Below are 58,097 nucleotides of genomic sequence, written 5' to 3' on the forward strand. Positions count from 1 at the left end.
TCGCAACCCATATTTAAAATGTTTGTGGTATGCAACAAGCACGCAGGTGATAGCAGATATACGGAAAGTAAATTCGGAAATTTTGAATACCGAGTTGCGTTTGTTTTCTCGTGTGTCACAATCAGCCAGTATCGAAAACAAAACTGTCCTCGTCCCAGCCAACTCAAAGAAACCATTGATATCTGCTTTACAATTCTTCCTGATTTTTGACATTTTTTTTATTTAATTGCATCGTCATGTGTACAAAAACGAAAAAAAATTGGTTCCGAATTATCACCTCGGTGAAAATTAATTCAAAATAAAAAGTGAAATATGTTGTATATGAACCACCATAGTTTTGGCTACTCAATTTAAATATTAATTCTCATTTCCCCAAAAATCGTTAGCAATTTAGAAAAAAATTCTGTAGTAAACCTTCTAATATACAATTCGCAAAACGTTGTGATATATTTTAATTTTGGCTAATCAAAGGAAATGTTGGATCGCAAAAAGACTAGTATGAATAACAAACTCCGATGCTTTAATTGAACATTGGAAGTCATTCAAAATATTTCTTCATAGATCTATTTTGAATAATAAATAGCATTTGAAACTACAAGTCAAATTTATAGTGTGAAATTAACACAAAAATAAATTAAGAAAATTTCGGGAATTTTTAGTAGTTAGTTTATAGAATACTTAGTTGGGTGGTATTTGCGAACATCGGTCACATACTGTGGTTCGTATACGACATCATTTATTTTTTTCATTTTGAATTAAAAAACTGGAATATAATTATAAAAAATAATTTTGAAGTAAAAACTTGTATGAATAAACCCGGGTGAATATTAATTTTTCCCCCTGAAAATTCAAGTTTTTAATTCGAAATTATACATTATTGAATTATCACCCGGGTGAAAATTAATTTCCACCCAAGTGAAAATACAAGTTTTTGATTAAAAATTCTAGAATGTTCACCCGGTTGGGTTTTTAATTCAAATTCTGGAATTTTCACTGAGTTGATATTAATTTTCACTTGGATGAAAATACAAGTTTTTAATTCAAAATTATTTTTTATAATTATATTCCANCTTTTTAAATTCAAAATGGAAAAAATAAATGATGTCGTATACGAACCACCGTAGTCACATAATAATAACCAATTTTCTCCAGTACCGATTTGCGTGTGTGTTACTTGCTGAACTTACGAGTTACCTTTGTAACTTCATGACTTATGAGTTGCGTACCTGTTGCGATCGTGTTACTCTCGTAGCGTCCCTGTTGCTTTAAGATTGATCGCAGTCATTCTCAGAGAAAATTTAACATGAACAAAATCTCGAACTTTCCCTGCCTATATCTGCGATCACCTCCGTGCTTGTTGCGTTCTTTAAACTCATAAAACGTATTAATTCCATGTAAGTTGCGATTGGAATTTATGATATTTTGTATTCGCAACCATACGCAATAGATGATCGCTTTGGTGTAAGAGCAACTATAGGTTAAAAATTTACAAAAATGTCGATCACCTTTGCGTTTGGTGCGTATACAAATATGTACTACACACAACATACGGTATGCTTTAAAGTGGCCCTAAAATCATATCGATCACCACAGTTCCTTACGGGTGTGATTAAGAATAGCTGTCATATACTTCGAACGCAACTCATGATCACTTTCATTATTCGCAACCATACTCAACTGGTCATCATTATGATGTGAGGTCCCTTTGAGGAAGCAAATAGATCTCGTGCTGGAAGAAGACCAATTTTCTTACCTCCATATCAGTAGACTTCTTCTTTGCTGAGCAACCAACTATGAGTAAAGATCTGCTTAGGGAACGTATTTTTATACAGTCATTTAGGGGGAAAAATTTTCCTTCTGGCATAAAAAATCTTAAATTGTCTTTATGATTTTAATAAAGAATAACTTCGCTTCTAGGAATATGACTATGCCCTAGTTAACACATAAAACATCTAACTTATACGATCTTTATCTTACAAATTAGCTTTAGTGTTGATCTGTCTACTGTTAATCTGGGGTAAAATTTCATAACCTTCTTTACATTCATATTACTCACTAATCAATGAATAACACACCAGTCTACTGTTGATCTGGGGTAACATTTCATAACCTTCTTTACATTCATATTACTCACTAATCAGTGAATAACTCACCAGTCTTCTGTTGATCTGGGTTAACATTCATACCCATCTTTACATTCATATTACTCACTAATCAGTGAATAACTCACCACTCTTCTGTTGATCTGGGGTAACATTTCTTAACCTTCTTTACATTCATTTTACTCACTTATCAGTCAATAACTCACCACTCTTCTGTTGATCTGGGGTAACATTTCTCAACCTTCTTTACATTCATATTACTCAATAATCAGTGAATAACTCACCAGTCTACTGTTGATCTGGGGTAACATTTCTCAACCTTCTTTACATTCATATTACTTACTAATCAGTGAATAACTCACCAGTCTACTGTTGATCTGGGGTAACATTTCTCAACCTTCTTTACATTCATATTACTTACTAATCAGTGAATAACTCACCAGTCTACTGTTGATCTGGGGTAACATTTCTTAGCCTTCTTTACATCCATATTACTCAATAATCAGTGAATAACTCACCAGTCTACTGTTGATCTGGAGTAACATTTCTCAACCTTCTTTACATTCATATTACTCACTAATCAGTGAATAACTCACCAGTCTACTGTTGATCTGGGGTAACATTTCTCAACCTTCTTTACATTCATATTACTTACTAATCAGTGAATAACTCACCAGTCTACTGTTGATCTGGGGTAACATTTCTTAGCCTTCTTTACATCCATATTACTCAATAATCAGTGAATAACTCACCAGTCTACTGTTGATCTGGAGTAACATTTCTCAACCTTCTTTACATTCATATTACTCACTAATCAGTGAATAACTCACTAGTCTACTGTTGATCTGGGGTAACATTTCATAACTTTCTTTACATTTTACTCACTAATCAGTGAATAACACACCAATCTTCTGTTGATCTGGGGTAACATTTCATAACCTTCTTTACATTCATACTCATATTGGCCAGGCTTTTGTGCAAGGAGGTTTTTGAAAAAAGTTTTAGAATTTTAGATTTCGTGATTTATCAAAACAGGAGATGACAAATAAATTAGTGATTTATCTAGATCGAATTCCAGTCGTCTGATTATTCTATTGAAATTGTGAAGTTTATAAATCATTGTTTTTAACCTGTTGTTGACCCCGTCAGCCCGAAAACGATGTATCCACATATGAAAAGTGTAACTAGAATTGGATAGCAGGCACTGTCTCGGGTAGAACAGAGTAGAAAATGCTGCAAATTATTCTCCGAGTACTCATGAGATGCTGTATATTTTACATGTCCCTGTGGTTGAATGGTCTGCAAAAAACTTTATTTCGTTCACAGTGAGACTCTAAAATGCCTTGTGGGTTTAGATGTTTATTACATGAGACAGTGACAGTGTTGATTTGATCTGGCTTATTACTTTCAAATTCGATCTTCAAGCGGCCAGCGATAAAAGATGAAATTTTTAATCGTTGTGATTAAAGCTAGTATCTATTTTACTATCAGCCTATAAAATTTATTATTAGTCGAAGGATTCTCTACTCCGGAGGCACGTGATTTTTCAGGAGTATTAGTATCTAGTACTAGTCCTTGAGCCTAATAAGTCAGAAATGGGCAAAACATGAACGAAATTGGGTTGACAAAGTTGGGAATTTGACATATTTGGACTCTATGACTTAACCTATATTCATGAAAATTGTCAAAAACTATTTCCTAAACTAAGGCAGATATTTGAGTTCTATTTTTTTCTGAGATGCTCAGATAATCCATGTGCATGTTGCCTGCTAATTTCAGCCTTGTAGCTTTGTAACTTTCCAGACAAAAAAAGTATTTGTGTTTGAGCCCATTGTGCAAACAACAACGTTTGAAAACCTAACGATTTTAAAGTTTCACAGTTTCAAAAAGATGTTCTTGCTTTGTACTTGGGGCTTAATTAGTAGGAAATGGGCCAAATTTATTGGTTGTTCAGAATGTCGGGTCGTGGAAAGAACGGTGGTTCGAACGCACCGAACAGCTTCCATTGAACCTTGTGCGCAACTTCTGACACTTCCGCCTTCTGGGTGAAGGTCAGTATTCATCAAGCACGTTTCCACTCAACATCGTCATGTATAGATTTTTAACTCATTCTGTATCGTCTTCCATCGAATAAATGTGGAGTTTTAGTTTGTTATTTTTATATCCACACATCGCCTGAACATTGGTTATTTGGCAAAGTTGGGTATTTGTTATAATTTGGCCCAATGGCCAAATATATACGGTTATAAATGAAGGAACCACAGATTTGTAACAGAATACTAGGCCTCGGTGGCAATGGGAGTAAATATATCATGCTTCCCTTAAAAAATCTAAAAAAAAACCCGATCAATTCAATTACTGCAATTAAACACCATACACCATAGCCCCTCCAGGTATATAACCAATGTCACCCCCCCCCCCCCCCCGCCCCGCCCCGACCCCGAATGTTGTTGGTACGTTGTTCTTGACTGTTGAAAATAGACTCTTTTATTTCGAAATACCCGGTATATTACATGTATAAATGATTATGCGGTGACTCATCTTTAATAGTAGGGCATTTGTTGTTAAAAAAAAAAATATGTCCTTCTAAATTATCAAGGATGGTGATTAACCCATATCGATTAAGATAGATAGATAGATTGAAGCTGTTTTAATATTAGACCAATGTTGGTATATCGATCAAACAAAGAAAAAACTGCAATAAAACGGCAATAAACTATAAAGAGTCTAAGTTATGTATTTTTGGCCTAAAGGATCTTCTTAATTCTTGGCGCCTTAATCAAATATAAGTTAAAGGCAGTATACTTAGTTTTAATTAATAAAACTTAAATTATTCGTGAAAAGATTTCTAAAATATTTCTTTTACATCCTCGGTTCCAAACATGGGGTGTTTTCACTTCCTGGGGGTGTGTGGTCAACTGGTGTAGGAGAAGAGTTTATTTTGAATCGAGAGAGAGCCTCACATCAAAACATGCTGGAATTGTGGATGAAACAAATTTTTGGGGATGTGAAAGGTCCAGGTGATTGCTCCAGGGGTGTGAAGACTGAGAAAGGTTGGGAACCACTGTCTTACATCTACCTTCTACTTGATCAACCAAAAAAAAAGGAGAGGGGGGGGAGAAAAACGGAGATGATATTGGGTCTTATAGCGGTTGGCGTTTATTTTGATTAAATCCGTACAATAGGTTCTCCAACCCCAACTACCTACATAACGACTCTACATAAACCTTTTAATAGCTTTGCGTCCTAGGAATTTACGGCAATAATCCTTAGGTTAAATCTAGATGGGTATATGTGTTTTTATTCATTTGGGTACCTAATTTTTCCAAACTTGCTTAATGAATCAGGCTCTCTTTAAAGGGACAGTTTCGCCATCCAATCGAAATCTTAGTCTCACAAACGGGATTTTTTTTCGCTAAGCTAATCAGTAATAGTTTTTACAGCCCACTGTCGAATTTGAGCCTTCAAATACATGTGTGTCCAGAATTATCCGTGTTTGAAAGTTAAAAGGACGACTCGCCTTTTTCGCGAGACTCCATAATATAGAAAAATAAAGTGAAGAAAGTGAAATATTTGATTTAGGTATTTTTGAATGAATTATACTACTATTATATACTATTATTTCTAGTAAGTACTTCTGAAGACTACAAGTTACATGTATTCAAGACCCAAATCCCAAAATTACGAAGGGTTCCTCATTGTGCCATTCCCAATAATAGTGGTTGGTCAAAGTCCGAAACCAATTGAAAAAGATTCATACTGTATAGTAAAACACGGCTTTAACCATCTTTCGAAACCATTTTCATGGCTTCTGTTGTATATATTTTTTCCAGGCGAGACGCAAGTCCTTTTACGATAGTTAGATCTGTTTTAAAATATCCATGGAAAGGCGAGTCCATATCAGCTACTATATAACATAACATTGATATGGATATAACTGTAATGATACACATGGATAACTCCATTCGATATGATTGTCCAGATACCAATAATATACCAAGAAATGTAAAATAACCCAATGTCTCTAAAAACGCCCACCTGTAAAGACAAAACACAAAAATACATATACTTTGTTTCCATATATCAACTTTTATGACAGACTTGCCTCGAGAAACAGTTATTTTTGTCTATAAAGACAATTATCCCCTGCAGATCATATCTTTTATGAGAACAGGAAAGTGAAGCCCAAAGATGCTCCACTTTTTGGTTCGCTACCCTACAATTCGTCATTGTTATCAAGAAACGGGTCCGAGGCGCGGTAATTAGGTCACCGGAAATTCGGTCACCGGAAATTCGGTCACCGGAAATTTGGTTACAGTAAAAAGGTCACAAGATAATAAGATAAAAAAAATGGTGGAGAAGATAGACTTTGAAAACGGTCACTTTTGCAACGACTGTGACCGGGTGACATTATAATTGTTCTTGTTATCATTGACGTGGTAGAAAAAAAATATTATCAAATAAAAAAAATATTACCTTGTGACTGTATTACTGGGACCAAATTACCGTGTGACCTTATAACTGTGACCAAATTACCGTGTGACCGTATGACTGTGACTAAATTACCGTCTGACCTTATAACTGAGACCAAATTACCGCCTGACCTTATGACTGTGACCAAATTACCGTCTGACCGTATGACTGTGACCAAATTACCGCCTGACCTTATACTTGTGACCAAATAACCGTCTGACCTTTTCATGTGACCTAATTACCTACATTCACGGGTTGGCCCAGATTTGGACCCTCTACTTTTGTTAGATAGGTAAAAGTAAATAGTTTCGATTAATTTTCCATTATTTTTATGAGAATTGGAATAGCAGCTCAATATAGTACTGTTAATCTTAGAACGATAAAAATATTTATTTTGTATGTTTACATTGAAAAGAAACACATTTCTCTCTTAGAGATTATCCTATGTAAAAACATATTTTGAAGACATAATGCTAATGTTTATATTTTGAACTTTATTTTTAACTGTTTTATTTGTTCAGACAATAGGATTCCTTTTCACAATATTAGACATCAATGGTATATCGCCCATAGCGTACCGGTCAACCTTCAAATAATCAATTTATATGTAAACCGTATACTAAATGAAACGGATATATTCTTACAATTCTTCTCTTAATCGACTAGGGTACAAATATACTTATATTCTACCTCACGGCAAGTTCTATTAAACTTTTCAATTAAACTTCTGAATTTTATAAATCGTTTAAGTGAATTATTAGAGAACAATATACCATTAAGTTTATTACGTGGATATTAAAATGAATGCTTAATAACTATTGACTTTTCGTTTTCGTATTTATTGAACAGAAGGCCTAATAATAGGTTCACTATTTGTTAATTACAAAGTTGTGTACGAGAAATATGTACAAACACTTTGCTAATGATTATTATTTCTAGATCAATCGATATCCGTGATTGCCATGAACAGCATCCCTAAATTGTATGAAATATAATAATAATTCAGATCCAAAGAACTTAAAAGACCACTTTGGTACGAATGTTGATTGTCGATGAAGTAATTAACGTCATAAGTCTCATCTTCATGACATGCTTTGATATTTGAAAACAGCATATAAATGATTCTTTTGTATAAATAGAATATCTAGATTTATTCTTGTCAACTTCCGATTGTAAAGATCATTAAGTGCGGATGGAGTGAGGTTGAAGAGGCATGTTTGAGGTTGAGGTTGGATGAAAACGAGGGTGAGATTGAGGGTGTGAATGGAGTGAGGATGACAGCGAGATCGCTGTCGAGGATGTATGTAAGATCAAGGAAGTGAAGATGAAAACGAGGATGAGATTGCGGATGTGAATGGATTGAGGATGACAGTGAGATCGCTGTCGAGGGTGTATGTAAGATCAAGAAAGTGAGGATGAAAACGATGATGAGATTGGGGATGTGAATGGAGTGAAGATGACAGTGAGATCGCTGTCTTGGATGTAGGTGATGACATGAATAAGGTTGAAAGGAGATTGAGTAAGTGAGGATGGAAGTGAGGTTATGGATGAGATTGAGGATGTGAATTCCTTGAGGATGACAGTGAGATTGTATGCGAGAATGTAGGTGATGACATGAATGAGGTTGAAAGGAGATTTTGTAAGTGAGGTTATGGGTGAGATTGAGGATGTTAATTCATTGAGGATGGCAGTGAGATTGTGGGCGAAGATGTAGGTGAAGTATGAATGTGAAAGGAGAGTGAAGAAGGGGGGATGGAAGTGAGTTTATGTATGTGATGGGGTGTGGTTTTATTTATTTATTTTTTGCTTATATATATGATATTTAGCTATCCATTTCTTTCGTCATCCGCTATAACTGAGAACGGACTGAAATTGATGGCAGTCTAACCTACCACGGAGAAGAACCAGTCGTCGGATTTGGTTTCTGAAAAGGGATTCAGATTGTGATTTGACATTTTTCAATGTCAAGATTACTTACTGAAGAAAATTGATTCTTTGTTTACTTGGAGCTTTAGAACCAACAGTAAATGGTGTATCAGTGATAATTTTAACTACGGATTTTCTTACACTGGTATTGAATGCTGGTGACCAGCCCAAGCTATCTTTACTAATCAGACATATAATATCCATCAAATCTGTAAAAATAATGCAATTTATAAACATCTTAAACAATACCATCAACTCGATCCAGCAAGCCAAATTATTTCAGGAAATGATTAACTCGCGACATTTCAATAAATGGACATTTCAATGGATACATTTTTTGAAATCACTCACGTGATACATTTCATTAAACCACCCACTTAATGATACATTTCAAGAAAGCAGTCAATAGAATCATTTCAGCAAACCAGCCATTTGATATATTTCACGAAACCGGCCATTTCGTGCATTTGATACAAGTGACGTGATACATTTCGTGAAACCAGCCATTTGATACATTTCACGAAACCATCCATTTGATACATTTCACGAAACCAGTCACTTCATACATTTGACGTGATACATTTCATGAAAACCAGTCACTTAAAACATTTCAATCGATACATTGTGTGAAACCACCCACTTGAAACCAGACACACACTCACCAAATCCTCTCACACATTTCCAAAGCACTAAATGAGGTACCTGCTAAGATTGCTTAGGAAGAAGGTCAACGTTAAAAATTTGAATCTCACCTGTGTGTCCTGATGGTAGATCTTTGTCCTGAATGTATAATATAAACTTGACCATTTCATTTTTGATCAAATGAAACATCTGCAACTTGATAGTTATAGTTGAAAGAGTCATTTTTGACGTCATAGTGAGCAGACGATGCAGTCGATCCACTTCTTGGCTGATATACATGTCAGTTGATTGCTGTTTGGCCATCACTTGCTGGAAGGCAAAACCAAACGATATGGCATACACCATACCAGCAGGGACTAAGAAACAGGCGATTCCATCGTTGATGTTAGGTGTGGTATCGTATAAATCATCTGGCCAGAATAGTTTTATGATTGGTACGTGTAAGAACAGGGTCAGAGGACAGAAAGCCAGAGATAGGAAGGCTGGAAGAGATATCTTTATTAGCTCCCATGGCGTATTGACGAATAATTCTAATGATTCTAAAACTGATCTATCAAAATTAGAAAGAAGGGGCCATGATTTTTGACCGCCTGTGAAGACTTTAACATCCAGTCGCCAAGAATCAATGGTGTGTTGATCATCTATTTTAGGCATTCTCCAGCACCATCCTCTTTTACTATTTATTATTAAGACTACCAAGCCTGCAAAACAAAAGAATCATATCTACTTGGTTTATCCACAGAGGAAGTGAATGCCGGAAATTCGGAATCATTTGACCTGGTTATATTTTCGTCTCAAAACTTCATCACCCAGGACTACACACTTTTTAAGAAATTCTCGGCATGAATTGTACCGCCCATAATGTTTCTGGTATGAAAGTTCAAAGTTTATGCAAATTTGAAGCCAACTATCGTGGCTATAGGCGACCGTGGTTGGAACTATTGTTATTCAGTCCATACACCTGTTGATTATGGGTTAACTATGCATAAAAACAATATAACAGTACAATATACAGTAAAGAAGTAATTCTAACACTTCAAAAGTATTTTGTTCAAAAACCCTTTTATCTATACACGTCCTATAAAATAAATGGTGGCTTTTTTGTATCGTGTCACAATTTACTAGTTCGTTGTACAAGATGTGGATAAGACTATTTGCGAATGCTGCACGATATTAAGCGTTAATAAAAATATTAAACTTAAGGAGATAAAAACTTACCCACTATTGCTCCAAACAAACATGCCAATGGTGGAAACAAAATTTCGAAGTTACTAGGTTTAAAATCCTTGAGTGAAGGGTTTGATGAATTGGTTTCCATCTTACCATTTACCATTAAAAATAGCGCAGGTACTGACTGGTTGTACGGATTGTCTGTCACGATCATGAACGCAAAATAAATGCTTGGAAACTGAATGTTCTTCCAAACACCAGTAATCACAAACTGGAGATGAAATTTTCTTCACAGCCAGACTCTGATGATATACATATTCTTTCCTTGACTGAAAGCAGAAACTACTTAATGTCGTTGCAAAGCCGGAAACTGAGTATGTAAATAACTGAATATCCTTTCACAGTCATAAATTAAGAATGTCTATGTTCTGTAAATGTTCTCCCACAGCAAAAACAACTCAAAAGAATGTTAACGTATTTTCACAGCCAAAATCTGAAAAAGTAAATGATATTTCACATTCAAAAATGAGAATGTAAATGATCTTCCATATTCAAAAACTGAGAATGTAAATGATCTTCCATATTCAAAAACTGAAAATGTAAATGATCTCCCACATTCAAAAACTGAAAATGTAAACGATCTTCCACATTCAAAAACTGAAAATGTAAATGATCTTCCACATTCAAAAATTGAGAATGTAAATGATCTTCCACAGCCAGAAATTGAGAATGAAAATAATCTTCCACATTCAAAAACTGAGAATGTAAATGATCTTCCACATTCAAAAACCAAAAATATAAATGATCTTCCACTGAAAATGTAAATAATCTTCCACATTCAAAAACTGAAAATATAAATGATCTTCCACATTCAAAAACTGAGAATGTAAATGATCTTCCACATTCAAAAACTGAGATTGTAAAATGATCTTCCACATTCAAAAACTGAGAATGTAAATGATCTTCCACATTCAAAAATTGAGAATGTAAATGATCTTCCACAGCCAGAAATTGAGAATGTAAATGATCTTCCACAGCAAGAAATATAGAATGCCAATATATTTTCACACAATCTGTGATTATTTTTCTAAAACTGAGAATTTAAAAAATGGCCATCTTGCTGCCCTTTCCAAATTTTCAGTTTGAGATCTGAAATTACCCTGTCGTGAACTGTAATGGTTTTACTAGCACAAAAATATTTCTCTTGGATTACACCTGTCCCAGTATACTATCCTTACAAAGCTAGACACCGTGAAAAAAAAACCTACTTCAAGATATACTACAAGACGATAAGAAGTGGATATTCCACTATATTATTACGTATTCGTAAAAACTTTAAATAACTAATATTTTAGTCATTTGTGTCTTCAAAGTGCATACACCAAAATCATCCTAAACTGTAAGCAAAACTCGAACGATGATGCTATCTGCACGATTGTGTTTTTACCAGATGATCGCGTGTGGTTTATGATAGAATCAATGGACCTCGCCTCAATGGAGATACAACTTTTTTGATGGAATAATATGTAAACAGAGAACAACAGTAAGTTATTGAGAAATATTTACATTGATTTTAAGGAGACATAAGGGACAGACATAGCAACTATAATGTTTCTAACTAGTAAGTTCATTGTGTTATGGTATCAATAAGCCAGCCAAGTTTTATAGGTAGTAATTTCCTGCTGATTTGTGGTTGATTTTCGAGATTTAACATGGAAACAGATGACAAATGAATTAGTGTCCGTATACCCTCTAGACAAGATCTATTACAAACCTGGTATTATATCTGTGATGGAGTTACACTCCGAATCTGATAAGACGTCAGCAATAATAAATATTATTCTGGTAGCTTTACAAAAATGGTTTGAACCCAGCCCCCCGAATTTGTACCAGCACTTTATTTTTAACGAACCTAGGGGTATGAATGTTTATAGGTGTTTGCCCCTGTTTGTGTCAGAATGTGTCAAATCAATTCTAGTTTTCTAACAATTTCAGTGAAAAAAATTGTTATATCATAAACAAAAATCTTTTTTTTTATACGCCCTCTTGGAAATGTGGACGTATATTGCCGTCGCCCCTGTCCGGCGGTCGGTCCGTCCGTCCGTTAACATTTCTTAGATGCGATAAAGGCTATAGTTGTTATCCGATCTCATTGAAACTTGGTCTGCATATATTGATGAGATCTCGGTCAAGTTCAAATTTGTTATTAATCGTGTGAACGGTTTCAGGGTAATTGCCCTTGACTTAGTATAACCGCGTCAAATTTGGCTTGTAGGCACAATAGAGGCTACAGTTTTTATTTGATCTTGATGAAACTTGATATGCATGTATGTATTGATGAGATCTCAGTCAAGTTCAAACTTTGTAATAATCAGATGAACGGTTTATAAGTTGTTGCCCTTGATTTAGAAAAAAGTGTCAAATTTGCCTTGTAGGCACGATAGAGACTTCATAAAACTTGGTATGCATGTATTTATCGATGAGATCTCGGTCAAGTTCAAAATTGGTAATATTCGGATGAACAGTTTGAGAGTTATTACCCTTGTGTGTACAGCGATGAGACATTGTTCGTGTTTGAATTTGATGATAATTTTATTAACTGTTTCAGGTTTTTGTCTTGACATATAGATGATTTTAAGATTTATTTGAAAATTCATTATTAAGCCACAAAAATTGTTATCATGTCTGACAGCTGGTAGTGGTCGTATGTTACCTTGCCTGGCAAGCTATCTTTTATGGAATGAAAGGTATCAATACACGACGTTGCGATACGATACCCGTATCGTAACATGTCGTATGGCTATACATCATCGTGCCAGCACTATGTACCCCCAGTCGCCCCTGATTTATCAATCAAGATTTTGTTGGTACAATTATCTGGATATCAACTTTGTATCTGGCCGTAGACAACAACTAATTAAATCTAATTAAAATGTGGTATAATGTCTTATCCACTTGTATATGAATTGTAAGAAGGATGAGAAAAAGTAGAATTTATAAAACTTGTTAATATCTATAACACATATCTTATTTATTCCGTGTTAATTTTACCTGAGGTTTTAATACAGATTATCTCTAGATTATCAGAAACATCAAACATCTAAACATCAGAGACACCGGCACTTTCTCTCTGGTAGATGATAATGGCCTAAAGTTAGAGACAAAGGAGGCCAAAAAAAGAAGGCTCGAAGCATTGAAAAGTTATAACAATCGCTGAACCCAACCCCGATGTTTATTTATATATAATAATATGAATTATAGTACACAAAAAGCAAAATATATTTAATATATTTCACTGATAGTGATCACAATTTAATAATGGCCCATTACTTTGTACTGGGTGCCCTGATTTGCAATCCGGGGAACGAGCGTATCTTTGAACACTACAGTTGAGAAGCATCTCCGATCATTTTCATAGTGTTATAAGAGATACTCTCCTATAGAAGCACTGGCCTGGATTACAAAAGAGAGTATGAATGGATTTCAGCATTAGAATACACCAGTTTGATAAGAAATTACCTACTTCTGGAGAGGTTTACAAGATCAACAAATAATTCAAAAATGCAAAGGTGTTGCAGTAGATAAAATAATACATGAAATCAACATGGGGAATTGACATCTATATAGTTCGAGGAATTTTCATGTATCCACTTCATCTGTTCCTTATTTTTGACTTTGATCAATGGCACCACAGGATGAGTGGTACGTCCCCCCCCCCCTTTCTTTTTTAACATATGCTCTCCTGTATTTTTGTCTGGGGCTGGGGATCCTATATTAATGGAGGCCCGTGGACCTGGTTCGACCAGTCCCTGTGGTGTCTGAAATTGTCATTTCAGATTTTGAGAAATATAAAGAGATTTAGAAACAAAAGAATAAATGTTCCTTTAAGGCTGGTGTTAATACTCGGCAGTGATCTACTTTCGTATGGCCATATCCGATTTTCATGGACATTAAAGGAAATTTTTCAACAATGTTGTAGAACACCAGTGACAGCGCCAACCTCCAGAGAGTGGGGGTAGAAATCGGGGGCAGACAGACTCAATGGGGGTACCACTGATCATCTTCCAACCAGCATTGTCAAACAAATAGCACTGTATGCATCTGATGTTTGGTGTCTGCAGGTAGTTCATAGTAAAAAGATCATGTTTAACAATTGGGACAAATTAGATCACAATACAATCGCTATACGTACAGCTAAGTCCATACTAAGTGTACCTAAAAAGGCCTCAAACATTGGATGTCTATCAGAATTATCAATATTTCCCTTACAATTAGATATTTACCACAGAATGATTAAGTATTTCAAAAGATTTCTTGATAACTCTACTCTTCAAAATAACCCCTTATTAATGAGGATTTGAACTTGGCTTCAAGTCAACCAAAATTTTCTTGGACAAATGCTATCTTCACCCTAATTAATAACTCTAACATTGACCCCATAAATTTCTCACCTAAACAAATTAAACTCAAATTGCAAAATTCCTTTCATTCTTTAATTTATCATGACTCAATCAACAGCCCCCACAATAAATTGTGAACATACGGTTCTGTCAAACCCTTTATTTCTACTCCAACTCACTATCTAAAACATATCAAAAATCCCAAATACAAAACCGCATTGACCTCATTGAGACTAAGTACACATCAATTAGAAATTGAGAGAGGTCGGTACAAACAAATTCCTGTTGATAAACTCATCTGCCAACAATGTGATTTATCCTTGGTTGAAGATGAATACCATTTCCTCCTGATATGTCCCAAATACAATACCCTTAGGGAAAAATATATCACTTCTACCATTTCACATTTAAATATTCCTTTGCCATTCATGTTCTTTTTGATCCGCTAAATTACAGTTTGGCTCTAGCTGTTTCTAAATTTATTTATTACGCACTAGAATCCAGAAATAAATAGGTTTTCTGTATTATAATATTATATGTAAACGAATTACCACAGAATTACTGATATATATATTGCTTATATTCCTTTGGTGTTTTATTCCTTTATGTTTACTTAGCTTTTGAGTCTTATTAGACTTAAAATAAGATAGTAGTCATTTGCTTGATATAGTCCGTCATGCTGTTGCATAAATTTATATATATTTTTGTTTCTTAAATTTGTCACCACATATGGTGTGTATTTGTTGATGCATTATTTTGTTATGATGTTGCTTTTTCAAACTTGTTCATGTATACTTTTTGTTTAACTATTAATTGATATCAGTTTGTCATATTTGTGTCACTTATTATTATGTATTATCTTGTATCATGATGTATGCTGCCCAAAAAGGGCGAACAATACAATAAATATCTATCTATCTATATTGGAGCGTCAAACCATTTGTTTAAGACCCCCTCCCCCTTCCTCCAACCCGTACCCGTATTACTGGAGGCGCCCATATAAATACTTTCAATAACTATATAAGGGAGATAAACCTTTAAGTATCTAATATAGACAGTTTAAAACACCGGTCGTGATTGTTTATTTTACAGTATCAATATCAACACTTATTATTAGGGTATATTGTTGATTTAAATCTTTAAAAAAAATACTAAATATAAACAAAATCTTTATAAGAATACTAAATATAAACAAAATACTTAATTACTGAACGGAAATAAAATGAAGTGTTTAAAATAATATTTACATTTTTTATTGTTAATCCTCGACGTTTGAACTTTCGCCGTAATCTTCATTCTATTGGTCCATTAAGACATTATGCTTACGGAATTTGAACATAGTCCAGGTTGCATCTCTTGACATTGTGTGTGAAGATGCTGGTAGACAGGATCCTCGTGTACCTAACTTTTAAAATGCTTGTGTATATCGATGGCCACAAAATCTTCTTTAAGGAAGGAATGAAAAGTGGTCTTTTGCTCAGTGGCGGAGCCAGGTTTACGTCCGAGGGTGGGGCGGGGGATATCTGAGATTGCCCGAATCACTAACCTAGTAATGAGATTTTTGCCCGAAAAACTTGCTTTCGGGGCCTCGAGGGGGGCGACTACCCCTCTGCCACTCCCCGCTTTGGCCCCACCACTGCTTTTGCTTCTGGGTTTGAGGCTATTTATGTAATTTATAGCTTATTTTTATTATATTTGGGTGCAAGGCCTTTGAACATTGTCAAAACAAGAGCGTTGACGTATCACGTTTTCATTGAAAATATATTTCATTGTCAAAGTTCGATAAAAAAAAAAAAGTCTATGAATATTCGCAATATAAAATTCCTTGAAAGTTTTTTTCCTGCCCGAGCGTGTGTGTGTGTATTTGGATTGACAATAAAATCTGAAAAGGGATCACCATAATCTTTTTAGCCTGTACAAAGCATGTACACAGATTATAATAATAATACAGTTCTCATAATAATTATGTGTTATATTAATTTATCGGTTTGTTTCAAGATTAAAAGATAATCTGTATTTAATTAAATATCTAATTATTTTATCCTGATAAAATCCTGAACATAAAATGCTTCAGGCAATATAACAATTATCATCAAATTTTTAATTGTTTATCATTGATTTGTCAGTTAATGACCATAAAACACATAATGATATGAACGTCATGTATATCCATATGAGAAAACTAAATTCAAATTTTTAGATAGCTCTGAAAGTCTGAAATAATTCGAGTTACACATTAAATGTTTTCTATCTTTCCAAAATTATTAATTTCATTTGAAATAAGTGCATCAAAATACAGTGTTTAAAATCATCCCTTATATTTTACATATAGTATTATACAAAGGTGTGCATTTTTATTGGCTATATGCGGTTTATGCTTAGCAGGAAAATTGATTTTCAAACTGAAAACAGAGAAACTATATTATGAATTTAAGAAAAACAAGAAATCTGAGAATATCAAGATTATTCTTTTGGTATCGAAATGCACATCATGGATGTACATACATATGAAATAAACTGTCTTAAGGATAGAGGAAGTTAACATTCCTCGTAAGCTTAAACAAAATTACTTCAGTTTATTTGGTGATATTTTAGTGTCAATTTAAAATTCTATTAATTTATTGTAAAACTTTACATCTATAGAAGAGTAGAATGTTCTTTATGGTGTAAAATACAGATTTGTCAAGTAGAAATTTTAGTGTAGCCGACATAAAGTCTAGTTTAGTTGTAACTAATCATTGATGTAACAGTTTTATTATAAACAATATAATTGATATGTGACTAAACTTATTTAATATGACAACTTACTTCTCAATTGACAAGTTAAATATCACTTAATATATCGTCTATCTATTAGCTTACTATACTCAATTCTCCAATTATTCCAAGACTTTATGATTTTAGCAATGTTTAAACGTCATAGAAAGTGTCAAACCTAATTTAATGTGTGTGCTTTAAGTCTGATTTTTTTTTCACGTTTTCATTTTCTTCATTTTTACTTGTAGCTTTTAAAAGGTGATATATAATTCCTAAATAACCAAATATTCTTGGACTCTCTGGCCATCTTTGAAGATGATAGTTAAAACCAGTGGCACAACTAGATGGGGTCCTTGGACTGAAGTGGTCATCCCCCGGGGAATATTTTTTAACATAAGATTATAAAATTGGTATCTGTGGTACATTTAATTTCGTCTTTCCTGGGGTGGGGCCCGCGTACTTGATTCAAACAGTCCCTATAGTAGTTGAGCCACTGGTTCAAAAATGTATCGTAAATGTACGTTGTGTAACATAAAACTTCAATGGATAGTGGTGGAATAAAGCCAATATTGGGTTTCTTGATGCCCTAGCACCAGTAGGAACTTGACGAAATTAACATGACAAATTTCGTTTAAAGAGTGAAGATGGTATAGACACATAATTTGATGAGTTTGTTGATTCCATTCAGAGAAAAGACCCGAATCAAAAAATTTTACCTCAAACAAATCGAAAACAATGGTCGTGTAAGATTGCCCCATTTCCATAGATAAGATTTGTCCATGTTCTTAGCCTTTTTCCTATCATTTGTCTCTAACTTTAGGCCATTATCATCTACCAGAGAGAAAGTGTCGGTGTCTTTGATGTCTATATTAATCTGATAATCTGGAGATAATCTGTATTAAAACCTCAGGTAAACTTAACACGGAATAAATAAGATATGTGTTATAGATATTAACAAGTTTTATAAATTCTACTTTATCTCATCCTTCTTACAATTTATATACAAGTTGATAAGACATTATACCACATTTTAATTAGATTTAATTAGTTGTTGTCTACGGCCAGATACAAAGTTGATATCCAGATAATTGTACCAACAAATTCAATAGATTTTAACACTATATTATACCACAAAAACTTTTTAACCTAACGAACATTAAAACTTTTATTTTCTATTTTCTTAGAAAAAAATTGAAACTTTTATTTTCTTAGAAAAAAATTGAAACTTTTATTTTCTTAGAAAAAAATTGAAACTTTTATTTTCTTAGAAAAAAATTGAAACTTTTATTTTCTTAGAAAAAAATTGAAACTTTTATTTTCTTAGAAAAAAAATTGAAACTTTTATTTTCTTAGAAAAAAAATTGAAACTTTTATTTTCTTAGAAAAAAATTGAAACTTTTATTTTCTTAGAAAAAAGGCAAAATTGTCAACTATTTTTTTCTTAGAAAAAATGCCACATTCAAACTTGTAATTCTTGGGAACATTCAAACATGTAATTCGTGAGAACATTCAAACATGTAATTCTTGGGACCATTCAAACATGAAATTCTTGGGAACATTCAAACTTGTAGTTTTTAAGAACATTCAAACTTGTAGTTTTTTACGAACATTCAAACTTGTAGTTTTTCAGAACATTCAAACTTGTTGTTTTTAAGAACATTAAACTCGTAGTTTTAAGAACATTCAAACATGTAATTCTTAGGAACATTCAAGCTTGTATTTCTTGGGAACATTCAAACTCGTAGTTATGGTAGTTACTAAGAACATTCAAACGTTATGACCCACCGATTTCAATGAAAATAAGAAGTGTCATACAGTTTTTCTGGTGGATTTTCTCTGTGGGAAGGATTTCTCCTGAATGTTAAAGGCAGATGACAGTCGTTCAAAAGACATTACAAATCTGAGATAAACAAACATCTCTAATATGGATAATCTGTTTATAATCCAAGATTATCCTAATCATAAAACAGATTAAAGATAATCAAGTAGTTATTGATATGGTTAAGTTAAAATAACATAACTGTTAGTCAAATTAACTTGAGTAGACATTATTTCTTAAGCCGGACAAGAATCCTGACTCGGTCTATCAGCTTCCGAAAAAACAAATCGGAACTTTGAAGAAGAGAAAAGAAATTCTAGAAAAGAATTGACACCCCATGATATTTTAGTCATTCTAATTCTTAAACAATTTTTAAGATATTGTCACATATTAGTGGACAAGAAAAGGGCTTAAACCACTATCCACTGATCTTTCATTTTCAATTTCTTGCAAGTTCAAAAGAAACTCAGTCTTAAACAAATAATATTAACGGAACAAGTTCGCTGTCCGGCTGACAAATCATACCTTAGTCTCAGATTCTCAGAAACAGGGATTTCCTTTAGCTATACGATTATCTATTATATTGTCACCGTCGAAATTACAGCTTTCAAATCCATGTGTGTAAAAAATTACCCTATTTTGAAAGTTATAATGGGACTACACGATACTCCGACTTCATAGAAAGACAAATATATAGAAATAGCAAGTGAAATTTCTAATTTTGATGTATATTTGAAAGGATTATGTGATTTACGTGCAGTTTTAGAGGTTCTGAATTTATTTGCATTTATTCAAGACCCAAATAAACCCCCATAAAATGGCGATCCATGGTCTTTAAGGTTTTTTTTATTTCACAGTATTTGGAAATACACTCGCTCTAAATAAGGCTTGACACTGTCTATAAATTTTTAAAAATTGCTAAAATCATAAAGTCTTGGAATAATTGAAGAACTGAGTATAGTAAGCTAATAGATAGACGATGTATTAAGTGATATTTAACTTGTCAATTGAGAAGTAAGTTGTCATATTAAATAAGTTTAGTCACATATCAATTATATTGTTTATAATAAAACTGTTACATCAATGATTAGTTACAACTAAACCAGACTTTATGTCGGCTACACTAAAATTTCTACTTGACAAATCTGTATTTTACACCATAAAGAACATTTTACTCTTCTATAGATGTAAAGTTTTATAATAAATTAATAGAATTTTAAATTGACACTAAAATATCACCAAATAAACTGAATTAATTTTGTGAAGAATCTCGAGGAATTTTACCTTCCTTTGACAAAATACTATTACCAGTTTCTTTTGTCTTTAAGGACCTTTTTCTGCTTCACTAAATAAACTGACGAAAGCAATTCATTATTTTTGAGGTATCTTAAGGAATTGTCCAATTCTTTCAGTCAAAGTCTACAATTAACATATTTTTGGTTCGCAAAGTAATTATCTCCCAACTTTATTTTCGTGAAACGTCCATATACCATATATGTCCGAGAATAATGCGCACTTATTTTTGATATTACCCACTGCATTAGCTTTTCAAATCAAATTTATAATCTTCAAGAATAAATAATGGCGTCGGACAATATTTCTATGTCTTTCATGAAAATATAATGACAATTAACTTGCTAACAATTTTGAGGACGGATTAGCATAATCTTAGGCTTTATTTTCCAAAACCTAACTTTTTCAAATATTTTAGCGACATTTAGGGGTAGAGATCACATTAGATAACGGAACACAAGCTTATGGTATACTACTCCCGAGTTTAATGGTACACCAAGTATCAAAAATTTGCAATGACGTGTTATTCAAAATTAGTGAATTGCTAAATATATCTTTTAGACCCAAAACAAAATACCAATTCTCTCAAGCCAAATCTCATTTGATAACTATTTGCTTTTTTTTTTCATTTACAAAATTTTTTGATTATTTTAAAATAGGTTTCAGCAGATGTTTTTTTTCAATATGTTCTTTTTCTCGGTGCCTTAAATAAATTTGGAAGTCATAAAATGCAAATCAGAAGACATGTGTTTCAATTCCACGAGTACAATATGGTATGCTGTAAGAGTATTAACGCGCTAGTGATAGAAAAAGGCAGGTACCATAGTGAGAGAATCAGGTGAAACCCAATTTACACCACCGGTATATATATAGACATTTTTGACAGTAAGCAACTCCAAAGCTAAGTTAGATTAAAGGCAGGGACACCTATAGTGAGGAACACTCGAAGAGACATATTGTTTTAAACTAAAGGTATTGTACATAATGTAGTTATTAAGATATCGAGCGCTTACCCAGATTTGAGTACCCAAAGCCGTGAGAAACAATGGAGGAGTAAGACACGGTCTAGTTCTCTTGTCAAAGCTTACACGTCTTTTTCACAAGGGTTCAATACCCTAATTTGATTGTTTGGAAAACTTGCTAACACCTACCCAGCATGATTGGGGTTGATGAATTAGCAAAGACGAGGAGCCAATATATCCTGACAGCATTATACATTAATTAATTTGAGTTGTACATAACCCCAGGATCTCAAAAGATCTGACATTCGATCTTCGGAGCTTCTACAGTCAACATCTACCTATCTTTTCAATCTTATATCAAAGTTTTTGGTGATTCAGTCTCACTTTTGGATATATCACGATTTGGATCAATACAACTTTAACAAAGTCTTCCTACTTCATTTGCCCTCCAGCAATTCATGGTAAAATTTCAATTCCTCTCTGCATGTCATGTGAACTATGGGTAGATGGTGTTTGATTATTAATGTTGTAATGGGAATAATAATTCTAATATTAATGGTTGATAATGGCTTGATATGGCTATAAGTATAATGTTGAAGGTAATATGTATAGCAATTTCAGTTTGATTTGAGTTCCATAGATCCAGCTTTATTCTATCCTGGAACCATGGAATAACAGGAATTCTGTAGGCCTAATTACGGCGATTGTTTAGGTTTGGTTCATAATATGGTCAATAATGCATCCTATTTGTCAGTGATATATTAGTTTGGAGTGTATTCTAATTTTTATATTGACATTTTCATGTTGGCACTTTCTGGAAAAAAGAAGTGAAGTTCTGTAATCAACTGGCATCGTATTTTTACTCTCCAATATTTGGCACCAGAAAGTTCTGGTATTCAATATCTGCTATCAAAATTTTCTGCTATTGAATAGTTGGTACCAGAAATTTTCTGTTATTGAATAGTTGGTACCAGAAATTTTCTGCTATTGAATAGTTGGTACCAGAAATTTTCTGCTATTGAATAGTTGGTACCAGAAATTTCTGATATTCAATAATTGGCATCATAATTTTTTGTTATTGAATAGTTGGCATAAATTTTCTGTTATTGAATAATTGGCATCAGAATCTTCTGTTTTTTAATAATTGGCACCAAAGTTTTTAATTATATAATAATTGGCACCAGAATTCTCTGATATTCAATAATTGGCACCAAAATTTTCTGATATTCAATAATTGGCATCAGAATTTTCTGATATTCAATAATTGGCATCCGAATTTTCTGATATTCAATAATTGGCATCTGGATTTTTCTGTTGTTCAATAATTGGCACCAAAATTTTGTTGTTGTTCAATAATTGGCACCAGAATTTTTCGTTATTCTATAATCTATATGACAATTTGATTATTGGCACCAGAACTTAGGATACCATTTGATATAGCACTTCAACAAACTTGTAAGTAAATTGGTAGGCTACTGTATATTTTTGCACAAAAATTCAGTATTCGGTTCGTTCCTTGATCTTTTCAAATAGTTCGTTAGTTATTGTTTACATTTGGTTACAATTCAATATTTTCATTTTTAATTGAAATGGAGGAAAATATCACGGGGATTAAAAACTTAAAGATAGCACTTTAATGTTTTTGACTAAAATATACAACTATTTATTCTGTATTGCCTTTTACAAGTAAAAATATTGTTTTAAGACTAAAGAATTTTCTGTGATTTCAGTTAAAAAATTGTTTTTAGATTTAAGTCAACAGGTTTGATCTCTATCCTTTTTGCACAAAGTAGATTGATATTATGCTAATGCTATAAGAAGCCTACGTTAATTAAGGATATAATCTAACTTGTTGTGATAAAATTTAAGTAAAATCTTTCACTGGGTTGCTAAATTTTGATATAAAATACAAACACTGATTGGTTTAAATAGAAACACGCGTTTTCCTAATTAGAATAAACATAAACATTTAATCTCCAACTGTATTTTATCTTTAAATAAGCTTAAGATTATCCTAGATAATCCACATAATGGATATGGTGTTCTAAACATTAAACTTTCTATATATTTCAATATTGGAGTTAGACGAATCAGTATGGTACACTTCCTCGAGGGATAAGCTTCATTTCAGAAATGTATGTGATTTTGGATCTTTTTTTTAATCTTTAATTTTGAGTCATATTGGAAGGGAAAGGAATATAAATGAAGAAGGATAATTTAATATGCGAAAGTGCAGTTGACAAGCACAATAGCATAGCGGTATTAGGTGTTCTGATTCATGTATATTGGTGATCAATGGATATTTGTACAATAAGGTGCTACGGAAGTAAAATATGTGACAATTTGCAAGATCAAAGGGGCGAATGGAATGATGCACTATGACCTGACAATAGTTCTTCTACGGTTTTACGGCTAGGAACTGTTATGGGTCTTTATGGTTTTACGACCCAAGTTAACTTATGTATCGTAAACCTGATTTTAATAGTGAATTTGTTAATTTCCTAACAGTCAAACAATAACAAATGGGTATATCATAGTGGATTTAATTGTGGAATCGCTTAATTTTTATGAACTGAAAATACACACATGGTTAATTAAGTTTTGTGAATTTTGACTGGATTTGTTAATTATTTTATGAGAGGCCAATGATAACACATAGATCACGTAGTATAAGTTTCCCATTCTCATTTCAGCTGGTCATTAGTTAGTTTGCTGTAATCAGAAATGGATGCTGAGCGAAACGTATTTGTACGCGGCGACTGGAATATTCCCCCTTCTTCATCATCAACAACATCCCAACTGACTATCATAGACGAATCTTCTCGAGACAGTGGATTTGAGTCTCCAATTGTAGAAAAGGTAAGCCTTAAAATCGAAATTAGTCATTCTCCTTTTTTTTCTTTGCATTTTACCTATTTTATTTAAAAATATATTTATAGACATGAATGAAGGCTTACGTCGTCTCAAGCATAAATATGTAACGCTATGCAACGCTATGCAGTGAGCAACGATGTATGCCAGTGTATAAGACTATTCCTTTTACTCTTTGAGCCCGAAATACTTGAATTATGCATAGTTTTGCTCAAAAGAAGAAATTGTTTCCTATAGAAATTGTTCATTGCAAGGAAGAAAGTAAAAATTGCTCTAAATTTAACAATGATAACTATTTTAAATATTCCAGATCATGACTGATACACCATCAAGAGCTACACCAGAAATTGGTAATACAAGTGGATTAAATTTTCATCTTAGTCGCCGAACACTGGATTTCTTCGCCGCAATTGACAAAGAAAATAATCCGGACGCCGAAAATGAGGATTTAGTAAGTAGAAAATGTGTTATAACGAATTTTTCACGACTTCGGATTTTATTTTGATTTCATGGTGTAAAAATCTGACTGGAAGCCAAGAATTAATACAATCTTATGTTGGAAAAGAAAATAAAGCTTTTTAAATCCACCTTTATTATGTTAAAACAATAGAACAGTAATTTTGAGATAAACACGTTTTTCAATTGGTTTACAAAATATCAAAGTTAAATTTTAACCCTTAATTTACCCACGGGCTTTTAGATAGCAGGATTTATAATTAAAATAAGAAAAGAAATATAGCCAACCAATGAAATCGTGTATTATAATTGGGCTATTATGGGGTTAAAAACCCTTTTTTACTCGGAGTAACTGACGGGAGCTCAGACGCATTATCCGTTTTTGACAGAACAACTTCGACGATTTGAACTGATGAGCTTCTTGACATATATTCTCAAAATGGTTGCCTATAAATTGAGTCAATTTTTGCAGGTGTTTCCTTTACTCATGTCACCCGTCAACGAAAAGAAACGTCCCAGTCCAGCAGATCTCAGCTTTGATGGATTTGATTCACCCGTTTCACACAAGAAATGCCGAAAAGAGGATTCGTTTGCCTCGCCACTGAACAGAAGAAGAAAATCGAAATTCAGGAAGCACATCGTAAGTTGATAAAACTATTTACATTTTTTTCCAATTTCGGATCAGATTATCATTTCAATTGTGTTATTTTGTATCTTCTTCATTTTCGTTTTTGTTTTGTTTTAGCCTGTGTCCATTTCCCAAATATAAACAACTTATTTTGTTATATTGTAGTCAATGCCATGTACCCAAATGTCACCTGCCCCATCTCCTGATACACAAGAGATCAGAATTAAAGACGCCTTAGAAAGAATGGACGATGAAATGAGTTTGATAGGAGATGGTTCCACTTCACATGTATTGCCAACCATTAATGGAAAAAATAAAGATCTTGTGTCTATCTCACATGAAACGGTAAGTTTAAGCAGGTTATTTCACTTCTGTATGCTGTCAGTATAGGTAGCCTATTTGTGTACAGGCAATGTAAAAGGGAAGTAACTCTAAGTAAGTTTCTGCTTTTCAATAGAAACCCAAGAAGATTTATTCCTACTGGTATTAATTAATGCATAAGAATTGACTCTTTGTCGGTGCCAGCGTACTGTTTTTCCTGCATTTTAGTCATATTTTATTACCTTCACTTCAGATGGCTGACGTATTAAATGGAGTATATGAAGAGTCGGTACAAGAATGCACAGTTATTGACTGCAGATATCCTTATGAATATGAGGGTGGTCATATCCAGGTAAATACAATATTCATGTCATGTCATTTCCATTCAAGTTTATACAATTTATAAGTAAACATCATTTTTTCTTTTTTAATAATCAACAAAGATTTTATTTTGAAAAATTTATCATTTATATACAATTTACACCATTTGGACAACTTTCAAATCTTATTCCAAAAAATTCAGAAATGATAAAATTGATTGATTTTTTGCAGGGTGCTCTTAATCTTTACACTCAACAACAAATATCAGAGTTTATTAAATCTCAACAACAAAAACAGACAACTGACAGTCTCAAACATATTTTGGTCTTTCATTGTGAATTTTCATCAGAAAGAGGACCTAAATTGTAAGTCCAGAATTATATTTTGAATCTAATCTCTATAGATTTATCAAATTTCAATATTTAATCCAAAAATATCCTAATAAATTCAAAAAACATCGTTTAATGTAAAGTAAATCTGAAAATCGTATTGCGTATTATTTTAAACTGCGCAATGTATTCGCAAATATATTGTATATGACTATGTGACTCTTATTTCAGATTAAGATATTTAAGAAGCTTAGATCGTAAAGAAAACAGTCATCGTTATCCATATCTTGACTTCCCTGAAATTTACATCTTAGAAAAAGGCTACAAAGTTTTCAGTGAAAATCAAATGGTAAGCTAGATATAAAATTTTCAAACTGTAAAGCATTTTTAATAGCTCAGATTACTTTCTTGTGAGTCTTACTTAGAAAGGTTTCGGTAACAGTACTGTGGGTTTCCTTTGGTAGCTTCAAGATTTCTTCTCAAGTTTGGGCCTAAACCATAATATTTGGTTATTTACATTAAATGATTCTATTTTTCAGCATTTGTGCGAGCCACAGGGATATACACCAATGTTACATAAAGACTATTCCTCCGATTTAAGACGATTCCGAATCCGATCCAAATCCTGGACAGAAGGAGAAAGAAAATCCAAGATCCGAAGATCATTAATGTCACCTTATTAAGTGATTATACAAACATTACCAATAGTGCTTTCACTATCCACTATCAAACGGGGATGTGCAATAACTTATTATATGTGTTGTCCTGTGTTTTCTCTGTGTGTGCTGTTACGTCTCTGAAATCTCAACAAACTTATAATAACTGAGAAGACAGAAAAAAGACTTAGTGCAGACGATGTGTGTAATAAATCCATGAGTGATGTAAGAGACGTAACTCCTTCATCTTTTGCATCTTCATGGACAAACTTGATGTGTATGCTTCCAAAGTGGCGCATACATCCTAACCTAATGAAGATATTTATAAACTATCATTTAAATGGATTAATGATGTAGAAGAATGTGACTCAATACAAGAATATTGCAAGTTGCCAACATCCTTTCTATGGTGATGTATGGTGTAAATCCTTTAGGATGTAGTCTCTGATATCCAGAAAATGGAACTGTATAATAGAAACTAACGTGTACCCTTTTGTCTCGTTAAGTAATATCATTTGGATGAAAATGCACGAGTATTGGCAATAAATGTAAATGTTAAGATTATACACATTTTGATGTGATGTAAGGGACGTAACTCATCTTTTTATTCTTTTTCTTCTCTTCAATCTATCCACTCTTTATATGTTTGTAAATATTATTTATGTTCTTTTGATACCACGCTGATGTTATGCATGATTCAATCACGCTTGAACAGATTTTGAATATATAATGCACATAATGTAATAAAATAAGTGAATATTTATTTGCATGAAGCATGTGCATGACCATTTTATTCAATTTTAAAGATGGATGTCTTGTAATTTTATATATATTCTTTGTATCTTAATAAGATTTCTATTTTTCTGTCATTCTTTTTGTTCATATTGTCTCTTCTTAGTTCGAGTTATGGACATATTTTCCTCTTTCTAAACTATCCAACTTTGTAATTTCCTAGGTTATTTATTTATAAATGCATTGTCTATATTATATCTTGCATGCTATGTAAATGTGTTACTGTAGCATGATATATGAATAAAGATGCATGAATCGTAAACAAAATTATATTTTTTTCGATATCTGATCTCTGCCCTCTTATGATGCACACTGTTCGTGTGCCCGAACCCTAATCGTTGAGATCGTTCAAGACCCCCTTTCCCCCATAAACCGGCATAGTATGACTATTACAGCCACCGTCTGAAATGTTGAAGCCTTCGTGGCTTTTCTTTTGTTCGTCCTGTCCGACGTCCTTGGGCTCCACGACTTCCAGAAATGAAAATCCCTGGTCCCTACGCAGACACATGTGGTATTTGCTACTAATGAAACTTTTTTAAACCTCTTATGGTGTTATCTGGTACCGTACCTTCATTTGGCAATGTTGTACATAAGGCATTTAGTTTTCACGCGATTACATGAAATCCCTGGAATTTTCAGTAAGTACATGTAATCCCTGCTTTATCAAGGGACTTCATGAATTAATTGAAATCTTTTGGAATTTCGTGAAATCACTGAAGTATCTGTGTTACAGAGTAACAAGTAAACCTAAGATATGAGCTACACCGAATTGTTGTCTGTGTCTCTGTGGCTTGACAATAGAGACTAGTTTTGAATTTAGAGTTAACTTCTCCTTATTTCTAGACGACGCTTTTTCGGAAAAGGATCAAATTCAGTGCAAGTCTTCTCGTTTCAGTGCTATTTTAGATATTTTTGTAAAGATTTACCGGGCATACGAAAGTATAAACTAGTTGCAATGAAAATTGCATATCAAGTAGGTATTACGGAATCCATGTAAACTACACTTTTGCATTGAACACATCCTTTGCTTTGCCCAGATTTCATACAAACTCTTGAAACTTTATCATCAATCAAACTAAACTTTTTATTTGAAGTTGAGTTGAAAGGGGAGAAAGAGTTTAACAATTTTGGAAGCTAAGGTAAATTTACCAAGCTGATAAATCTCCAAGAAGAATAACAGTTAGCAATCTTTATCCCTTTTAATCCATTTCTATATCAGGCCTACTAAATAAAGGCGGTATGAAACTGTTTGTGACAGTCACTGACACTAGTCAGTCAGACAATATTGTCCAAAGAACGAGAATCAATGCATGTTTGTGTACTCAGAAAATACTAAATATCAGTATTTGGATTGATTTTCATTATTTCAATGGAATTTAATTGAAATTAAATGGATTTGCAGTAAAATGATAGAAAGATTTAGATATGTTGTACAGACACAGCTTTATGGAACAACAAAATTTCAATAAAAAAATATTGAAATAAACAACCCTGGCACATTGAGAAATAAAAACTTTAACCAGTGATTGTTGATCCTTAAAGCTGTGGATATCAGTTTTAGGTTAAACATAACTCTAACCACTTCAATAACTTTTCAGTAAAATGAAGACAATGGAGGAAGAAGAGAAAAAAGAAACAGAAGCTAGAGTTGATTTGGCTGATTTTGTTTTTGAAGTTGATCGATTTACAAAACTGATTGAACCTTTTGCTTTTTGTTTTTATTTTCTTGATGATGTCAGAAGGTAGGCAATTAGTACCGGTAATGAAACTTATGAAGTATTTGACCTGAAACTAAATATTCGCTTTATTTTGATTAAAAATTGTGTGGAACATAGTAATGGTATGGTTAACTGATTGTAAACAAATATTGAACCAGCCACATTTGACTTTTATAACAGATCGTGATCTTGATATTCCAGATGGAGGAACCCAGTATTATCTGGTGTTTTGTTAGTCACCTTAAATCTTTCCTGTCTTATACTAACTAAAGGTTTGTATATAATTACATATATCACACATCCGTTCCATATGCTCATTCAAAAAGTTGAAAATGAAAAAGAGCAAATGAATTGGCCATTATGATTAAGCAAAATTCTTCTGCTTGCTTGCATGGACAATCAGTCCCTATGGAAGTTTAGCCACTGTAGTGGTTGAGGGCTCTTATCTCAGTTGGATGTGTGAAAGTATGGAGACCTTTAATAAGTCAATTTTCCGCATTATTGACCATTTTGGAAAATGTTATAATCAAATGAAGTTCATAAAACAAGGATTCCTCTACTGGCATTGGATTACTCAAAATTGACACAAATTAACTATATTAACAAAAACCCATATTTTGATGAACACTAGGATAGGATCACAATTTCTGTTGTTTTGATGCTAGAAGAAAAAAATAAATGTTTTCAATATATTTTTTCAGGGTCGGTGTTTGTGTTTGCATCATTAGCTGTGATATGTATAGCCTCGGTGTCTTTATTTCACATACATACAAAGATTTTAAACAAAGTATTACCTGAAACACGCCGATTACCTCGTGTTTATAATGGTGAAGATATTAATACTTTACAGACAGTCAGACAGTTTAGATATAGGTTAGAATTTTACACTTTTTGATTTGTCATTTTGCATTTTGGCAACATATAGAATTTACAATTTTTGACCAACCCATTTTGCATGTAATGGACGGAGATAAAAGGAAATGCTCATCCCAAGTAAGAAAATATTTTAGCGCCTTCTTCTTAGACAGTATTTTAAAGCTAGCTGTTGTGTTATTTTCAAAGATTTTGTACCTTTTGTAAAGATATGATGAATTAATAAAGATCAAAAGACAGCTTTTGCAGTTTTTTTACATTTTGAAATCTGAATTGACAACCAAAGAAGATCTTGTCGGAATTTGGACAATTTGAAAATTTTGTAACAATTGTTAATTAAGCTGTGTACCCTGAAAGTAATTTTCTTGTAAATTTTGAGCAATCAAGCCACATTGATATTATCTATTGACAAAATCAAGGTATTATTTTATTGGTGTTATGATATACCATTAGGCCTATAGTTCTCATCAACTTTGACTAAATTTGGTACTTATATTTGGCTTGATGAGATCTTATTTGTGATTTTGTGTCTATTTTCAGTTTAATTGAAATGCATGATTTTGTGATAAAATGTAATGAATACTTATCATCATGGTATTGTATATTGAAATGGGAGAAAACTCTAACATCATTAATGTAAGTATATATCAAGCTACTGGTCTGTTGTAATTCACATGAGCTCATCACATGCTTTGTGTTTCAGATATAAAATCCTTATCAGGATTCAGCAGTAATTTGTATAAGTCAGAAAGATACTTCTTGATGATTGTACAAAACTAATATTTTGTTTGTATAAGTGTGATCTATTCAAAGAGGACACCTCTGTAGAATTATCAATTACTTCTCAGTCAGGATTTTCATGTTCATGACCAAGAGTGTGTACTTTCTACTTTCAGTTTTCACATAGAAGTTTGTGTATTTATATTGAGTTTGGTTGTCATGTCAACTAGAATCAACTGCTTTATGTTCTTTAATTGGTTCTTCTTATGTCATCAAGACAGTATCAATTGTAAGTTATTTTCAACTTCAGATATCCATGATATTATGACCTCACGTAAACAGTCTAATTAAAATTACCCATCCCATAACCTGATGACCTCTGCCTTAACCAATGACATTTCTTCCTTCTACAATGCTGGGATTTTGTGATGCAAACAAACAGTTTATTCTCTGAAGAATAAGACTAGTTTATCAAGTTCCCTGAAATTGAATTTTAAACATGCCTATTTATTGAGTTATTTTATTTATTTAAACAGAGGTCAGGTTAGGTCAAAAGGTTATTGGGATGAATGTAAAAAGAGCACCATCATTAGACCCTTACTGTAGTGGCTACATTGAAACAAGTTTGGTCTTTTTTTAATTAGACTTCTCAAATACCTCAACACCGCTAATGACCTGTACAATGGTGACAGTGTAAAAGTGATAATTATTCTTATGGTTGTTCTGAATCCTGGTCATTATCAGAGTTTATGGTCACATAATTTATGCAATAACTGTATTTTGATAGATATAAAGAATATGGTGGTTCCAGATGAAAATAAAGTCAAGTTACGAGAATCAAACGGCGTCACACCTGACATAAAATCAAAGGTATGATATTCAGTGAGAGATGGATGGAATTAATTTATTTCTGGTGTACTTTACTAATTACCAGCGTTTTTTAGTAAAATGTCTGTCATTTGCTAAAAGAAATGATCTTATGCTTGATTCTGCAGAAAAATACAGCAATAGCCAAATTAATTATCTTAATTTACAATTAATCAGACTGCTTTGGTTAACTTTTAGGAAAAAATTGACGAAGACCAAAAATCAGTGGAAATAGAAGATTCAAATGATGTAAGCCTTTGTTCTGTAATTTTCCTTTCCTAGACATATGTCTGTTGTCTGCATGTTTCTTTTGTGGAATTGTGAAAAATTGAAGGCTTTCTTTGCCCTTAGAGCTGTTAATAAGTACCGAATTATGGAAATTTATATGTTAAAGTTAAACTATTGATGAAATATCAAAAACCTTAACTTGAGTTGTTGTATCAGCGCAGGTTTGGACTATTTGATTAATTGGTGTTCCTAATGAATTATAATGTATTCTTAATCATATCATTATGTTCTTATTGCATATAATTAAGAGTTTTAACCAACCATAAATGCCCATGTATGAACAGTCTGGATAAGCAAAAAAAGACTTTTTGACCTTTCTTGATCTGTCACTCATTGGAATTCTGCTGGTAATTCTCATCTAATTTACCTAATGATGAATATTATGAACATGTGAGACAAACTGGTATTTTTCCAAGTCATTAGAACAACTCTACTTTCTATTCGTAAAAGTATTAGTATTAGCATTTTCATCAATGAAAATAATGAAACCCATCTTTAAACCCTGTTGGGTTAAACTGACCAACCATATCGGTATATTGACTTCAATTCCATTTCAGACTGATACTGTAGATGTATCTGATGAAGATAATATGGTACCATTAGAAGATAACATGGTTCCGTTAGATTCTACCCCTAATAAACCTGGTATGGTGGCTAGGTTATTAGAGTTAAAACGCAGACGTCAACAGGCCTCATCAGGTATTCTTTATAAATATTCATTTAAATCGTGTTCATGACTTGTTAAATCTGTCCTCAATACGCCTAAAGGTGAGGGCACACGAAATGTCTTGGTCGCGGAGACTTTTGTCGCCTATTAGAGTCTTGTCTTCAGTTTCAGCCACTGGCACTGGCACACGAGGAGACAAAAATCTCCAGTCGATTGTTTTCCACCTTGTCGATAATCACGTAGGGAACATGCACTTGAAAGGAAAAGGAATCTGATTGGATGATGACGGTCTGTCTTGCAGAAGATAAAACTATCGGAGACAATTATTCAATCATGTTGATAATCTTGTCCAGGAAGCATGTGCACACGCAAAATTTTTCTCAAGACTCTAATCATCTACAAAAATCTCTGACAAAGTCTGCTTGTGTGCCCGCACCTTTAGAGAAGATCTATTGACTGGTATTGACATAAAGTTTTTCTTTCTTACAGAAAATTGTTTTGCATGCAAAGTGGCATTTTCAGCATTTCTTAAAAGAAGGGTAAGATATTATATTTCTGTATTTGTAAATAATTTTCATATGTTTCTTAGTAATAATAATAATGATAAACTCTTTATTTTACATGGATCAGAATTATGTCCATTATACCAATTTACATGGAGCTCTCAGCCCTAGAGGACTTTAGATATCTTTTGTTGAACATAGTTTGCATCCAATACTGGGAGCCGCGGTGGCATAGTGAGTTAGAAGTTTGTTGCTAACCTGAAGGTCCAGGGTTCAATCCCGGCATAGGGCGAGATAATACCTTTGGATTTTTCAACCCGGTTTCCCCCTGTCAGTAATGCAGGTAAGAGGGGCTGACATGGAAAAAGCGTTGGATAAAGAAAAAAGAGCAAGCTAATGCCGCTGTCCTGGCAAAATTTCCCTCATTGCACCCTGTATGGCGTTGCCCGTCTTCATTAGCCCACATCGTGCAGAAAAGTAGGACAATGCCATAGCTACAACAATCCATTGGAAATACAATTACAATGCCTTCCTAGGATTTAAATGGTTATACACTGTAAAAAATAACATCAACATCACTAGTGAAATTAGGAGCAGAAAAACTGGACATTAAACTCTATTTCTGTTTATATTATAGTATTATTGTCGACATTGTGGGAAAGATTTTTGTAATAAATGTTGTAATCAAAAAGTACCAAGATCAGTGTTTGGAGCTACAGGTAAGATCTATGTTTCAAACTGATAGAGCTCGATTTAATATAATGGTGTCAGTTTAGGATATAAGTTTGTCTACAATTAAATAAAAACTGACCATTGTAAGCGTACCTTCCTGTCTGTTATTAACATTCTGCTTTCAATGTCATATCTGCAAAAGAAATTTGCCAGTTTATCTGTTCAACTCCAACGACTTGTATGATAATGTTTGGTAGGGACGCAGGCTGAAATAGGTCAGTTGTCTGATGATCTCATAGCAAGAAACAACATGTTTTAGGTTTTGTTTTAATATTTCTTTATGGCTTCACAATAGATGTATTGAGCACTATTTTAACATTTTGTGTTATTGTATGATAATGTTTAAATATGATTTTGTAGCCCCAGCTGCCCAGACGGAAACTGTATTGGTGTGTAATAATTGTCAGAAGTTACTAGCGACTGGAAAAGATATTAAAGTCAGTTGAACATCCTGGGAGAGCACTGTGTGAGTTTTTACAGACATTACTGGTACAAAATACATTGTGATTTGAGGTTTTAAATGGAGTAGTAGATGGGGTGATAGAAAGGTTTTTTTAAATTTCAAAATATTTTTGTCACATTTTTTATCTATATATAGTTTTTACTATGAATTCATAGCTTGATGAATTCTTTTATTTACTATTAGCTATAAGCATGTAAAATAACATAACACATTTTATACATAACCAACATAAAGTGTGTTATGTTCATGTACATCCTATGTATAAGCTTAAAGGGATTGTAAAGATGTTTTTTAAATTTATGTTATTTGTGGACACTTCGCAAAACATCACAAAATATGATATATCACAGAAACTTCGCAATTAGTGATGTCATCAAACACTTAGTTTTAGTGAAATTGCAGGAACCTCTGACGTCTGATGGAAATTTCGAATAGTGCAATGTTCCCTATACACATAACTAATTTATAAAACCTCTTAACAATCCCTTTAAATGGCCTTCACACCATAGAAATCACCAGTTGCGTATGGAAGCGCTCATAAAATTCTAACACAACTCAAAATGCAAGTGAGTTGTTGTGAACTCATTGCCACTTTCATTGTTCTCAACCCTGCTCAACTGGAAATCACTATGGTGTGAGACTATCTTAAGATGTACAAATTATTTTTTAGATTTTTCTTAGTATTTGTAATAGTAATTTGTATTTAAGAGTCATGTTATTGTTGATCTGTTGATAAGTATATTTTTATCATATACAGAATCTTCTTTTCTATCTTTTTTATTTAAGTGTAACTTTGTGGGCTCAAATTAATTTTTATGTAAGTCGAAAAAGAAAATGTCCTCAAATTTGTGAAAACTATACACCAAAATCTAGAGAATTATGCCCTTTAACGCATCTGAAAGTTTTAAAAAAAATCCAACCATTAATATTTTAAACACCAAAACTATTTAAAAACATTACGTAAGATTTTTAAGTTCATTACGCTTTTTGGAAACTGTTAGATAACTAGTGTATGGATTTGAATAAAATAAACGCTTAATTGTAGAGAAGGCAATCTAGGTCAAATTGCTTAATTAACAATTAGTACTCAGTTTTTAATTAACCCTTTTAAAACATATTCAGATTTACAAGAAAATACATTGCTATAAATAGCATACTTTAGAAATATTTTCAGTTATAATTTACGACGTGTTTGATATTTAAAATGTTTTATAAAAGAAGTGGAATGGCCCTTTTAAAGGGATTATTAAGAGGTTTTTAAATTTTTTTATACGTATCAATGGTGGGATGGTGCAAATTGATGCTATCAGTGTCCCCGATACACATACAAAGTTTAGAAAACCTCTTTACAATCCCTTTAAGATAAGTTTTGATAAAATTACAGTCAACTTTTCCCTATTTTAGCAGTCCTTCTGAGATGCATGTATTCTAAATTACACAAATTCTGATAATTCTCAAATCTACGTTCACACCAAGATGCATCTGAAGACAAATCAACAAAAATACATGATTTCGCAATAATAAAAGTGATACTTTAAAATCCCACCAAAATTAAGTAAAATCTTTGATGTCAATTTGCATGTGTATTTTCCAGTCTAAAGTCTGGGCTGAGAATTTTGGTAAACAGTCAGGGATCTAATCAAACTAAATTTCAGCTATCCAAAATACTTTCTAGATTTAAAATCTGATTTTTGGTTCATCTGCAATTAATTCAATAAAATGATAACAATTTAATCATAATATTAGAAATATTTTCAAAGAAGATAACAGTTTAATAAAACCTGATAAAAGCAGGAGTTTTTATGTTATTGTAAACAAACCATGTGTCAAAAAGTCTCAAACTTGGTCAATAAGTGTATATATTCATCAGTTTGACTTGAAAAAAAAAACTAAAAAATAGAATATCTATTATATCCATTAAACTTAAGTTATTATTGAAACATGCTTCTAAGTTTAATGAATTATTACTTAGTTTTATGGATATATTGGATTATAGAGGGATTCTGTTGTATAGTTATGACACCAGGTAAGTCCACTGATGAAAAAAGACTCATTTTGGCAAAGTGTCAATTTTTTGGTCATAGGAAGAGGAAAAGAGACCCTATTACCAGGTAAAACCAACTGATCTATATTGAAGAAACTGATTTTTTTAGATATATTTTTATGAATTTGTTAACCTTTTTTTTTTAAAAAATCTTGGCATCTTTACAGCTTATATTGTTATAGTATAATAGTCATGTATTATGTTTGTATGTGATAATGTTTGTATATATGTTAAATGTTCATAAGGTATATGCTTAGAAAGCGGGTTTTAGACAATCAAATGTCTTGCTAAATTGAATGTCTTGATGGATAAACATTTTAAAAATTTGTTAAGGGTCCAAGTAAATCATTTTGACTTCTTCATCAAGGTCATGAATTTTTTAGTAGTATTAGTATAATATTTGAGCGGTGGTCTGGGTCTGAAACTGGGATGTTGACAAATCCAAAGACGTATTGCATCTTGTTATGCTATTATTATTTTTATTATTTCAAATTTTCAAAGAACTGCTCCTTAATTTTAAAATAACTGCACGAAATTGCAAATGTCTTAAACTGCTGTTTTATGGCATTTCAGCTTTTGAATTTTTTTTCAGCCTAAATACTTTTAAAAATGGTTTCCATGGTTGCGCTCGATTGGAGAGTTCTGAACATGTTCCGTCTGTTCCAAATCTGCCATCAATTAAATGCTATGAAACCGCGGGATATGTTGCATCTATTTCCTTCTCCACCTTTTTGAATTCTGTCTGCACCTACTATTTTTTGGCACACATGGAACGCGTTCTGAACTCTGTTCTAACTTGTTTTATTGTTTCTGTCGTTTCCATAACTCGTGAATGTGCAGCACTACCAATCGAGCGGGCCCCCATATTTTCTATCACAATGATAAGCACAAGTACTGATGAAAATAATCTGTTTTACTTCAAATCAAAATATAGTTTTGCTCACAGTATTTTATTTATAATAAACCTTAGATTGTTTTTTGTTTCAAAATATTTATAATTTATTTTATTTAAGTATTTTATATGATTATATTTATTTTGTCATCAGTGAGTAGCAAATCTACCAAAAATCGACTGAAAATCAAACTTTTATTTTATTGGTAACAAGATAGTTCTTTAAAGAGATTGTAAAGAAGTTTTCTAAATTCTGTATGTGTATCGAGGACACTGATAGTATCAATTTACACCATTTCAATTTTCAATCAGACATCTGTAGTTCCTGCAATTCATTTAAAACTAAGTGTTTGATGAAACCACTAATCTCTAATATGCATTATCACATAAGGCACTTTGTGATAAGTGATGTCATCAAACTCTTTGGAACCACAGACATTTGACTGAAAATCAGAATGGAGCAAATTGATGCTATCTGTGTTTCCAATACACATATACAATTTAGAAAACCTCTTACTACATAATAAGGTACACATATTTAATTAAAGCAAAGTTTGGTGAATTGATTTTAAAGAGATTGAACAAAAATGATTTCCAAATTTTGTTATTATTTTTCATAAAAGCTCTCGATTCAACATCAAAATATTGCCTTTTTGGAATTTTCAAATTCTATAAAAGAAGTTTTATGCATGGCAAAGTTTGTTACTTTGGCACATTTTCTTCAGTCTGAGAAGTTGTGTTTTCTTATTGGTGTAAGCAAATATTAGAAAAATGTGCAGTAATTTAGAAAAAATAATTTTTGTCTGTGTATTAAGGATACACGACTTTGATATGCGTGTGACATTTGTTTGAAATAATCACAATTGTGCAAAAATTTGGTACTAGAAAAAATCATTTACTTGTGCAAAAATCTCAAGTTACTTAAGCTCAACTATTTTTACTTTTGTTTTGTTTTCAATGTTTTGATATAACTAGTCAATAGTCATATATTATAATCTTTCTTACAGTGTCTGTGATACACACAAGGATCTATAATTAACAATACTAATTAATTAATGTCAACCTCCATTTATGAATATTTTAAGCTCATGATGCTATCCTTGCAAAATTGCTCTAATTGCACACTGCATGGTTTTGAATCTTCAGTAGCCATTCAATTCCATGAATATTAAAGTGATACTATGTCTAAGAATGAACATAAAATTTAAGTTCTCAAGAATGGTCAATATGAGTATATATTCATCAGTGAACTTACCTGGTGTCATTAAGTTACAACAGAATCCCTGGAAAATCTAGAAAATTGGAAAATTCATAAAACTAAGTAATTATTATAATCTTAATATTAACCATTTTTCAATAGTTAATCGCATATTTATGGATAATTACTATGTTTTTTGGAATAATCAGATTATATAAGGATCCTGTTATGTTATTTATGACACCAGGTTATCTACTGATGAATATATGCTCTTATTAGCCAAGTTTAAAATTTTAGAATTTAATGTTCATTCTAAGACGTAGTATTCCTTTAAGAAACTTGAAAATTTAATTTAAATTATTTGATTTATTGTGGTTTCTTATTGTACTAACAGGTCTGGTTGAGGGATATAAAACTAAACATTTGCTTGTAATAATGTTAGTTTTAAAATTTAAATTCTTCAGCAATTCAAGAGAAATGTGATGACAGTATAAAATTCCTTAGAATGTTTTTGAAGCAATAATGAAAGAAAAGCCATATATAAAGATAAATAGCCAATCTTTGTATAATTATAGCTGTTAAAATTGTTAGTTATTGTCTAGTCAAGCTGTAGAAATCCTGTTTTATACCTGTGATGGTTATTTTGAATTTTCAACAAAAATATTATAAAGTATATATCTAAATATTACATAATGTCAAAATAGTACATTTGTCTTGTTGAATATAATATCAGTATAAATTATTGTATATTTGTCATTGGTTGGTATATTGGTAGTCAATGAAATGTATTTTAATGGTATGGTATAGTTGAGCAAACATAATTTTTTTCATATCTACAGGCCACTTTATTTGGTAGGGTTAGTAGTAATGCATAGAATTCGCCTAGTCTCTATCTGCAGGTCTGACTGTTCCTTATCACAGGTGCGATAAAAGTAGGGACTTGAAGTCTGGGTGTCAGAGACTAGAATTCGTTTACCTTCAGTGTCTAATATTTCTACCCCGAAATAAGGTAGACTGCTCATGTATGTTTTTGCTGGACTATATAAGTCTATAACCAAATCATTCAATCACTTTGTTTGTATTTAATCTAAATCAATCTTCTTTTTCCTCTTTTAAATGAAGTCACATTCTCTTCTCTTTGAGAATCTTTTGCACATGCCTGAAAAAAGTTAACTCCAGATACCAAATAAACTCCATTTTGTATTTTTTTTCTCATTTGGAAGAAGGCATGATTCATTAACAATACCCCCTCGTAAAAGGGATTGTAAAGAGGTTTTCTAAATTTTGTATGTGTATCAGAGACATTGATAGCATCTTTTTTTACCATTCCAATTTTAAGTCAGAGGCATGTGGTTCCTGCAGTTCCACAAAATATAAGTGGTTGATGACGTCACTAATTGCAAAGTAAGCCAATAAGGCCCTTCGTGATTAGTGACGTTATCTAACACTTAGCTTATATGGAATTGCAGGAACCAAAGACGTCTGATTGAAAATTTGAATAGTGTCTTCGAAACACAAATTTTTTTTAGAAAACCTCTTTACAATCCCTTTAATGAACATTATACATGTACATGTGATTAATGCAAAATCAACAAAATATTTTTCTCTATATGTCTTGTTTATGTTATATGTTATTAATTGTATAAATTGTTTATTGTATTGTGTATAATCTGTTTTTATTTATTGTATAGTTTGTTGTTACCGTATTTACTGAAGTAAATAACATACATATAGAAAGCGCTCTTGATGGTCAGAAATGGCTGCTTTGTCTTTTACAAAAACAAATATTTATTACTTTATGGTTTCATGACTATGATCTGGCTTTAGCCCCAAACTATCATGTGCGGCAATTTTTATTTAAAAAGACAGGTTCGCCATTTTCAGGTGTTGATTTTAGTCTTGAATATATGTAAAAAGTATTCAGAATACAAGAAATGCATGTAAATCACATAATTCATTCAAAAATACTTCAAACTAGGAATTTTCCTTTTGTATATTGTCACGTCTCAAGAAATGATCAGTCATTGTGGATAATTCTGGACACACATTGATTTGAAGGCTCAAAGTTAGACAGTGAGATGTGAATACTATAACTGATTAGCTTAGCTAAAAACATTTTCTTTCTGAGACTCAGATATGATTGTTCAAACAATGGTGAACCTGTCCCTTTAAGGGCTTTGTTCAATCAAAATGCTTTTACCAGCACTGGCACTGTATTTGTAATGAACACATGATGCTCATCAGCCATTTTGCTTATTCTATAGTGCATTTTATTTTTAAATTACTTTAGATCTTCATTTTCGGCCAAAAAGTATAAGCCAAAATATTATGAACATTCAAATTTATGCCTATTTCTTAAACTGCAGTGCATGAAGGAATAAACTTTTAAAAATATCAAAAAAATTGTCATTACTCATGTAGGTAATTAGTTAAATATTAATTACGTGTATTTTTTATTTTTATTTAAAACAACATTTAAACAACTGACAATATTTATATTTTTGGATGATAAAAAGCAATGGTCTAGTGATTTTACTTCTACTACTTTGAGTCCTTATTGCAACATTTAGAGTGATGATTATATTAATAAATTTTATGGCTACTCCTGGCTTATGACAATGAAAAATGTGGTGTTTCTAAAAACACTCTTAGTGCTAGGGCGTCCTAAAAACAGTGTTAAAAGTTCAGACTCTCGGACATCCCAGAGCTAAGATCGTTTTGAGAATACCAGGCCTGGGTCCTGTTTACACAAAAAAAGTCACTTTTCAGTGAATCACCTGACTTGCTCGATTCAATTTAGGAAAGTTACACCACAAATACCAAAACTATCTGTCCTGATGAAGGATTGAGTATCTAAAACGTCTTAACACATCAGCAGCATGAAATGAGTGTTAGTCAATTCGGGTTGAACTTACTGTTAACATTCACTGAGTGCTTTTAGAACATAAACCTACATAATACAGTAGATACAAAAATAATTTAAGCCAAAATTGTTTCATGGTGAAAATGATCTACCATTATGGTTATATGAAGCCATTATTGGTAGCAGCATGAGGTGCCTGATGATCTCGTAAACCATTTTCAAATTCAACCATTGGTATATTATTTTCACTGAAATAATAAAAATAATATCATCCAATAGAAATCTTATTAGATTAGATTTCTGCTTTTGATTGACAGGAGATAAAATTGTTATATACTTACTCTATATATCTGGTATCATCAGTAGAATATTGGGGTGGTAATCTATAGACAGCTGATAAAAGTACTATATACTTACTCTATATATCTGGGATCATCAGTAGAATATTGGGGTGGTAATCTATAGACAGGAGATAAAAGTACTATATACTTACTCTATATATCTAGGGTCATCAGTAGAATATTGGGGTGGTAATCTATAGACCGGAGATAAAAGTACTATATACTTACTCTATATATCTGGGTCATCAGTAGAATATTGGGGTGGTAATCTATAGACAGCTGATAAAAGTACTATATACTTACTCTATATATCTGGGATCATCAGTAGAATATTGGGGTGGTAATCTATAGATAGGAGATAAAAGTACTATATACTTACTCTATATATCTGGGATCATCAGTAGAATATTGGTATGGTAATCTATAGACAGATGATAAAAGTACTATATACTTACTCTATATATCTAGGATCATCAGTAGAATATTGGGGTGGTAATCTATAGACAGCTGATAAAAGTGCTATATACTTACTCTATATATCTAGGATCATCAGTAGAATATTGGGGTGGCAATCTATAGACAGGAGATAAAAGTACTGTACAGTTACTCTATATATCTAGGATCATCAGTAGAATATTGGGGTGGTAATCTATAGACAGGAGATAAAAGTACTGTACACTTACTCTATATATCTAGGATCATCAGTAGAATATTGGGGTGGTAATCTATAGACAGGAGGTGGGGGTAATGATTGCTGACTACTGTAAGCTGACTGGCGATTTCTATGTCTGCAATATAGAATAAATTATAACTTTTGTTTTATTTTGGTATCAGGACAAATAACCAGCAGAGCTTTCAAATTATATCACAAAAGCCAACTGAGTTTATTCAAGATGATTTTGGACTCTTAATTCACACAAAAATATTCTGCCTTTGTTAAAATGGCATAATATTTAGAATTTCTCAACCAATTTGCTTTTGATATGAGTCAGAGCACAAAGCTTATTTTGAAATTGAGTGTCGCTTTATAATTATTACCCTGCTAGAGTTGCTCTATAATATGCTGGCCCTTCTAGAACACCCGATGAAACTCTGCAGCTGGCTTTGTCAATGTGGCAACCCTGAAGAAAGTCCACATAGCTAATAATATTGTTTATTTAATATAATGAAATTACTTCTGTAATGTTCCTGGAGCTGAGTAACAGGAATCTCTGGATCTAAAACCATGTCTATATTTATCAGATCTATCTAATGTCATAGTACCATATTTCTCATACTCTAATAACGGTGTATCTCTAGTATATGACATACGTCTTAATGCTTTAGATGCTCTTCTTATTGTGTCATATCTTTGCTGTTCTCTGAAAATCAAAGAAATCTAAATTTCGTTCAAAATTCTTCCAGTTTTATAACATGGAGCAAAGTTATCTCTGCTATTTGAACTAATTGTCCAACAAAATTGGTTTTCATTGAAACTTTTCACATTCAACTAAATTAATAGAAAATGTCTTATGATAGCTTTAAAACTGATAACTGGTGGAAAAACATCCTCAGGAATAATAGCTGTTTTCGTTTACCATAATTTTTTTCCAGTTGAATATTTTGACTTGCAAAAGTAATGGTGTAAAATAATTGAAAAACAGCAATTTCAAGAAGACGCCACACAAAAGATGTGAAATGATAAAATCTTACTTACTCTACAGATATAGTCTTCTTTGATCTAGAAGATAGGAGAAATATAAATACAGATTCATAAGAAATGGAAGCAAAGCACTTTACAGAAATTGAGCACAAAAACAACAAATTTTTGTCTCAGTCTCAGCAATGTCACTGCACTAAGGTTTAGACAGTAAATAAGAGGAAAAGACATGGAAAAGGCGTAAAGATCGCCTTGACTTAAAATGATTTTAGTTCTCCAGTCATCTGATTGGTCAAATACTAAAATTGTTTTATATGTATTACAGTATGTCTTAAGATTTGAATTTATTTTTTTAACTTAGTCAAAAATAAGGCCCCAGATAGAATTTCTCTTAAATTCAACACAAGTATTTATCAAATAGCAAGTCAGATTGTCTTCTGCTAGGCGCTTGCTTACATGCTGAGAGTTCAAATCCTCTTCAATGTAAGAAAAACTCTGATGCCATGGCCATTGCTTCTGAGAGTCAGTTTTGTCCCCTTAATATCAATCTGAAGCAGAAGTAGGGCAACAAGCTTAATTTCAAAGTAATTCCCGAAAGTCTATTTTACAATTCTTACCTTTTAGAATGAGAGCAACAGAAACATAAAGATAAGATAAAGGCCAAAAAGATTAATACAGAGGTTGGTATAACACAAATATAAATAAACTCCATAAAAAATTCACGACATTTTTCATTGCCACAGCGACTCGGTGGTAAATAATGGTCTGTTATTGGTATATAACTGTCAGTTGGTAGAATAGTTTCCAGTTCCAATATTGGTACTATTGTTACGTTGGTATAGTTCATATAGTTCTTATCCATTGTGAAATTCATCTAAGATAAAAATTTAAAAATTTACATTAAAAGGCATGGTTCACCATTTTTGGATTCCGGTTTTTGAAGTTAACTTAGTGTTCATGGTGCAATTTGTGATCTATTACCTTTGATATCAAACAGTTGTTAACAGATATTAAACATTATGGGTGTATGTGATCAGGGTTTTAGAAGGAGATTTCCATCGTCATGCACCTTTGGCAAAAATTCCATTGAAACACTGTTATTTTCTAATCTCATACATAATACAGGTTATTTTTCAGTTTAATATTCTCATTCCTTAATTGTTGATTCTTATACATATCTTACAGAAGGGGTTTTCAACCTTTTTCTTTCTATTACCCCTTTCAGGATTGCATTGCCCCCTTTCCCATTAAATATTTTCTATTACCTCCCTACTCCCTATAAATCCTTCTTATTTCTTGATTTTCTCTTAGGTTTTTCCCTGCAAAAGAGCCTCATTATCCCTTAAAAATTTCAAAATTACCCTTGGGGCTTCGGGGTAAGGTTGAAAACCCCTGCCTCACAGCCTCATGAACTTGTACACATTCAGAGCAATTTGTTATTGTTAATGACACAACAAAAAAGCAAATAATGAAAACCACAACACCAGCACTGATTCCAAGCACTAAAAGCCTCTTGGCTCAGTAAATAAATTGAAATTTTTGCATATCTCTTCCAACCTTCAAATTATAATGGAAAGGACTAGATATAAAAAGTCTACACCTAACATAAAGACACAAATAATATAACTTTAAAACTTACTTTTACAAAGTTTTATGGCTGATGTTCTAAAAATAGAACCTAATTGCCATGACTTCCTGTAGCATTCCTGGAGGTAGATGAGATTAACCAGTCTCTCTCAATTCCAGCTTGGTTGTACCAGATTTTCACAGAAATAAAGAGAAATGATCTAGTAATTACAAGATAGAAATTTATATGTATTATTTACACAATGCCTTCCTTCAATATAACTTTCACTTAGGCTAATGAAAACAAACACCATGAGTGATATTATACCAGCAAGAAAAGTTACAAAACCGCTTTACAACACCTTTGTAGGGTAGTACAAATCTAAACAATGTTTCTCATTTTATCAAATAGGTTGAAACTATATTTAGGTTCAATCCTAAAATCATCTTTGAATCTTTCCCCTCGAACAAGGGGCATATCTTGAGGGGAGGGCCAAAAATGAGAGGTATCTCCTGGGTCAGATTGGAAGGGGCCTGGAGTCTGCCAGAGGCCTTAAGAAGATTTCAGATGACCTTAGATGAATTTTGAGCATTTAGAGGGCTTAATTTTCATTTCAAAATAAGACCTTTAACAGGGGGAGGGGGAGAGGGGGGAGGAGGGTGGAATAGCCCAATGGCCTACCCCCTAAATATGGTACTGTCCTTGATGGCTGATGAAAACAAAATAAAAAATACAAGAGAATAGATTGATTTAATTATAATATAAAGAAGACAATATATAAATATAATCTGAAATATAGAGGATATCAAGAGCAAGATTCTGAATAGTCTCTACACAATATATCTGACTATTGATCAAATCTATGAAGCATGTAAATTGATTATTGCATGGATTTTTCGTCAGATGCAAAATATTACAATTCTAAATATAATACAAATCTATTGAAAAGAAATTTATTGGTAAATGATCAAACAAATAGATTATACCATGCATCATCTAGTCACATCATCAACACAAGCTGATAGCATATCAGATATATCATCTTGTGATAAATGAAATAATGCAAGTAGGCAATTAGCATCTATATATATGTAAAGCTATTTTCAACACCCAGTTGAGCTACCCTGGCTCACAACCTTCATCAAGTTTTTTTTGAAAATTGCCCTATACTACAATGTGACTGTTAAGTGATTTTTAATAAGTCATCAAGCCTAATTTTTCAACCCACTTGTTATTGGATTAAGACAAACATATGAGAAGATTAATGCCAAGGACCAAGCTTGATCCTCAATCCTTGTCAAAATATTTTTTTTTAAATTTTTGCTCAATTTTTACTTTGTCAAAACACATGGAGTTGTCTGACTAAAGTCAAAAAAACAAAACTAATTCAAAATTTCATCTTTTAACTCCTGTTCAGTGAATTTCAGTCTCCCAAATCTTTAACTTTCCCAATCCAATAGGCTTGATTTTTTATATCTGAAATGTGCCAACAACATGAAACAAGCTCTTGTTGATTTGATATATATATATTATAAACAGAATAGATCCTCTAAATTCAAAATAAGACATACTTATAAATCTTAAAAATCAAAATTGGAGAAATTCTCCTATATGGATATACTTGTAAAATCACAAAATAAAAATCATTTTAACATTGAACACATTAGAATAAATTAACATAAATTATGGAATACTCTGAATAATTAGACTAGGGACAAAATCAAATGAAATCAATAAATATAAATATGATATTCGAATGATATGTTGGTGGATATGATATGTGTATATAGAAATAGATTAAAATGTAAAAATTCACATTATTTTTTCGCAATCATTTTTTTTGTGTCATTTTAAATAATAATAAATCAATTCACGGATCCGCGAGAACAGTTTAGGCACCGCCCACTTGGATATTCACCACGAACAAGCACACAAAATGACCTCCTTCCAATCTTTCTGGATATCTTTTGTTTGCATTGTGCAAATACCCCATGCACACCTCAATTTTTATTAATGACATATGCGTTGTTGCTTTGTGGGTAATAAAACATGGCCGCTGATTCTAAGAGGATTGGTCAATATTCTGCTGTAAATCATTCTCGCGGATCTGTGAATTTATAAATTCATTTAGGATCAAACAAAGTTTTCTAGATAGGAATGGTCATTTCATAATCAAATCAGTATAACAAAGCCAAAAAAATTGGCCTTGTGCATGTTGCTCTATATAAGATAAATCCAAAGTAATATTCTTGATTAGTATCAATTTCAAATTAATACATTATAAGAGCACTAAAAAAATATTAATTATGAAATTCAATCTAGTAAAACCGGTAAGAATATTGGATTTCTATATATTACAAAAAAAAAAATCAGCTCAAAATAGAAATAGGCAGATGATATAACACAGTTGTAATACTCAACTGTTGCAAATTACTCAAATTTCAATATATACTTCCTGTCAAGACTACAGTTCAAACTTTTTATGATTAGGTCTTTATGTTCTAAATTGGATAGCTAGAGCATTTAACTAACATGTAAAATCCAATATTATATCTTATGTATTGTTACAAGCTGTTAATTTGAGATCAGCTGGACACTTCATTGTAGATATATGAAAAATCGAATTTTACTTTGATATTCAGTCTTTGAAGAGACAAACTCTTAGACTTCCATTTCTGGAAATTATACATAAATCTGTTTGAAATTAAATCTGTTTGTATGAAATTCAGTTCAAAACCAATAACTCATTTTCTCAGACAAAATTTCATTGTAAGTTATGAATTATATGTGATAAAATCATGATAAAAAAAAATGTTGAAAAGAAACACTCGTGATAAAAACAATTAAATAGGGCATGTAAAAATAAAAGGGAAAAAATCACAACAATCAAAGTAAACCTAGCTAACAATCAACAAACAAACAATATTTATATAATATATATATATATATACAAAAATAACAAATCAAAATAGTGGAATGGACCATTGTTTACATTTCTATGTTGGTGCTAAAACTAATAATAATTTAGTAAATCGCCTTTTATATCAACAGTATATGTCCAGCATATCTTAAACGGATTGTAAAGAGGTTTTCTAAACTTTGTAATGATATGAGGAACGCTGATAGCATCAGTGGTTTCACTAAAACTATGTGTTTGATGACTAATCACTAATCGCAGAGGCCCTATGTGAAAAAATGCATATTTTGAGATTGGTGACATCATAAAACACTTAGTTTTAGTGGAATTGCAGGAATCACAGAAAGTTCATAGAAAATTGGAATCCTGCAAATTTTTGCTAAAAAGTGTCCTCAATACACATAAGAAATTTTGAAAACCTCTTGACAATACCTTTAACTATAGTGGCTTAGGATTTACTAAATAACATTTTCTAAAATTATTTTACTTGTAGGCTCAAAGAGGCAAGAGTTTAAAAGATGTTTTCCTTGTATGAATGACTAATTAGTCATTTTGAGAGAAAAAGAGTCATATTGAGCTTAAAGAGACATCAATTTTCCTCATAAGGAAAGTTTAACTTGTGACTAATGTGAGGTCATTGTGATGTATATTGAATTTCAAAAGATATCAGCCATCTTTTTAAAAAATCTGGTCTTAATTTATAGATAACAATTACTTAATAAATACATGTCACTGGTTACTTGTTGAGATAATATTCTGTTAAAAATGGTGGTCATAATCTAAGGATAACAATTACTCAAAAATAACTTGTCACTTGTTATGATATTCTGTTAAAAATGGGGGACATAATTTACTGATAACAATTACTTAATAAATAACTTGTTACCTGTTGTCGAGGTGATATTCTGTTAAAAATTGATTATATAGTTTATGGATAACAATTACTTACTAAATAACCTGTCACTTGTGAGATATTATATTTAACATGAGGACAAAATTTATTGATAACAATTACTTTTTAAATAACCTGTTACCTGTCGAGGTGAAAATCATTTATGGATAACAATTACTTAATAAATAACTTGTCACTTTGTCAAGATATTATTTCTCAAAACAGGACATAATTCATGGATAACCATTACTTATGTTTATTCTAATACATAATTAATGGATAACAATTACTTAATAAATTAATAATGTCCTTTCTGTTAAAAATGATGTACATAATCTATGGATAACAAATACTTAATAAATAATGCAGGACAATTTGAAATGATGTTCTAGTCCTATATTGGAATGTAAGAGATATGTAAGGCAATAGTAGATCTAAGACTGGCTTTATATAAATTGGGGCACAATAACGCATAAGGCATTTCATCTGGGGACGGAAGAATCACTAAATATTTAAACTTTATCAAAATATATAGAAATTCCGAGGTGATTTTTGTGATTTAAAATATTTAAAAGAAAAAAAATTATGAAATAACCCCTAAATTTTTTAAACAAATTTTTTTTTGAAAGATATATTAATTACTTCTACTTTTCCTTGTAGATGTTTAGAGTTACAAATGAAATAACTTTTTTACCGTGTTTAAATAATTCGGTGTTTATCATTTGGACCGTTGCCTGTTTAAAACGTCCCTAAAGAAGAATATATATTAAAAAAGTTGACAATTCTTTCTTTTAGAAAATATAAAGCCAGTATCTTTGTATACAACGTTTTTTATCATTTTAGATACCATTATCTTCAAATTCAACCTTAGTTTATACTTATGATTGTGATATATTATAAAACTGAATTTATAATATAATCATTCTGTATAACATATTCATATCAGCAAAAACTCAGTAATTAAATGGATTGGAAAAAGAAATCTTCTCATAAATGGAGAGCTCAACAAGTGCGCAACTATTAACAGTGATTTGTTTTGAATGCTTAATGCTGGCAATTTCAATTTTTGGAAAACAATTTTTATGGAAACTAGTCTTAGGAATCTAAATAAAATTCCGTACTTTCAAATACTCAAGTACATTAGAGAGGTAAATCGCATATTTAATGATAATTACTAAGTTTTTTGGATTTATCGGATTATTTAAGGATCCTGTTATGTTATTTATGACACCAGGTATATCTACTGATGAATATATGCTCTTATTGGCCAAGTTTAAAATTCTTAAATTTTATGTTCATTCTAATCTAAGACATAGTATTCCTTTAAATGACCATATCCCTTTAAATCTGTTCTACCTCAAATCAATTTAAAATTCAACAATTGTATTCCTTTAATATAGAATCATACCATTATCAATTTCTTTCTCTCCGGCTCTAGAATAACTACACCAACATTTCTGACCTGACATACACAGTAATATATTATTGATTAAAAATGCTCCAACGGCTCCCACTAAAAAATAAAAAGATATACCAAAATCTGTGTTGTCTTTGTTCGTCCACCCTGCTTTTACATCATCAGCTGAAAACAGGTTGACTGATAAATTGTTGATGTATAAACCAACGTAGATAAAGACAGCCAGCAATGAAAAGGTACCTGGAACAAGAAAATTAAACTATGTAACTTTCTGTCCTGGAGACAAGCTAGTGACATTTGAGATGCATTGCCAGTCATGTCGGAAAAATAAAGCCAAAATAAAGCCAAATCAACAGCCCTGTCTTCATATTTTGTCTGCAATTTCATTTTCTGCAATTTTTGTGCAAATTGGGTTATCAACTTTAAAGATGGGTTCCTTTATTTTCATTTATGAAAATGAAAATGCCAATACATATATGAATAGAAGTAAAGATGTTCTAATGACTTGGAAAAATACAAGTTTGTGTCACATGATCATAATTAATTCATAATTAGCTAATTAGAAGAGAATTACCAGTAGAATTCCAATGAGTGACCAATCAAGAAGGGTCAAAAAGACTTTTTTGTTTATCCAGACTTTACATACATGAACATATATGATTGATTAAAACTCTTAATTATATGCAATAAGAACATAATGATATAATTAAGAATACATGATAATTCATTAGAAACACCAATTATTCTAATAGTTTGCTTAATTTGAAACCCTTCTCTTCTAATTTAGCTAATTATGAATTAATTATGGACATGTGAGACAAACTGGTATTTTACCAAGTCATTAGAAAACCTCTACTTTCTATTAATATAAGTATAAGCATTTTCATTTTCATAAAAAAAACGGGGAACCCATCTTTAAATGTAAGTCAAACATGACAATATAAAATATATAATTGATATTAAATATTGATGTTTTCTATGTTATTACTGACAGTTAATGAATATTTTACAGATTTATTGATTACTGGATACATAAACCCTCCCACTGATAAAATATCTACAACAGATTAGTATGGCTAACTTTTTACAAAATGTCATGAATAAATCTTAGCAAGATACAACCAATTTTTGCAAGGATAACAACTTAAATTCACAAGGATCCTATCTACCAACTGGTCATTGTCCTAACCTCTTGGCATTGATCTTTCCGGGATTATCCATATCCATTTACAGCTGGGATCGACTGGAATTATGAGGAAAGGTGACAAACTTTCACACACTGATAGCAGTTTTCATGGTTACCGTTGTATTTGAACATGCTTGTGATTTCATCAATCTACCAAAATCCTTACTCCAGCCATACTACAAAGGGCAATTACTAGCTTTTAAGCAGCACAGTCGATTAGAGACTTGGTTCTCTACATAACGTCTTTGCTTGGTTATATTGAGCAAATGGTGGTTGTAGGTTGTGGGTTCTATGCTCAGTCGGCGGCGCAAGTCTGATGACCTTAAATGTTATCCTGATTCATAATTTCAGTCAACCCACTGGATAATCTGGGAAAGATCGATGATAAGAGGTTTGGACAAGGACCATCTGGTAGAAAGGATCCTTAACTGTGAACCTAAGTTGTTATTCTTGTAAAATATAGTTGTTTCTTTTCTTTCTCATGACAAGTTAAACTACATAACACTGGCTGGTAGAATAATCTTGTTTGAAAAAAAGACCTTGTTTCAAAAAAGTACATTTTCAATTCCCTAAAATATATAACAGCAATACTTACATGACAATCCATTCCATAGATATAATCCCATTTCACCAGTGACTGTTTCTATAGGTTTACCAAATATATTATAAACTGTAAAGCCTATAGCTATCAGACCCCATACAATACCTAATGATAACATAACTATAGTACTGACCCACAGTCCAAAATGTGATAGGCCATCATCATTTAATTGTTGAACTGAAAAAGACAAAACAAATTTTTTTTTTTACAATATACAGAAGCTGAGCTGAGCAAAGATATTTGAGCATATCCAATACAAATTACAGCATAAATACAAAAAGTCAAACTGTTTCATTTTAAGGTAGAATTATGGTGAAAGGTACCAGCAATTAAATTCATCTGTTCTAGATACTAAACATTCAGAAAATGCAGAAATAAAAACATGATAGTTTTACAAATTTCTATGTCAGAAAAATAAAGCCCTGTAGTGCTGAACAAATATGCCATGTTCTGTTTTAATATATCTTTTTTCTATATAGCCTGAAAATATTATTGATGTATTGAACACTATTTTAATAGTGAAAAATATTTTGTTATTGTTCATACATTATCTTAAACATAACATTCCTAAAAATGTCTTTTCAATGATATTTTCACTGATTTTTGTTTCTTGTCAGGCTTTGATAGAATAAAATTGTTTTCATCTATATGGGATTTTATGGACTCTCTTCTCTTAAGTAGGTTGTTGATACAAGTATTAAAGGGATTATAAAGAGGTTTTCTACATTTTTGGTGCTATCAGTGTCCCCGATACACATTACAAATTTAGAAAAACTATTTACAGTCCCTTTAAAGGTAAGAAAATGAGATCAATTGTTAGGGAATTCTTTCCATTAATAATTGATCTGTTATTTGAGACAATATTGATTTTGAAGACAAATGGCTACTGAACTTTGAACCCAGGGGAGATTTTGAATTATTTAAGGCTAAAACACTTGCGTCATTAGAACAAATTTCAGTCTCATCAGACAAACTGTTTTTCCAAACATCTTTTTGTTTCAATTTCAAGTTCTGATCCAAGCTTATTTTTTTTTTTTTAAAAATACACAGAGATCAAACCCCAGAGAGCCTACATTATATCATGACAGTCAAAATCAGTAACTGGTCAAACGCTAGTTAAAAGCAAACTGTGAATTGATTTACAGGCTGAGATATCTCAGTACAGAATCTAGTATTATTGTTAGCACATAAACTCAAACAGAAAGTCAAGGACTTGCTATGTGACAAACAAAATACTATGATCACTATCACTTCCTTCTAAGAAAATAATCTAAAAATCTTAGTGATATTAACTGATAAGACACCTATTTAGTTAGATTGAAGTCTGTAATATAATATGTACAAAGTTTATGGTCACACCTTGATCAAATCAATAAAACTATGATTTCATAAGACCAATTTTATAATCCATTACTTATATTCTTATATAGGGCTGGGTAAAATGATTTTAAAATTTCTATTATCGATTACCAAATTTCTTAATCGATTATATGTCAAAGTTACATTTTCTCCATTGTACCCGTTAACAAGTAGTAATCTCTTTCACATAGGTTCCCTTCAACACATAACTCTCAGACAATAAACTATAATAACTGATCAAAGCAAAGAATATACTTCTATGACACAAAAAATAACCCATGAAATTCAGAATTTAGGCATGTTTTTAATTTAGTAATTAACGGATTTCTCAATTAAATTATTTTGATTATTAATCAATTATTGATCAGTAGTCTGCCATCAATAATCGGTCTCAGTATGGTAATCGATTCCCAGCCCTATTCTTATATATATTATGTTTGTCTATATATTTGCTTGAGCCTGCTCAATTTCAGCCATGTGTAACACTTATCAGAATTAAAATCCAATATCATGTTTTCAAAAAACAATGACAATACACTAAGGAAGAGGACCTTGTTGTACAGGCATAATTAACAGTCCTAGTGCAGTTTTAAGAATATTATGTTGTCATACAGATAGCTGTTACCCAGATCATTTGTCAGAATAACATTATAACAAACTATTCATATGACTAAACCCTTTACCTAAAATTATAAGTCATTATTACTATGACTATTATGATTATTACAATAAAGTCATCAACTTTGATGTAAAACCTAACAAATCTTATATTTTTTTCAAGTAAGCTCTGGTCCCATTGATACAGGTTAACTTGACATTGATCATATCTACATAGATCATGAATATTTAGGTCACGTAAGTTGACTTGACCAAACAGTTTATCAAAGGTTTAGTGCCTCAAAGATCAAATTTGACTTAAATATTGCCACCATAATTTCAAGATTCATAATATATTAAGATATTAAGATAAAGTAAGCTTATTCTTAACAGGCCTGTAGCTAGAGATGATTTAAATGACTTGTTGATTCGCTATAGTTGAGCCCCCTTCAAAATATTTTGCTATGATTTTACAGAGGGAGATTTTCAATTCAAAATTTGTCATTTTCACATGAAATTTTCTTGGAGAGAAGTGTGTTCATTTCAAGTGCAAATTTTTCAAAATATTCATGGACCCAAAGGCATTCTAAGACAATTGGTGGGCACTATCATATTTTGAATATGAGAACATGAGAGAAAAAAAAATCAATTTAGAACTCAATGTGGCCAGAGAGTAGGGCCTGATTCTAAAGAATTTCTAAAATGCAGATATCACAATAAACATGGTGGTTTGGTGGAAAAAAAGAGTTTTTGAATAAATTCACTAAATTTCTTTGACTACGCTAGTGTTTCATTTGGTTTTGATGACAGATTACCATGTATCTATATGCATTATTTATCTAAAAACCCTGAATATTCAAACAGTAGTTAATTTTAACATGTTGATACACTATAAACAAGATAACCCTACTGAGAACAAGTAGAAAGTAAACATCCTATAAATAACAAGAAATGATAGGAAAACCAATATTTAACCTGAATAATCTTATAACCTAGCTAGCTAAAAAGTTTTTAACATACACAAATATTATCATCGCCAAGGACCAGCTGCTAGAAAGGATCCTTAACTGTAAACCTAAGTTGTCATCCTTGTAAAATATAGTTTTCTTTTTTTCTTTCTTTATATCTCCATGACATAAATAATAGAAATGCCCTGAATTTCACATCTTAAAATTCTACCCCTGTCCAGTCAGCTGCTAAATAGTAAATACCAGGGGTGAAAATTGCAACCACCCTAACCCCCTTTCCTTCAGATTGAAATGGGATCAAAATTAAAGGAAGATAGTCTTATACTTCGAAATTTCATTATACAGTCATTCGATAAAAATATAAATGAAAATTGGTTGTACTTACCATAAATATCTAGAGATCTATCCCCAAATCCATAGTTAAGTGTTCTCTGACCTTTGAATAAACCAAGTGTTATTATTCCAGTATATTTGGGAAAGTCAGCACTAGCGTCATCGGTGTTATTGTTCACATCAGATATTGTATGATTTTTAACTGGGTGTGCAACAATCCAATTTTCAGTTGCAAATGCCACAACCATCAAAATCACACCAGCCAATCCTAAGAAAAAGGTTAGGATTAAATATCCTTTTTTGTTGTCTCTCATGATAATGCTTTTGCGATTTACCACGGTCTTTTTTCGTCAATCTTACAGTTATATTACATTATTTTAAAGCACAGGATGAGGTAAATCTCATTTTATGTTATTATTCATCAGACATCTTAAAAAGCACCTGTCAATCACATATAGAATTGTCGTCCAGACGCTATTTGCGGTCGACTTTTTTTAAATGCAAGTTTCGTCTGGATAATAAAGACATAAAACTGATATCATTAGAACATTTTTAGTTTCGAAAATATTTTTTTTCTTGTCATATTAGATCTATGGGTTAATTTTCGACAAATTATTTTGTGTCTAATACTCATATCCTAGCATTTTTCAATTTTATGGTTAGTTTTTAGTGAAGATAAAGTTATATTTAAGATTTTAAGATATATACGAAAATAAAATAATCAATTAAGATGGCCGCGCTAGCAAGTATGATGATTTATAAAATAATTTGTTGTTTATTTTTTATATTATATGATGAGCTTCTGGAATTGCATGATACAATCGGATATTCGGTGAAATGTTTGAATGCGTCAAATGACAGTTACAATTTCCCTGCCACATTATGCATTGTATTTACCGTAAAAGGGGAGTTCGGGGATTTTGCACCTTCTTTTGTTTACTATTTTGGAATAAAACATCGAAGGGAAATAATTTCCCGTTCTCCACGTCTTAGTCTTACCCTCTGTGCTATGTCATGTGTATTGAGGGAAATACTTAGTGACATTTGATATTACACCTCTTATAATTTCCATAGATATAATGCCCTGTGCGTGCAGGGATCAGTAATTCATCTATGATTAATATTCATACTGACATTGTATCTGTATTTTCAATAGTAGGTAAGATCTATATGACCAATACGAAGAAATGAACAACTTTGCATTAAATACATACCTGGATTATATCAATGACATTAAATTCTGTATTGAAAAGATTTTGATCTAATTTTTCAAAGTTTGATGAATATTTTTATGGTGAATAATCTTTTAACACATTTGTCTTCTGTTTTTAGAATTAAAGCTGAAACATGGGCCACTTGATCAGTGGTCCACTAAAGAACAGTTGGCTTTGGCTTGCTCTGTTATGAGAAGTGGTGATCAAAATTGGTAATTGAATGTTTTTTCAATTCTTGATCATACTATATTTCATTACTTTTTTAAAAAATAAGATTGCCATTGGTACTTTAGGGAAAGAGGGCAATGGGCTGAAGCTCATTCTCTAAGAGAGGTTGATAAATCTTGATTTTTTTCTTAGTTGTTTTAAGCTCTTATCCAACATGTTACATAGCTGTCATGGCAAAGTTTCTTGCATGGGTCATTGCCTGGTTTTGCTTGTTTTTGCTAACGTATGTAGCAGAAAAGTAGGATGTAAATTTTTTTTATTTTGGTTTTTAAGGGTGTCAGTAAGCCGAACAGTTAAACCTCATGGAGAACCTGATAGAACACCAGAATGGTTCTCACAAAAGGTAATAATGTTAACTACAGGCTGAAATCAGAATGTGTTTATTGAACCTTCTGTGATGTAAATAAGGATTGGTCTAAAAACTTGCTTAAAGGACAATGGTGCCAAATTTTAATCTAAAGAAAAAATTTGGAAAAACATTGTATTTATTTGAAAACATAGCATGAAAAATTATGTTTGTTTGTATTTGAAAATCATGGCAATACTGAAACAAAATGATTGCTTTATGAATAGTATTTAGCATTGGACTATTTAATATGCAGTGTATTATTGCTTGACCATAATTTTGATTTAAATCCTCAGTTAAAGTCAGTCATGTATGTTGTGATTTTTTTTCTCAAAATATTCAAGGTCATATTTTTTCATTATAGAACTGTGCTCTTCAATATTCAGATTTATTGGAAAAGGGGGACACAACAAAGTAAGTCGAGAATTTATTCTCTTTTGGGATAGTGGGCTTATGTTATAAGACTAAAATGACAATGGTACTCATAATTGGAATCCAAAAATCTAGAATCTTAAGAATTAGATTTCCTTCTTGAAGCCTGTCATTGAATACTTCTATCAATAGCACTAGCCATATTTAAAATTCTTTGTCGGAATTTAGGAGAAAGAGGGGAGAGAAAGGAGAAGTGACTGAAACATTCACAGAACAAATTGTAAGAAAATTAACAGAACAGAGAATTGAAGAGTTAAAAAAGATAGTGGTGGAACAGCAACAGAAATATAAGTAAGAAGTATTTACTATCAAAT

General features: G+C 31.9%; 6 protein-coding genes across 6 annotated transcripts in view; 2 read left to right on the plus strand and 4 right to left on the minus strand.

The window, feature by feature from the left end:
- LOTGIDRAFT_162112 (hypothetical protein) overlaps positions 1 to 2,190 on the minus strand; it is a gene marked incomplete at both ends in the record, with an annotated part of 12,734 nt that extends 10,544 nt beyond the window's left edge. The window contains one exon of the mRNA XM_009058046.1: positions 2,154 to 2,190. Coding sequence (XP_009056294.1) covers positions 2,154 to 2,190 — 37 coding nt within the window. The remainder of the gene's footprint in view (positions 1 to 2,153) is intronic.
- Positions 2,191 to 5,881: 3,691 nt separating this feature from the next.
- Positions 5,882 to 10,461, minus strand: LOTGIDRAFT_162113 (hypothetical protein; the record flags this gene model as incomplete). The annotated part of the gene is made up of 4 exons (XM_009058047.1): positions 5,882 to 6,140; positions 8,554 to 8,710; positions 9,254 to 9,844; positions 10,362 to 10,461. 4 exons carry the CDS (start codon positions 10,459 to 10,461, stop codon positions 5,882 to 5,884), a joined length of 1,107 nt encoding a protein of 368 aa, XP_009056295.1.
- A 15,281-nt stretch (positions 10,462 to 25,742) lies between these two features.
- On the plus strand, positions 25,743 to 27,153 carry LOTGIDRAFT_119865 (hypothetical protein; the record flags this gene model as incomplete). The annotated part of the gene is made up of 5 exons (XM_009058048.1): positions 25,743 to 25,844; positions 26,074 to 26,172; positions 26,373 to 26,506; positions 26,702 to 26,819; positions 27,010 to 27,153. The coding sequence occupies 5 exons, from the start codon at positions 25,743 to 25,745 to the stop codon at positions 27,151 to 27,153; spliced, it is 597 nt and encodes a 198-aa protein (XP_009056296.1).
- Positions 27,154 to 29,520: 2,367 nt separating this feature from the next.
- Positions 29,521 to 36,388, plus strand: LOTGIDRAFT_162115 (hypothetical protein; the record flags this gene model as incomplete). Its single annotated transcript, XM_009058049.1, has 11 exons — positions 29,521 to 29,660; positions 29,838 to 29,908; positions 30,338 to 30,509; positions 31,050 to 31,145; positions 31,406 to 31,518; positions 32,017 to 32,099; positions 32,942 to 33,083; positions 33,541 to 33,590; positions 34,192 to 34,273; positions 34,647 to 34,723; positions 36,344 to 36,388. 11 exons carry the CDS (start codon positions 29,521 to 29,523, stop codon positions 36,386 to 36,388), a joined length of 1,071 nt encoding a protein of 356 aa, XP_009056297.1.
- A 4,820-nt stretch (positions 36,389 to 41,208) lies between these two features.
- Positions 41,209 to 45,379, minus strand: LOTGIDRAFT_232831 (hypothetical protein). Its single transcript, XM_009058050.1, has 8 exons — positions 45,366 to 45,379; positions 44,344 to 44,600; positions 43,784 to 43,807; positions 43,263 to 43,448; positions 42,771 to 42,875; positions 42,467 to 42,508; positions 42,391 to 42,432; positions 41,209 to 41,994 (listed from the first exon to the last, which is right to left on the minus strand). The coding sequence occupies exons 2-8, from the start codon at positions 44,598 to 44,600 to the stop codon at positions 41,907 to 41,909; spliced, it is 744 nt and encodes a 247-aa protein (XP_009056298.1). The 5' UTR covers positions 45,366 to 45,379; the 3' UTR covers positions 41,209 to 41,906.
- Positions 45,380 to 50,314: 4,935 nt separating this feature from the next.
- LOTGIDRAFT_232832 (hypothetical protein) lies at positions 50,315 to 55,877 on the minus strand (the record flags this gene model as incomplete). The annotated part of the gene is made up of 3 exons (XM_009058051.1): positions 50,315 to 50,759; positions 52,301 to 52,483; positions 55,616 to 55,877. 3 exons carry the CDS (start codon positions 55,875 to 55,877, stop codon positions 50,494 to 50,496), a joined length of 711 nt encoding a protein of 236 aa, XP_009056299.1. The 3' UTR covers positions 50,315 to 50,493.
- Between the last annotated feature and the right edge of the window lie 2,220 nt (positions 55,878 to 58,097).

The sequence above is a fragment of the Lottia gigantea genome (assembly GCF_000327385.1).
Source record: "Lottia gigantea unplaced genomic scaffold LOTGIsca_32, whole genome shotgun sequence".
NCBI lineage: Eukaryota > Metazoa > Mollusca > Gastropoda > Lottiidae > Lottia > Lottia gigantea.

Coding starts and splice junctions, on each gene's coding strand:
- LOTGIDRAFT_232831 (XM_009058050.1), bottom strand. CDS start 44,600: ATGAATTTCACAATGGATAAGAACTATATGAACTATACCAACGTAACA. Junction 42,509..42,770: donor GATGATCCTAGATATATAGA/GTAAGTGTACAG, acceptor ATCTGTCTATAG/ATTACCATACCAATATTCTA. Junction 42,433..42,466: donor GATGATCCCAGATATATAGA/GTAAGTATATAG, acceptor TCCTATCTATAG/ATTACCACCCCAATATTCTA.